The sequence below is a fragment of the Taudactylus pleione genome, unplaced genomic scaffold, assembly GCF_031769625.1.
Source record: "Taudactylus pleione unplaced genomic scaffold, aTauple2 ptg000819l, whole genome shotgun sequence".
Taxonomy (NCBI): domain Eukaryota; kingdom Metazoa; phylum Chordata; class Amphibia; order Anura; family Myobatrachidae; genus Taudactylus; species Taudactylus pleione.
Genome location: NW_028285221.1, coordinates 1712501 through 1778686, shown reverse-complemented (window position 1 = coordinate 1778686; position 66186 = coordinate 1712501). Strand labels below are relative to the sequence as shown.

The following is a 66186-nucleotide window of genomic DNA, read 5'->3' as shown; positions in this document are numbered from 1 at the left end:
TGTAATCATCACTCTGTATAATACATGTACATGTAACACTAATATAACATCACAGCATTGCATGTAATCATCACTCTGTATAATACATGTAACACTAATATAACATCACAGCATTGCATGTAATCATCACTCTGTATAATACATGTAACAATAATATAACATCACAGCATTGCATGTAATCATCACTCTGTATAATACATGTAACACTAATATAACATCACAGCATTGCATGTAATCATCACTCTGTATAATACATGTAACACTAATATAACATCACAGCATTGCATGTAATCATCACTCTGTATAATACATGTAACACTAATATAACATCACAGCATTGCATGTAATCATCACTCTGTATAATACATGTAACACTAATATAACATCACAGCATTGCATGTAATTATCACTCTGTATAATACATGTAAAGCTAATATAACATCACAGCATTGCATGTAATCATCACTCTGTATAATACATGTAACACTAATATAACATCACAGCATTGCATGTAATCATCACTCTGCATAATACATGTACATGTAACACTAATATAACATCACAGCATTGCATGTAATCATCACTCTGTATAATACATGTAACACTAATATAACATCACAGCATTGCATGTAATCATCACTCTGTATAATACATGTAACACTAATATAACATCACAGCATTGCATGTAATCATCACTCTGCATAATACATGTACATGTAACACTAACATAACATCACAGCATTGCATGTAATCATCACTCTGTATAATACATGTAACACTAATATAATATCACAGCATTGCATGTAATCATCACTCTGTATAATACATGTAACACTAATATAACATCACAGCATTGCATGTAATCATCACTCTGTATAATACATGTAACACTAATATAACATCACAGCATTGCATGTAATCATCACTCTGCATAATACATGTAACACTAATATAACATCACAGCATTGCATGTAATCATCACTCTGCATAATACATGTAACACTAATATAACATCACAGCATTGCATGTAATCATCACTCTGCATAATACATGTAACACTAATATAACATCACAGCATTGCATGTAATCATCACTCTGCATAATACATGTAACACTAATATAACATCACAGCATTGCATGTAATCATCACTCTGCATAATACATGTAACACTAATATAACATCACAGCATTGCATGTAATCATCACTCTGTATAATACATGTAACACTAATATAACATCACAGCATTGCATGTAATCATCACTCTGTATAATACATGTAACACTAATATAACATCACAGCATTGCATGTAATCATCACTCTGCATAATACATGTAACACTAATATAACATCACAGCATTGCATGTAATCATCACTCTGCATAATACATGTAACACTAATATAACATCACAGCATTGCATGTAATCATCACTCTGCATAATACATGTAACACTAATATAACATCACAGCATTGCATGTAATCATCACTCTGTATAATACATGTAACACTAATATAACATCACAGCATTGCATGTAATCATCACTCTGTATAATACATGTAACACTAATATAACATCACAGCATTGCATGTAATCATCACTCTGTATAATACATGTAACACTAATATAACATCACAGCATTGCATGTAATCATCACTCTGTATAATACATGTAACACTAATATAACATCACAGCATTGCATGTAATCATCACTCTGTATAATACATGTAACACTAATATAACATCACAGCATTGCATGTAATCATCACTCTGCTTAATACATGTAACACTAATATAACATCACAGCATTGCATGTAATCATCACTCTGTATAATACATGTAACACTAATATAACATCACAGCATTGCATGTAATCATCACTCTGTATAATACATGTAACACTAATATAACATCACAGCATTGCATGTAATCATCACTCTGTATAATACATGTAACACTAATATAACATCACAGCATTGCATGTAATCATCACTCTGTATAATACATGTAACACTAATATAACATCACAGCATTGCATGTAATCATCACTCTGTATAATACATGTAACACTAATATAACATTCTAGCATTGCATGTAATCATCACTCTGTATAATACATGTAACACTAATATAACATCACAGCATTGCATGTAATCATCACTCTGTATAATACATGTAACACTAATATAACATCACAGCATTGCATGTAATCATCACTCTGTATAATACATGTAACACTAATATAACATTCTAGCATTGCATGTAATCATCACTCTGCATAATACATGTAACACTAATATAACATCACAGCATTGCATGTAATCATCACTCTGTATAATACATGTAACACTAATATAACATCACAGCATTGCATGTAATCATCACTCTGTATAATACATGTAACACTAATATAACATTCTAGCATTGCATGTAATCATCACTCTGCATAATACATGTAACACTAATATAACATTCTAGCATTGCATGTAATCATCACTCTGCATAATACATGTACATGTAACACTAATATAACATTCTAGCATTGCAGGACGCAAATATAAAACAACCCTTGAGCCAATTATGGTAGGACATGCAGGAATACACGCCAGCGCCACCTCTCTTCTTAGCTGCGTTCCATGCTTTTCTCACCTTGCTAGTTAAAGCAAAAATATTAATGAAACGTCCCCGTCTAATCCTGTCCCTCACTCTATGGCGCACTCCCCTCAACACCGCCGTGTTAGAACAAAGCATAGATGTGTCGGACAAACTAGTAGAGGAGGATCGACGCCTACGCTTAGCCTCCTCCTGCTTTTCTTTTTGTGCCTATCTGAATTAGAAGAGGAATCGGTGGAAGAAGAACTACTACTCCCATCGTCCCTCCTCCCACGGCGCCGTGAGGTATGACTGTCACTATCAGACCCACTGGCAACCCAATCTGGGTGAGAAGAAGACTCACAGCGGGCCCCGCACTGGCCTCTGCCGCCTCATCCGCGTTCTGCTCTCTCCTATGCATACTTGATCCACCTGTGGGAACAGATTCAGACAATTCCGACACTATCCGGGGCACACTAGGAGGCCCGGAAGCCCCCCCAGTATTGTGCCCCCTCTCAATCTGCAAAGCCGCAGCCACAGCCGGCGCCACCGCTGCTGCTAACCTCCCTGACAGCGCCGCCGGAGTGGCCGCAAGCACGTCCACGCCCCCCCCACTCCCGCTGGGCCCAGCGGGAAGGGGTACCAAAGCTGATACCACTGATGCACATAGGGCCGCTAGCACCCCCAACTCCACTCCCACTACTTCGGACATTTTGCCCCGTAGCCGCAGATACCCTATCATCAGCCACAGTACCACCCCGTGACACCCTCACCACGTCCGCATAGGAACGTAGCCGGCGGGGGGCAACCACAATTACCTTGTCAACCCCCACAAAGGCCGCTGAAGGAGACCCCCTTAAGCTACCCACGGAGCCAGAATCGGAGGAAACAGCCTCCGTGTCCTCCATTTCAGGCCCCCGATTGGAAGCAGCTCCAAAATGGCGTCTGCGACCTGCTGCCCTTTCGACGCGCTCGACCGCGGCTGAGTGCACACACGATCACGGCGGAAACCACAGGCCCGCCTCCTACCATATCTACCAAATAACGAGCGGGAATGGCGGGGGCCCTAGGGAGGCGATCCATACCATAGGAGGAAGATAGTGATAAAGGAAAGTATAGGAAAGACAGCAGGAATATAGGGAGAAAAAGAGTGGAAATAGGAAGGAGATAATGCAGAATTATTAAACAATACAGTATACAATCACTTAATACAGTATACAATCAGTATAGTATACAATCAGTACAGTATACAATCAGTACAGTATATAATCAGTACAGTATACAATCACTTAATACAATATATAATCAGTACAGTATACAATCCCTTAATACAGTATACAATCAGTACAGTATACAATCACTTAATACAGTATACAATCAGTACAGTATACAATCACTTAATACAGTATACAATCAGTACAGTATACAATCAATTAATACAGTATACAATCAGTATAGTATACAATCACTTAATACAGTATACAATCAGTATAGTATACAATCAGTACAGTATACAATCAGTACAGTATATAATCAGTACAGTATACAATCACTTAATACAATATATAATCAGTACAGTATACAATCCCTTAATACAGTATACAATCAGTACAGTATACAATCACTTAATACAGTATACAATCAGTACAGTATACAATCACTTAATACAGTATACAATCAGTACAGTATACAATCAATTAATACAGTATACAATCAGTATAGTATACAATCACTTAATACAGTATACAATCAGTATAGTATACAATCAGTACAGTATACAATCAGTACAGTATATAATCAGTACAGTATACAATCACTTAATACAATATATAATCAGTACAGTATACAATCCCTTAATACAGTATACAATCAGTACAGTATACAATCACTTAATACAGTATACAATCAGTACAGTATACAATCACTTAATACAGTATACAATCAGTACAGTATACAATCACTTAATACAGTATACAATCAGTATAGTATACAATCAGTACAGTATACAATCAGTACAGTATATAATCAGTACAGTATACAATCACTTAATACAATATATAATCAGTACAGTATACAATCCCTTAATACAGTATACAATCAGTACAGTATACAATCACTTAATACAGTATACAATCAGTACAGTATACAATCCCTTAATACAATATATAATCAGTACAGTATACAATCCCTTAATACAGTATACAATCAGTACAGTATACAATCACTTAATACAGTATACAATCAGTATAGTATACAATCAGTACAGTATATAATCAGTACAGTATACAATCACTTAATACAATATATAATCAGTATAGTATACAATCAGTACAGTATACAATCAGTACAGTATATAATCAGTACAGTATACAATCCCTTAATACAGTATACAATCAGTACAGTATACAATCACTTAATACAGTATACAATCAGTACAGTATACAATCACTTAATACAGTATACAATCAGTACAGTATACAATCACTTAATACAGTATACAATCAGTATAGTATACAATCAGTACAGTATACAATCAGTACAGTATATAATCAGTACAGTATACAATCCCTTAATACAGTATACAATCAGTACAGTATACAATCACTTAATACAGTATACAATCAGTACAGTATACAATCACTTAATACAGTATACAATCAGTACAGTATACAATCACTTAATACAGTATACAATCAGTACAGTATACAATCCCTTAATACTATATAATCAGTACAGTATACAATCCCTTAATACAGTATACAATCAGTACAGTATACAATCACTTAATACAGTATACAATCAGTACAGTATACAATCCCTTAATACAATATATAATCAGTACAGTATACAATCCCTTAATACAGTATACAATCAGTACAGTATACAATCACTTAATACACTATATAATCAGTACAGTATACAATCAGTACAGTATACAATCACTTAATACAGTATACAATCAGTACAGTATACAATCACTTAATACAGTATACAATCAGTACAGTATACAATCCCTTAATACAGTATACAATCAGTACAGTATACAATCACTTAATACAGTATACAATCAGTACAGTATACAATCCCTTAATACAATATATAATCAGTACAGTATACAATCCCTTAATACAGTATACAATCAGTACAGTATACAATCACTTAATACAGTATACAATCAGTACAGTATACAATCACTTAATACAGTATACAATCAGTACAGTATACAATCAGTACAGTATACAATCACTTAATACAGTATACAATCAGTACAGTATACAATCACTTAATACAGTATACAATCAGTACAGTATACAATCACTTAATGCAGTATACAATCAGTATAGTATACAATCACTTAATACAATATACAATCAGTATAGTATACAATCACTTAATACAATATACAATCAGTATAGTATACAATCACTTAATACAATATACAATCAGTACAGTATACAATCACTTAATACAATATACAATCAGTATAGTATACAATCACTTAATACAATATACAATCAGTATAGTATACAATCACTTAATACAATATACAATCAGTACAGTATACAATCACTTAATACAATATACAATCAGTATAGTATACAATCACTTAATACAGTATACAATCACTTAATACAGTATACAATCAGTACAGTATACAATCACTTAATACAATATACAATCAGTACAGTATACAATCAGTACAGTATACAATCACTTAATACAGTATACAATCAGTATAGTATACAATCACTTAATACAGAATACAATCAGTACAGTATACAATCACTTAATACAATATACAATCAGTATAGTATACAATCACTTAATACAATATACAATCAGTATAGTATACAATCACTTAATACAATATACAATCAGTATAGTATACAATCACTTAATACAATATACAATCAGTACAGTATACAATCACTTAATACAATATACAATCAGTATAGTATACAATCACTTAATACAGTATACAATCACTTAATACAATATACAATCAGTATAGTATACAATCTCTTAATACAGTATACAATCACTTAATACAATATACAATCAGTATAGTATACAATCACTTAATACAATTTACAATCAGTATAGTATACAATCACTTAATACAGTATACAATCACTTAATACAGTATACAATCAGTACAGTATACAATCACTTAATACAGTATACAATCAGTATAGTATACAATCACTTAATACAATATACAATCAGTACAGTGTACAATCAGTACAGTATACAATCACTTAATACAATATACAATCAGTACAGTATACAATCACTTAATACAGTATACAATCAGTATAGTATACAATCACTTAATACAGTATACAATCAGTACAGTATACATCACTTAATACAATATACAATCAGTACAGTATACAATCAGTACAGTATACAATCACTTAATACAGTATACAATCAGTACAGTATACAATCACTTAATACAGTATACAATCAGTATAGTATACAATCACTTAATACAGTATACAATCAGTACAGTATACAATCACTTAATACAATATATAAACAGTACAGTATACAATCACTTAATACAGTATACAATCAGTATAGTATACAATCACTTAATACAATATACAATCAGTACAGTATACAATCACTTAATACAGTATACAATCAGTATAGTATACAATCACTTAATACAGTATACAATCAGTACAGTATACAATCACTTAATACAATATATAAACAGTACAGTATACAATCACTTAATACAGTATACAATCAGTACAGTATACAATCACTTAGTACAGTATACAATCAGTATAGTATACAATCACTTAGTACAGTATACAATCAGTACAGTATACAATCAGTACAGTATACAATCACTTAATACAGTATACAATCAGTATAGTATACAATCACTTAGTACAGTATACAATCAGTACAGTATACAATCAGTACAGTATATAATCACTTAACACAATATATAAACAGAACAGTATACAATCACTTAATACAGTATACAATCAGTACAGTATACAATCACTTAATACAGTATACAATCAGTACAGTATACAATCACTTAATACAATATATAAACAGTACAGTATACAATCACTTAATACAATATATAATCAGTACAGTATACAATCACTTAATACAGTATACAATCAGTACAGTATACAATCACTTAATACAGTATACAATCACTTAGTACAGTATACAATCAGTACAGTATACAATCACTTAATACAGTATACAATCAGTACAGTATACAATCACTTAATACAATATATAAACAGTACAGTATACAATCACTTAATACAATATATAATCAGTACAGTATACAATCACTTAATCCAGTATACAATCACTTAATGCAGTATACAATCACTTAATACAGTATACAATCAGTACAGTATACAATCACTTAATACAGTATACAATCAGTACAGTATACAATCACTTAATACAATATATAATCAGTACAGTATACAATCACTTAATACAGTATACAATCACTTAATACAGTATACAATCAGTACAGTATACAATCACTTAATACAGTATACAATCAGTACAGTATACAATCACTTAATACAGTATACAATCAGTACAGTATACAATCACTTAATACAGTATACAATCAGTACAGTATACAATCACTTAATACAGTATACAATCAGTACAGTATACAATCACTTAATACAGTATACAATCAGTACAGTATACAATCACTTAGTACAGTATACAATCACTTAATACAGTATACAATCAGTACAGTATACAATCACTTAATACAGTATACAATCAGTATAGTATACAATCACTTAATACAGTATACAATCAGTATAGTATACAATCACTTAGTACAGTATACAATCAGTACAGTATACAATCAGTACAGTATACAATCACTTAATACCGTATACAATCAGTATAGTATACAGTCACTTAGTACAGTATACAATCACTTAATACAGTATACAATCAGTATAGTATACAATCACTTAGTACAGTATACAATCAGTACAGTATACAATCAGTACAGTATACAATCACTTAATACAGTATACAATCAGTATAGTATACAATCACTTAGAACAGTATACAATCAGTACAGTATACAATCAGTACAGTATATAATCACTTAACACAATATATAAACAGAACAGTATACAATCACTTAATACAGTATACAATCAGTACAGTATACAATCACTTAATACAATATATAAACAGAACAGTATACAATCACTTAATACAGTATACAATCAGTACAGTATACAATCACTTAATACAATATATAAACAGTACAGTATACAATCACTTAATACAATATATAAACAGAACAGTATACAATCACTTAATACAGTATACAATCAGTACAGTATACAATCACTTAATACAATATATAATCAGTACAGTATACAATCACTTAATACAGTATACAATCACTTAGTACAGTATACAATCACTTAATACAGTATACAATCACTTAGTACAGTATACAATCACTTAATACAGTATACAATCAGTACAGTATACAATCACTTAATACAGTATACAATCACTTAATACAGTATACAATCAGTACAGTATACAATCACTTAATACAGTATACAATCACTTAGTACAGTATACAATCACTTAATACAGTATACAATCAGTACAGTATACAATCACTTAATACAATATATAAACAGTACAGTATACAATCACTTAATACAATATATAAGCAGTACAGTATACAATCACTTAATACAGTATACAATCAGTACAGTATACAATCACTTAATACAGTATACAATCACTTAGTACAGTATACAATCAGTACAGTATACAATCACTTAATACAATATATAAACAGTACAGTATACAATCACTTAATACAATATATAATCAGTACAGTATACAATCACTTAATCCAGTATACAATCACTTAATGCAGTATACAATCACTTAATACAGTATACAATCAGTACAGTATACAATCACTTAATACAGTATACAATCAGTACAGTATACAATCACTTAATACAATATATAATCAGTACAGTATACAATCACTTAATACAGTATACAATCACTTAATACAGTATACAATCAGTACAGTATACAATCACTTAATACAGTATACAATCAGTACAGTATACAATCACTTAATACAGTATACAATCAGTACAGTATACAATCACTTAATACAGTATACAATCAGTACAGTATACAATCACTTAATACAGTATACAATCAGTACAGTATACAATCACTTAATACAGTATACAATCAGTACAGTATACAATCACTTAGTACAGTATACAATCACTTAATACAGTATACAATCAGTACAGTATACAATCACTTAATACAGTATACAATCAGTATAGTATACAATCACTTAATACAGTATACAATCAGTATAGTATACAATCACTTAGTACAGTATACAATCAGTACAGTATACAATCAGTACAGTATACAATCACTTAATACCGTATACAATCAGTATAGTATACAGTCACTTAGTACAGTATACAATCACTTAATACAGTATACAATCAGTATAGTATACAATCACTTAATACAGTATACAATCAGTACAGTATACAATCACTTAATACAGTATACAATCAGTACAGTATACAATCACTTAATACAATATATAAACAGTACAGTATACAATCACTTAATACAATATATAATCAGTACAGTATACAATCACTTAATACAGTATACAATCAGTACAGTATACAATCACTTAATACAGTATACAATCACTTAGTACAGTATACAATCAGTACAGAATACAATCACTTAATACAGTATACAATCAGTACAGTATACAATCACTTAATACAATATATAAACAGTACAGTATACAATCACTTAATACAATATATAATCAGTACAGTATACAATCACTTAATCCAGTATACAATCACTTAATGCAGTATACAATCACTTAATACAGTATACAATCAGTACAGTATACAATCACTTAATACAGTATACAATCAGTACAGTATACAATCACTTAATACAATATATAATCAGTACAGTATACAATCACTTAATACAGTATACAATCACTTAATACAGTATACAATCAGTACAGTATACAATCACTTAATACAGTATACAATCAGTACAGTATACAATCACTTAATACAGTATACAATCAGTACAGTATACAATCACTTAATACAGTATACAATCAGTACAGTATACAATCACTTAATACAGTATACAATCAGTACAGTATACAATCACTTAGTACAGTATACAATCACTTAATACAGTATACAATCAGTACAGTATACAATCACTTAATACAGTATACAATCAGTATAGTATACAATCACTTAATACAGTATACAATCAGTATAGTATACAATCACTTAGTACAGTATACAATCAGTACAGTATACAATCAGTACAGTATACAATCACTTAATACCGTATACAATCAGTATAGTATACAGTCACTTAGTACAGTATACAATCACTTAATACAGTATACAATCAGTATAGTATACAATCACTTAGTACAGTATACAATCAGTACAGTATACAATCAGTACAGTATACAATCACTTAATACAGTATACAATCAGTATAGTATACAATCACTTAGAACAGTATACAATCAGTACAGTATACAATCAGTACAGTATATAATCACTTAACACAATATATAAACAGAACAGTATACAATCACTTAATACAGTATACAATCAGTACAGTATACAATCACTTAATACAATATATAAACAGAACAGTATACAATCACTTAATACAGTATACAATCAGTACAGTATACAATCACTTAATACAATATATAAACAGTACAGTATACAATCACTTAATACAATATATAAACAGAACAGTATACAATCACTTAATACAGTATACAATCAGTACAGTATACAATCACTTAATACAATATATAATCAGTACAGTATACAATCACTTAATACAGTATACAATCAGTACAGTATACAATCACTTAATACAGTATACAATCACTTAGTACAGTATACAATCACTTAATACAGTATACAATCACTTAGTACAGTATACAATCACTTAATACAGTATACAATCAGTACAGTATACAATCACTTAATACAGTATACAATCACTTAATACAGTATACAATCAGTACAGTATACAATCACTTAATACAGTATACAATCACTTAGTACAGTATACAATCACTTAATACAGTATACAATCAGTACAGTATACAATCACTTAATACAATATATAAACAGTACAGTATGCAATCACTTAATACAATATATAATCAGTACAGTATACAATCACTTAATACAGTATACAATCAGTACAGTATACAATCACTTAATACAGTATACAATCACTTAGTTCAGTATACAATCAGTACAGTATACAATCACTTAATACAGTATACAATCAGTACAGTATACAATCACTTAATACAATATATAAACAGTACAGTATACAATCACTTAATACAATATATAATCAGTACAGTATACAATCACTTAATCCAGTATACAATCACTTAATGCAGTATACAATCACTTAATACAGTATACAATCAGTACAGTATACAATCACTTAATACAGTATACAATCAGTACAGTATACAATCACTTAATACAATATATAATCAGTACAGTATACAATCACTTAATACAGTATACAATCACTTAATACAGTATACAATCAGTACAGTATACAATCACTTAATACAGTATACAATCAGTACAGTATACAATCACTTAATACAGTATACAATCAGTACAGTATACAATCACTTAATACAGTATACAATCAGTACAGTATACAATCACTTAATACAGTATACAATCAGTACAGTATACAATCACTTAATACAGTATACAATCAGTACAGTATACAATCACTTAGTACAGTATACAATCACTTAATACAGTATACAATCAGTACAGTATACAATCACTTAATACAGTATACAATCAGTATAGTATACAATCACTTAATACAGTATACAATCAGTATAGTATACAATCACTTAGTACAGTATACAATCAGTACAGTATACAATCAGTACAGTATACAATCACTTAATACCGTATACAATCAGTATAGTATACAGTCACTTAGTACAGTATACAATCACTTAATACAGTATACAATCAGTATAGTATACAATCACTTAATACAGTATACAATCAGTACAGTATACAATCACTTAATACAGTATACAATCAGTACAGTATACAATCACTTAATACAATATATAAACAGTACAGTATACAATCACTTAATACAATATATAATCAGTACAGTATACAATCACTTAATACAGTATACAATCAGTACAGTATACAATCACTTAATACAGTATACAATCACTTAGTACAGTATACAATCAGTACAGAATACAATCACTTAATACAGTATACAATCAGTACAGTATACAATCACTTAATACAATATATAAACAGTACAGTATACAATCACTTAATACAATATATAATCAGTACAGTATACAATCACTTAATCCAGTATACAATCACTTAATGCAGTATACAATCACTTAATACAGTATACAATCAGTACAGTATACAATCACTTAATACAGTATACAATCAGTACAGTATACAATCACTTAATACAATATATAATCAGTACAGTATACAATCACTTAATACAGTATACAATCAATTAATACAGTATACAATCAGTACAGTATACAATCACTTAATACAGTATACAATCAGTACAGTATACAATCACTTAATACAGTATACAATCAGTACAGTATACAATCACTTAATACAGTATACAATCAGTACAGTATACAATCACTTAATACAGTATACAATCAGTACAGTATACAATCACTTAATACAGTATACAATCAGTACAGTATACAATCACTTAGTACAGTATACAATCACTTAATACAGTATACAATCAGTACAGTATACAATCACTTAATACAGTATACAATCAGTATAGTATACAATCACTTAATACAGTATACAATCAGTATAGTATACAATCACTTAGTACAGTATACAATCAGTACAGTATACAATCAGTACAGTATACAATCACTTAATACCGTATACAATCAGTATAGTATACAGTCACTTAGTACAGTATACAATCACTTAATACAGTATACAATCAGTATAGTATACAATCACTTAGTACAGTATACAATCAGTACAGTATACAATCAGTACAGTATACAATCACTTAATACAGTATACAATCAGTATAGTATACAATCACTTAGAACAGTATACAATCAGTACAGTATACAATCAGTACAGTATATAATCACTTAACACAATATATAAACAGAACAGTATACAATCACTTAATACAATATATAATCAGTACAGTATACAATCACTTAATCCAGTATACAATCACTTAATGCAGTATACAATCACTTAATACAGTATACAATCAGTACAGTATACAATCACTTAATACAATATATAAACAGTACAGTATACAATCACTTAATACAATATATAATCAGTACAGTATACAATCACTTAATCCAGTATACAATCACTTAATGCAGTATACAATCACTTAATACAGTATACAATCAGTACAGTATACAATCACTTAATACAGTATACAATCAGTACAGTATACAATCACTTAATACAATATATAATCAGTACAGTATACAATCACTTAATACAGTATACAATCAATTAATACAGTATACAATCAGTACAGTATACAATCACTTAATACAGTATACAATCAGTACAGTATACAATCACTTAATACAGTATACAATCAGTACAGTATACAATCACTTAATACAGTATACAATCAGTACAGTATACAATCACTTAATACAGTATACAATCAGTACAGTATACAATCACTTAATACAGTATACAATCAGTACAGTATACAATCACTTAGTACAGTATACAATCACTTAATACAGTATACAATCAGTACAGTATACAATCACTTAATACAGTATACAATCAGTATAGTATACAATCACTTAATACAGTATACAATCAGTATAGTATACAATCACTTAGTACAGTATACAATCAGTACAGTATACAATCAGTACAGTATACAATCACTTAATACCGTATACAATCAGTATAGTATACAGTCACTTAGTACAGTATACAATCACTTAATACAGTATACAATCAGTATAGTATACAATCACTTAGTACAGTATACAATCAGTACAGTATACAATCAGTACAGTATACAATCACTTAATACAGTATACAATCAGTATAGTATACAATCACTTAGAACAGTATACAATCAGTACAGTATACAATCAGTACAGTATATAATCACTTAACACAATATATAAACAGAACAGTATACAATCACTTAATACAGTATACAATCAGTACAGTATACAATCACTTAATACAATATATAAACAGAACAGTATACAATCACTTAATACAGTATACAATCAGTACAGTATACAATCACTTAATACAATATATAATCAGTACAGTATACAATCACTTAATACAGTATACAATCAGTACAGTATACAATCACTTAATTCAGTATACAATCACTTAGTACAGTATACAATCACTTAATACAGTATACAATCACTTAGTACAGTATACAATCACTTAATACAGTATACAATCAGTACAGTATACAATCACTTAATACAGTATACAATCACTTAATACAGTATACAATCAGTACAGTATACAATCACTTAATACAGTATACAATCACTTAGTACAGTATACAATCACTTAATACAGTATACAATCAGTATAGTATACAATCACTTAATACAGTATACAATCAGTACAGTATACAATCACTTAATACAGTATACAATCAGTACAGTATACAATCACTTAACACAGTATACAATCAGTACAGTATACAATCACTTAATACAATATATAAACAGTACAGTATATAATCACTTAACACAATATATAAACAGAACAGTATACAATCACTTAATACAGTATACAATCAGTACAGTATACAATCACTTAATACAATATATAATCAGTGCAGTATACAATCACTTAATACAGTATACAATCAGTACAGTATACAATCACTTAATACAGTATACAATCACTTAGTACAGTATACAATCAGTACAGTATACAATCAGTACAGTATACAATCACTTAATACAGTATACAATCACTTAGTACAGTATACAATCACTTAATACAGTATACAATCAGTACAGTATACAATCACTTAATACAGTATACAATCAGTACAGTATACAATCACTTAATACAGTATACAATCAGTACAGTATACAATCACTTAATACAATATATAAACAGTACAGTATACAATCACTTAATACAATATATAATCAGTACAGTATACAATCACTTAATGCAGTATACAATCAGTACAGTATACAATCACTTAATACAGTATACAATCAGTACAGTATACAATCACTTAGTACAGTATACAATCACTTAATACAGTATACAATCAGTACAGTATACAATCACTTAGTACAGTATACAATCACTTAGTACAGTATACAATCAGTACAGTATACAATCACTTAGTACAGTATACAATCAGTACAGTATACAATCAGTACAGTATACAATCACTTAATACAGTATACAATCAGTACAGTATACAATCACTTAATACAATATACAATCAGTACAGTATACAATCACTTAATATAGTATACAATCAGTACAGTATACAATCACTTAATACAATATACAATCAGTACAGTATACAATCACTTAGTACAGTATACAATCAGTACAGTATACAATCACTTAATACAGTATACAATCAGTACAGTATACAATCACTTAATACAGTATACAATCAGTACAGTATACAATCACTTAATACAATATATAAACAGTACAGTATACAATCACTTAATACAGTATACAATCAGTACAGTATACAATCAGTACAGTATACAATCACTTAGTACAGTATACAATCAGTACAGTATACAATCAGTACAGTATACAATCACTTAATACAATATATAAACAGTACAGTATACAATCACTTAATACAATATATAAACAGTACAGTATACAATCACTTAATACAGTATACAATCAGTACAGTATACAATCAGTACAGTATACAATCACTTAGTACAGTATACAATCAGTACAGTATACAATCACTTAGTACAGTACACAATCAGTACAGTATACAATCACTTAGTACAGTACACAATCAGTACAGTATACAATCACTTAGTACAGTATACAATCAGTACAGTATACAATCACTTAATACAGTATACAATCAGTACGGTATATAATCACTTAATACAGTATACAATCAGTACAGTATACAATCACTTAATACAGTATACAATCAGTATAGTATACAATCACTTAATACAGTATACAATCACTTAATACAATATACAATCAGTACAGTATACAATCACTTAATACAGTATACAATCAGTACAGTATACAATCACTTAATACAGTATACAATCAGTACAGTATACAATCAGTACAGTATACAATCACTCTATACAGTATACAATCACTTAATACAGTATACAATCAGTACAGTATACAATCACTTAATACAATATACAATCAGTACAGTATGCAATCAGTACAGTATACAATCACTTAATACAGTATACAATCAGTACAGTATACAATCACTACAGTATACAATCAGTACAGTATACAATCACTTAATACAGTATACAATCAGTGCAGTATGCAATCAGTACAGTATACAATCACTTAATACAGTATACAATCAGTACAGTATACAATCAGTACAGTATACAATCACTTAATACAGTATACAATCAGTATAGTATACAATCACTTAATACAGTATACAATCAGTACAGTATACAGTCAGTACAGTATACAATCACTTAATACAGTATACAATCAGTACAGTATACAGTCAGTACAGTATACAATCACTTAATACAGTATACAATCAGTACAGTATACAGTCAGTACAGTATACAATCACTTAATACAGTATACAATCAGTACAGTATACAATCACTTAATACAGTATACAATCACTTAATACAGTATACAATCAGTACAATATACAATCAGTACAGTATACAATCAGTACAGTATACAATCACTTAATACAGTATACAATCAGTACAGTATACAATCACTTAATACAGTATACAATCACTTAATACAGTATACAATCAGTACAGTATACAATCACTTAATACAGTATACAATCACTTAATACAGTACTTCTCTGTCTAAGATCTGGAAATAGAAAGAGGGCAAGCCAACGTTGCTTACCCTTAAAACCACATTGACACACCCCTCCTTCCAAACATGCTCATGCTATTGGTTACTATAACTGACCCCTACACCCCCCCCAAACACATCTATCTCCAGCGCTGCTGTATTGAATTGAGTAACAAAACTGAATGGCCTGTCAGACAACGAATGATTGACAGCTTTATTATGTTTTTTGAAAAGTAAAGCAGGTCTAGGTGTCTTAAGAACTTCATTAAGAGCCTTGTCTAGAATAGAAGTGGGGTATCCCTTATGGATAAAAGTCTGATAGAAATCTTGGCTCTGTTTCTCAAAGGACAGTTCGGTAGAACAATTTCTTTTAAGTCGGAGGAACTGTCCTTTGGGGATATTGTTTTTCCATGGTCTGTAATGGCTGCTATGATAGAGTAGATCATTTTGGCAGTCTACATCTTTAATGTACGTAGCTGATTGTGCCTTCCCTTCTGATATAATAACCTGAATGTCAAGAAAATTAATAGTGGTGGAATCAAAATTGTGAGTGAAAGTTAAACCAAAAGTGTTATTATTAATGTGATTAATAAAGTGTTCTAACTCTAGGATCCCACCATCCCAAATAATAAAAATATCGTCGATGTAGCGGCTATAGAGCACCAGGTTCGCTCCGAATTCACCTGACCAAACATGGCGCTCCTCGAAGAGGCCAATGTATAGGTTGGCGTAACTCAGAGCAAACCTGGTGCCCATAGCCGTGCCCCTAGTTTGGAGAAAGAAGAGTGTGTATTAAAAGAAAGCACACTTCTGCTGCAGCTCCCCCTACAGTCCCCAGCAGCACCAGCAGGCAGTGGCACACTTGCCTGCTCTTCTTCACAGTAATAAAGTCATCCGGGACCTGCTGCAATGGTGGCGGGGGGGCGGTGCGGGTACGATGTCCTGGCCGGTGGTGCCCCCCACTGTTGGGCCTGCCACGGCACACAGGGCACGTGCCCCGCTCACTCTGCCCTAGTTATGCCACTGCATATCAAATGACCTCCGTTTTCTTTCCTTTACAGCAGTGATGTCACTGGGGGGGTGCGCACCTACTCACCTGCTGTCACCCCCAGTCCTGGGCTACTTGTGCTTACCAAAGACGCGCTTGTGAAAGGGGTGTGACCATGCACCTGTGAGGCCATACCCCCTGTTGTATGCCAGTTTGGAATGGGGGGGATGATGACTGCATGTTACACCCTTGCTTTCGGCAGCCTGGGAACTGCTGGGCAACCCCCAGCCTCTTCCTGCTCTCATTGCTGCTAGGTGACACCATCCGAGGGGGTGACACTAAAGAGCAGCTTTTTGGTGTTATTCACTGCAGCCCACTCATCCCCCCCCCAGTGAGGCCCCTGCCTTACATTAGTACTGACCCAGTGCAGGTTACAATGTAATGTCGCTCAGTTACAATAATGCACACAAGGGCCCATCTCATCCTGAGTTGTGTGACTGATGATCACACTGTTACTCTGGCTGTTCTGTTTATGTTTGTGTATATTATACAGCATGTGCGGTACAGTATAATATACGCACTATAACAGGCACATTGTATGCACAGGAAGGCGAAGCGCAAAGTGATTCCCAATTCTCATTCTTATCTGTAAGTCTGAGAGAGCAAAACAATTGTCACATTCAGCCCAAATAGATGGGAAACGTTTTTGCACATTTTTCCCACTATAATCGTCTTTTATGTCATAGATGGAAGATTATTATATTATTATATGTTCATCCTTTGTGTGTGACCAGGGACGATCTGGGTAAGATGCCGTACACCACCATGTGTATTAAGGAGAGTATGCGGCTCTATCCCCCGGTACCAGGAGTGGCTCGTGAGCTCAGCCAGCCAATCACATTCTGCGATGGGAGGAGCCTGCCCAAAGGTCAGTCGGAATGTGTCAGTTAAATAAAGTACTGAGATGTGAATTATGTTACACTATATAATGTCTTCTGTGGGTGTGGTCCTGGGATCAGTATATAACTATACTTATTACACTCAGCACCAGATATTAGTGTTACCTACAAACAGGAGCTGAGGAAAGAACTTGCAGGTGGATCCACTGACAAATATGAGGCACTTAGAGGCTGATGTAACTATGGTTGCAGAGCGCATTTTACATGATTTCATCCTGCGCATGCTCAGAAAGTGAATACATGCATATCCACATATGAACACACGTGTATTTTGCATGTATCAGACCTTAAGATCATCAATAGAGAATGGGGGAGGGCAGAAGCATGTCCACCTAGGTGATGTATAGTAATGCTGGGGAGTTTTTACTCATTTGGTAAATAACTCATCTGCATCAGCCCCTAAATGTCCAATGGGCAGATTCAATTCGCCAAGGGTTTTACCCCATGGCTAATTGCCGCGCTGGACCAATTCAATTAGCCGGGATTCCTCGCGCGGGAGTCTCCGAGACCCTGCGCGCGAGTCCCCGCTGTCGGACTTTTACCTCGCACCTCATGTAGGTGCGAGGTAAAATCTGTGTCAAAACGACCAAATCGAGTCCCGATTTTACGGCGCGGGAAAAAGGCTATTTCATTGAATAGCTTTTCCCCGCACCGCGGGAATTTAGGCCGGTAATTAGTCGCGGGGTAATTAGGCGGTAGAGGCTACATGCTCATTGGCTCAGCTCACAGCAAAGTACAAACAGGTTGCAGTCTCTTTGGTTCAGCTTCCATCTGTCTACATTCTTATTGGTTCAGCTCACAACAGGCTGCATTCTTATTGGTTCAGCTCACAACAGGCTGCATTTTCATTGGCTCAGCACACAACAGGCTACATTCTCATTGGCTCAGCACACAACAGGCTACATTCTCATTGGCTCAGCACACAACAGGCTACATTCTCATTGGCTCAGCACACAACAGGCTACATTCTCATTGGCTCAGCACACAACAGGCTACATTCTCATTGGCTCAGCACACAACAGGCTACATTCTCATTGGCTCAGCACACAACAGGCTACATTCTCATTGGCTCAGCACACAACAGGCTACATTGGGCAGCAGCCCACTAAATGTCTCCACTGTTAGGAAGTAACATGTTCTCTAAATGTGCCGGCCTTGAAATACTAATCTCTCCTTACATATTTTTGGAAGCACCATGTTATAGAGATGTACAAACCCATGTAATCCCAACACATTGCCATACACACACCCATGTAATCCCAACACATTGTCATACACACACCCATGTAATCCCAACACATTGTCATACACACACCCATGTAATCCCAACACATTGCCATACACACACCCATGTAATCACAACACATTGCCATACACACACCCATGTAATCCCAACACATTGTCATACACACACCCATGTAATCCCAACACATTGCCATACACACACCCATGTAATCCCAACACATTGTCATACACACACCCATGTAATCCCAACACATTGTCATACACACACCCATGTAATCCCAACACATTGCCATACACACACCCATGTAATCCCAACACATTGCCATACACACACCCATGTAATCCCAACACATTGTCATACACACACCCATGTAATCCCAACACATTGTCATACACACACCCATGTAATCCCAACACATTGCCATACACACACCCATGTAATCCCAACACATTGTCATACACACACCCATGTAATCCCAACACATTGTCATACACACACCCATGTAATCCCAATACATTGCCATACACACACCCATGTAATCCCAACACATTGTCATACACACACCAATGTAACCTCAGCACATTGCCATACACACATGCAGTGTCGGCACACATACATAGACACACATGCAGTCTCGGCACACATACATAGACACACATGCAGTCTCGGCACAAATACGTAGACACACATGCAGTCTCGGCACAAATACGTAGACACACATGCAGTCTCGGCACACATACATAGACACACATGCAGTCTCGGCACAAATACGTAGACACACATGCAGTCTCGGCACAAATACGTAGACACACATGCAGTCTCGGCACACATACGTAGACACACATGCAGTCTCAGCACACAGACGTAGACACACATGCAGTCTCGGCACACATACGTAGACACACATGCAGTCTCGGCACACATACGTAGACACAGATGCAGTCTCGGCACACATACATAGACGCACACGCAGTCTCGGCACACATACATAGACGCACACGCAGTCACGGCACACATACATAGACTCACATGCAGTCTCGACACACATACGTAGACACACATGCAGTCTCGGCACACATACGTAGACACACATGCAGTCTCGGCACACATACTTAGACACACATGCAGTCTCGGCACACATACATAGACACACATGCAGTCTCGGCACACATACGTAGACACACATGCAGTCTCGGCACAAATACGTAGACACACATGCAGTCTCGGCACACATACGTAGACACACATGCAGTCTCGGCACACATACGTAGACACACATGCAGTCTCGGCACACATACGTAGACACAGATGCAGTCTCGGCACACATACGTAGACGCACACGCAGTCTCGGCACACATACATAGACGCACACGCAGTCTCGGCACACATACATAGACGCACACGCAGTCTCGGCACACATACATAGACGCACACGCAGTCTCGACGCACATACATAGACGCACACGCAGTCTCGGCGCACAAACATAGACGCACACGCAGTCTCGGCGCACATACATAGACGCACACGCAGTCTCGGCGCACATACATAGACGCACACGCAGTCTCGGCACACATTCATAGACGGACACGCAGTCTCTGCACACATACATAGACGCACACGCAGTCTCGGCACACATACATAGACGCACACGCAGTCTCGGCACACATACATAGACGCACATGCAGTCTCGGCACACATACATAGACGCACATGCAGTCTCTGCACACATACATAGACGCACATGCAGTCTCTGCACACATACATAGATGCACATGCACGGCACACATACATAGATGCACATGCAGTCTCTGCACACATACATAGACGCACATGCAGTCTCGGCACACATACATAGACACACATGCAGTCTCGGCACACATACATAGACGCACACGCAGTCTCGGCTCACATACATAGACACACATCCAGTCTCGGGACACATACATAGACGCACACGCAGTCTCGGCATACATACATAGACGCACATCCAGTCTCGGCACACATACATAGATGCACATCCAGTCTCGGGACACATACATAGACACACATGCAGTCTCGGCAGTTACACACACATGACAGTAGAGAAGTAAGTTAGCAATGGGCCAGCAGCTACATGAGGTGGAGATCACACTTACTAGTGTATTACTGTAGTCTGGCGGCTGGTGGCAGCTCTCTGAGTGCAGGGGATGGAGGAGGCCAGATAGGAGGAGGCTGCTGTATAGACTGAGGGAGAGGAGGGCACCAGCCTATGCTGCCTGATTTTGTGTATGCCGCTGGTCCCTGCCCTCGCCAGCGACAACACCCGGCAACCTTTATATCAGCCATCCAACCGACATTCCGCAGGGGCTGCTGGGAGACATAGTCCCTGACTACTATTTACAGTCAGACGTAACCTGCTACCTGCAGTAACAGCTGCAGCCGGCTATAGTAAATCATGGCGGCGGTGACCTAGGCTAGGCCCCGCCCTCCAGTAATAGTGGGAGTGGCTAGAATCAGCAGGGGCCAGGCCAAGGCTGCCTGGTACTGTACTCTCACATTATCCATCTATGTACTATATCTCTATATCATACCTATTATCTATCTATGTACTGTATCTATCTATATCATACCTATTATCTATCTACTGTATCTATCTATATCATACATATTATCTACTGTATCTATCTATATCATACATATTATCTATCTACTGTATCTATCTATATCATACCTATTATCTATCTACTGTATCTATATCATACCTATTATCCATCTACTGTATCTATCTATATCATACCTATTATCTATGTACTGTATCTATATCATACCTATTATCTATCTACTGTATCTATCTATATCATACCTATTATCTATCTACTGTATCTATATCATACCTATTATCCATCTAAGTACTGTATCTATCTATATCATACCTATTATCTATCTATATCATACCTATTATCTATGTACTGTCTCTATATCATACCTATTATCTATCTACTGTATCTATCTGTATCATACATATTATCTATGTACTGTATCTATATCATACCTATTATCTATCTACTGTATCTATCTATATCATACCTATTATCTATCTACTGTATCTATCTATATCATACCTATTATCTATGTACTGTATCTATATCATACCTATTATCTATCTACTGTATCTATCTATATCATACCTATTATCTATGTACTGTATCTATATCATACCTATTATCTATCTACTGTATCTATCTATATCATACCTATTTATCTACTGTATCTATCTATATCATACCTATTATCTATGTACTGTATCTATATCACACTTATCTATCTACTGTATCTATCTATATCATACCTATTATCTATCTACTGTATCTATATCATACCTATTATCTATCTACTGTATCTATCTATATCATACCTATTATCTATCTACTGTATCTATATCATACCTATTATCTATCTACTGTATCTATCTATATCATACCTATTATCTATCTACTGTATCTATATCATACCTATTATCTATCTACGGTATCTATCTATATCATACCTATAATCTATCTACTGTATCTATCTATATCATACCTATTATCTATCTACTGTATCTATATCATACCTATTATCTATCTACGGTATCTATCTATATCATACCTATTATCTATCTACTGTATCTATATCATACCTATTATCTATCTACGGTATCTATCTATATCATACCTATTATCTATCTACTGTATCTATCTATATCATACCTATCATCTATCTACTGTATCTATATCATACCTATTATCTATCTACGGTATCTATCTATATCATACCTATTATCTATCTACTGTATCTATATCATACCTATTATCTATCTACGGTAACTATCTATATCATACCTATTATCTATCTACTGTATCTATATCATACCTATTATCAATCTACGGTATCTATCTATATCATACCTATTATCTATCTACGGTATCTATATCATACCTATTATCTATCTACTGTATCTATCTATATCATACCTATTATCTATCTATGTACTGTCTCTATATCATACCTATTATCTATCTACTGTATCTATCTATATCATACCTATTATCTATCTATGTACTGTATCTATATCATACCTATTATCCATCTATGTACTGTATCTATATACCTATTATCTATGTACTGTATCTATATCATACCTATTTATCTACTGTATCTATCTATATCATACCTATTATCTACTGTATCTATCTATATCATACCTATTATCTATGTACTGTATCTATATCATACCTATTTATCTACTGTATCTATCTATATCATACCTATTATCTATGTACTGTATCTCTCTCATACCTATTATCTATCTATGTACTGTATCTATCTCTATATCATACCTATTATCTATCTATATCATACCTATTATCTATCTATGTACTGTATCTATATCCAACCTATTATCTATGTACTGTATCTCTCTCATACCTATTATCTATCTATGTACTTTATCTATCTCTATATCATACCCATTATCTATCTATATCATACCTATTATCTATCTATGTACTGTATCTATATCATACCTATTATCTATGTACTGTATCTCTCTCATACCTGTTATCTATGTATGTACTGTATCTATCTCTATATCATACCTATTATCTATCTATATCATACCTATTATCTATCTATGTACTGTATCTATATCATACCTATTGTCTATCTATGTACTAGATCTATCTCTATATCATACCTATTATCTATGTATGTACTGTATCTATATCATACCTATTATCTGTCTATGTACTAGATCTATCTCTATATCATACCTATTGTCTATCTATGTACTGTATCTATATCATACCTTTTGTCTATCTATGTACTGTATCTATATCATACCTATTATCTATCTATGTACTGTATCTATATCATACCTTTTGTCTATGTACTGTATCTATATCATACCTATTATCTATCTATGTACTGTATCTATATCATACCTATTATCTATCTATGTACTGTATCTATATCATACCTATTGTCTATCTATGTACTAGATCTATCTCTATATCATACCTATTATCTATCTATGTACTGTATCTATATCATACCTATTGTCTATGTATGTACTGTATCTATCTCTATATCATACCAATTATCTATCTATGTACTGTATCTATCTCTATATCATACCTATTATCTATCTATATCATACCTATTATCTATCTATGTACTGTATCTATATCATACCTATTGTCTATGTATGTACTGTATCTATCTCTATATCATACCTATTATCTATCTATGTACTGTATCTATATCATACCTATTGTCTATGTATGTACTGTATCTATCTCTATATCATACCTATTATCTATCTATATCATACCTATTATCTATCTATGTACTGTATCTATATCATACCTATTGTCTATGTACTAGATCTATCTCTGTATCATACCTATTGTCTATCTATGTACTGTATCTATATCATACCTTTTGTCTATCTATGTACTGTATCTATATCATACCTTTTGTCTATCTATGTACTGTATCTATCTCTATATCATACCTATTATATATCTATGTACTGTATCTATATCATACCTATTATATATCTATGTACTGTATCTATATCATACCTATTATCTATCTATGTACTGTATCTATCTCTATATCATACCTATTACCTAACTATGTACTGTATCTATCTCTATATCATACCTATTGTCTATCTATGTACTGTATCTATATCATACCTATTGTCTATCTATGTACTATCTCTCTATCTTGCCATGTATGTAAATGAGAAACTCCTCTCTCCTCACCCTGCCATCATTGTATTTGCAGGTGCTGTGGTTCTCATTAGTATCTATGCAATAAACAGATGTCCGAGTGTATGGGAAGACCCAGAGGTAATCAGGGGGAGGGTGTGTGATACTTGCACTAGATCTTACAGAATAACACACGTGTAATGTGAGAACAGAATGGTCCCCTATACAGTACTGATGGAATTTACTGAGGTTCTCACTGGTGTCTAATATGTAACAATTCTTCTATCACTGTTACTGTGAGAGCCACATGGGAAACAGCCACCAATACACTGAGATACCTACTGTGCCAGACACCAGGGTCCTTCTCACCACCAGTCACTGCGCTTCCTCCTGCAGGTAGGGGGGCTTATAGTACAAAGAGACAGAGGTAGTACCACCCCCACCCCTTCTCTCTCCCACACACTGACTGCAGGATGGGCAGCGCAACACCACTAGTCACTGCGCTTCCTCCTGCAGGTAGGGGGGCTTATTGTACAAAGAGACAGAGGTAGTACCACCCCCACCCCTTGTCTCTCCCCCACACTGACTGCAGGAGGGGCAGCACTACACCGCCAGTCACTGCACTTCCTCCTGCAGGTAGGGGGCTTATTGTACAAAGAGACAGAGGTAGTACCACCTCCACCCCTTCTCTCTCCCCCACACTGACTGCAGGATGGGCAGCACTACACCGCTAGTCACTGCGCTTCCTCCTGCAGGTAGGGGGCCTATTGTACAAAGAGACAGAGGTAGTACCACCCTCACCCCTTGTCTCTCCCCCACACTGACTGCAGGATGGGCAGCACTACACCGCCAGTCACTGCGCTTCCTCCTGCAGGTAGGGGGACTTATTGTACAAAGAGACAGAGGTAGTACCACCCTCACCCCTTGTCTCTCCCCCACACTGACTGCAGGAGGGGCAGCACTACACCACCAGTCACTGCGCTTCCTCCTGCATGTAGGGGGGCTTATTGTACAAAGAGACAGAGGTAGTACCACCCCCCTCCCCTTCTCTCTCCCCCACACTGACTGCAGGATGGGCAGCACTACACCGCCAGTCACTGCGCTTCCTCCTGCATGTAGGGGGACTTATTGTACAAAGAGACAGAGGTAGTACCACCCCCCACCCCTTCTCTCTCACCCACACTGACTGCAGGAGGAGCAGCACTACACTGCCAGTCACTGCGCTTCCTCCTGCAGGTAGGGGGACTTATTGTACAAAGAGACAGAGGTAGTACCACCCCCACCCCTTGTCTCTCCCCCACACTGACTGCAGGAGGGGCAACACTACACCACCAGTCACTGCGCTTCCTCCTGCAGGTAGGTGGACTTATTGTACAAAGAGACAGAGGTAGTACCAGCCCCACCCCTTCTCTCTCCCCCACACTGTCTGCAGGATGGGCAGCACTACACCACCAGTCACTGCGCTTCCTCCTGCATGTAGGGGGGCTTATTGTACAAAGAGACAGAGGTAGTACCACCCCCCTCCCCTTCTCTCTCCCCCACACTGACTGCAGGAGGGGCAGCACGCCAGTCACTGCGCTTCCTCCTGCAGGTAGGGGGACTTATTGTACAAAGAGCCAAAGGTAGTACCACCCTCACCCCTTGTCTCTCCCCCACACTGACTGCAGGAGGGGCATCACTACACCGCCAGTCACTGCGCTTCCTCCTGCAGGTATTGGGACTTATTGCACAAAGAGACAGAGGTAGTACCACCCCCCACCCCTTCTCTCTCCCCCATACTGACTGCAGGATGGGCAGCACTACATCGCCAGTCACTGCGCTTCCTCCTGCAGGTAGGGGGACTTATTGTACAAAGAGATAGAGGTAGTACCACCCCCACCCCTTGTCTCTCCCCCACACTGACTGCAGGAGGGGCAGCACTACACAGCCAGTCAATGCGCTTCCTCCTGCAGGTAGGGGGACTTATTGTACAAAGAGATAGAGGTAGTACACCCCCACCCCTTCTCTCTCCCCCACACTGACTGCAGGATGGGTAGCACTACGCCGCCAGTCACTGCGCTTCCTCCTGCAGGTAGGGGGACTTATTGTACAGAGACAGAGGTAGTACCACCCTTGTCTCTCCCCCACACTGACTGCAGGAGGAAGCTCAGGTGACTCATGTCACATTGCCCCGGGGACAGGGGGAGAGCGCAGAACCTTGTCCATGCCGCACCATGGGGGCATTTATCAATGCTTGGAGAGAGATAAAGGATCTGACTTAGAGATGAAGGCTAATGTAAATGCAGCTGTCATGTTACACAGAAGGCAGGTGAGAAAATACTGTATGCTAATACAGAGGTTCCCAAACACGGCCCTCAAGGCTCCCCAACAGCTCAGGTGTTAGAGATATCCATGGCCGGGCACAGGTGGTTACATCAAATTGACTGAGGTACTAATTAAGTCACCTGTGCTCAGCCATGGATCTCTGTAACACCTGAGCTCAGCTATGGATCTCTGTAACACCTGTGCTCAGCCCTGGAGCTCGCTAACACCTGTGCTCAGCCCTGGATCTCTCTAACACCTGTGCTCAGTCCTGGATCTCTCTAACACCTGTGCTCAGCCCTGGATCTCTCTAACACCTGTGCTCAGCCCTGGATCTCTCTAGCACCTGTGCTCAGCCCTGGATCTCTGTAGCACCTGTGCTCAGCCCTGGATCTCTGTAGCACCTGTGCTCAGCCATGGATCTCTGTAGCACCTGTGCTCAGCCATGGATCTCTCTAACACCTGTGCTCAGCCATGGATCTCTCTAACACCTGTGCTCAGCCATGGATCTCTCTAACACCTGTGCTCAGCCATGGATCTCTCTAACACCTGTGCTTAGCCATGGATCTCTCTAACACCTGAGCTCAGCCCTGGATCTCTCTAACACCTGAGCTCAGCCCTGGATCTCTCTAACACCTGTGCTCAGCCCTGGATCTCTGTAGCACCTGTGCTCAGCCCTGGATCTCTGTAGCACCTGTGCTCAGCCATGGATCTCTCTAACACCTGTGCTCAGCCATGGATCTCTCTAACACCTGTGCTCAGCCATGGATCTCTCTAACACCTGTGCTCAGCCATGGATCTCTCTAACACCTGTGCTTAGCCATGGATCTCTCTAACACCTGAGCTCAGCCCTGGATCTCTCTAACACCTGAGCTCAGCCCTGGATCTCTCTAACACCTGTGCTCAGCCATGGACATCTCTAACACCTGTGCTCAGCCCTGGATCTCTCTAACACCTGTGCTCAGCCATGGATCTCTCTAACACCTGTGCTTAGCCATGGATCTCTCTAACACCTGAGCTCAGCCCTGGATCTCTCTAACACCTGAGCTCAGCCCTGGATCTCTCTAACACCTGTGCTCAGCCATGGACATCTCTAACACCTGTGCTCAGCCCTGGATCTCTCTAACACCTGTGCTCAGCCCTGGATCTCTCTAACACCTGAGCTCAGCCCTGGATCTCTCTAACACCTGAGCTCAGCCCTGGATCTCTCTAACACCTGAGCTGTTGGGGAGCCCTGAGGACCGCGTTTGGGAACCTCTGTGCTAATGCCTTCCATAGCTTACTCTAGCATAGGGATCAGCGCCGTATCTGGACTGCAGTGCGCCCTGTGCAGCACTGCCACCCCTCTCACTCCCTCCTCGCCCTGAGCTCTTACCTTTCCTTCCAGGGGGTGGAGGGTGGGCGGGATCCTGTGCCGAAGTTCTTGTGCACCGTGCACCACTGCTGGAGGTCTCTTCCTGCAGACCTCCGGTGCCGGGAGGTGTGTGGACGGTGCCGCTGGAGGATGCCGCCCTGTGCGGAGGCACCGGCCGCACCACGCTCCCTATGGCCCTCAAAGGGACGCCCACTGCTGCTTTCTCATATCCGTCCGACCATACAACAGCATATACATCGGTAACCATAGGCAAACTCAGGGGGGTTTCCGGTTGCCTGGAAACCCCCCTCCCCAGCCCACACCATGACAGGAATAGAAATAGTAATATAATAGAATGTTACTAGTGCTGTATGTTCTTCTCAGTATCACAAATGAAATAATTAGCACCACCTATGGATCTTTTAATATGTGTCAGTCTAACTACATAACTACACATGTGCACCAACTAGGAGATATAGAAAACATGCACTGTTAGGGGTGCACTGCTATAGACCATCAATAGAGTAAATTATTAATACTGTATAATAATACACTATCCATAAGGAGACCAATATGTAAATACAGTATATGTCCAGGGCAGTGCTAGGTTCTTCTGCTGCTCCCCCAGACTCCCGAATTTGCTCCCATGCTCTAGAATGGAGCCCACATGAGACATAATAACATTCAGCTCAGGCAGGATGGCCCTAGTGCCACATGTAATGGGTTACTGTGATCGCTGGTCCTGTATATGCTGGAATTATGCCACACAATACACTATGTATGACACATATAATGGGTTACTGTGATCGCTGCTCCTGTATATGATGGAATTATGACACACAATACACTATGTATGACACATATAATGGGTTACTGTGATCACTGGTCCTGTATATGATGGAATTATGACACACAATACACTATGTATGACACATATAATGGGTTACTGTGATCACTGGTCCTGTATATGCTGGAATTATGACACACAATACACTATGTATGACACATATAATGGGTTACTGTGATCACTGGTCCTGTATATGCTGGAATTATGCCACACAATACACTATGTATGACACATATAATGGGTTACTGTGATCACTGGTCCTGTATATGCTGGAATTATTACACACAATACACTATGTATGACACATATAATGGGTTACTGTGATCACTGGTCCTGTATATGCTGGGATTATGACACACAATACACTATGTATGACACATATAATGGGTTACTGTGATCACTGGTCCTGTATATGCTGGAATTATGACACACAATACACTATGTATGACACATATAAGGGGTTACTGTGATCACTGGCCCTGTATATGCTGGAATTATGACACACTATACACTATGTATGACACATATAAGGGGTTACTGTGATCGCTGGTCCTGTATATGCTGGAATTATGACACACAATACACTATGTATGACACATATAATGGGTTACTGTGATCGCTGGTCCTGTATATGCTGGAATTATGACACACAATACACTATGTATGACTCTTATAATGGGTTACTGTGATCACTGGTCCTGTATATGCTGGAATTATGACTCACAATACACTATGTATGACACATATAATGGGTTACTGTGATCGCTGGTCCTGTATATTCTGGAATTATGACACACAATACACTATGTATGACACATATAATGGGTTACTGTGATCACTGGTCCTGTATATTCTGGAATTATGACACACAGTACACTATGTATGACCCATATAATGGTTACTGTGATCACTGGTCCTGTATATGCTGGAATTATGACACACAATACACTATGTATGACACATATAATGGGTTACTGTGATCACTGGTCCTGTATATGCTGGAATTATGACACACAATACACTATGTATGACACATATAATAGGTTACTGTGATCACTGGTCCTGTATATGCTGGAATTATGACACACAATACACTATGTATGACACATATAATGGTTACTGTGATCACTGGTCCTGTATATGCTGGAATTATGACACACAATACACTATGTATGACACATATAATAGGTTACTGTGATCACTGGTCCTGTATATGCTGGAATTATGCCACACAATACACTATGTATGACACATATAATGTGTTACTGTGATCACTGGTCCTGTATATGCTGGAATTATGACACACAATACACTATGTATGACACATATAATGGGTTACTGTGATCACTGGTCCTGTATATGATGGAATTATGACACACAATACACTATGTATGACACATATAATGGGTTACTGTGATCACTGGTCCTGTATATGCTGGAATTATGACCCACAATACACTATGTATGACACATATAATGGTTACTGTGATCACTGGTCCTGTATATGCTGGAATTATGACACACAATACACTATGTGTGATGTAATAATAATACCCTCTTTATGGACTGGCCACACTCACTCTAAAATCAAGCATTTGGATCCCCCCCGCTAGAAATCTTGCGTCTGTCATACTTTGGCTAATTGACTAATTTATGCATAGAGGGGCACAGGAAAACCTGGAATGTCGCGGCTGACGTATACATGACATATATGTGCACAGCCGATCATGGCGCTGATACTTGGTGCCCCCGCTGAATAAAGTGGAATCAGTGACCCCCATTGTCCAAATGATTATAAGCAGTTGTAGAATACTGCATTTGCCTGATCTGATCCATCATTACAGTAACTACCATACTTACCGACAGTCTAAATCCCCTCCCCAGCAGAAGCCCCAGAGAGGAGATTCTGTGACATCTTCAAGGGGCGGGTCCGGACTGTATATGTTATTAGGCCCTGCCCCACCACCGGAAAAAGGGCATGGTTCATGGGTCCGCGAGCAGGGGGCGGGGCTATATGACATGATTCGCATAATTTCTCTGTAAAATCTCCCCATTCTGCTCACTTCACTAGGAAGAGGGCGGGATGCGGGAGATGCATTCCAGGGAGTGCAGGGGGGTTCCCGAAAAATCCTGTGACTTCCGGGAGAGTAGTCATGTACAGTATGCAGTAACAACTAAACAATGGATCTGTCTGATATAATTACCCCAAGAAGTGTATAAAACGTTATCATGCACAGTAACCATGACGATATTGTTATCTATTTAGGTATTTGATCCCCTGAGGTTTTCTCCGGAAAATTCCAAGAGGCACCCCCACGCGTTCCTGCCCTTCTCCGCCGGAGGAAGGTATTGTCACTTCTACATACACTATATATGGTGCACCTAGTATATATATATATCTATATCTATACAGTTCTCTAGGGAAACCTATTTTCAGGCGCACTTCCATCCATGTAATAAATCTGCACATGTAATATACACAGTCCCGATGTTTCCTTACTCACGTCCACAAAATTAGGCGCAAATAGTTTTTCTGGGGGCAGTTCCAGGCCAGTGAAGTGGCATTAATGGGTCCGCATGTTTGTGGCTCAAAGAAGGTCTTTGCTGACCATGCACAAATGCCTTATATTGCTTGGAATTGGATTTGCCCCTAAAAGCCCAATATACTGAGTTATAGACAGGCGCTGTATGCTAGAACGCCTGCTCGGATTTACATCGCTATGGGGGAGATGTATGAAGAAGAGATAAGTGTCAGATGCACTAGAACAACCAGCGCTATGTGCACTTACATCCCATGTGTGAAAGCAGGTAACATTTGCAAATATCTAACAATTTAGAAAAATTATTCGGATGTTACTGCTAAGCGATAAGCGCACTGTGTTACTGCTAAGCGATAAGCGCACTGTGTTACTGCTAAGCGATAAGCGCACTGTGTTACTGCTAAGCGATAAGCGCACTGTGTTACTGCTAAGCGATAGGCGCACTGTGTTACTGCTAAGCGATAGGCGCACTGTGTTACTGCTAAGCGATAGGCGCACTGTGTTACTGCTAAGCGATAGGCGCACTGTGTTACTGCTAAGCGATAGGCGCACTGTGTTACTGCTAAGCGATAAGCGCACTGTGTTACTGCTAAGCGATAAGCGCACTGTGTTACTGCTAAGCGATAAGCGCACTGTGTTACTGCTAAGCGATAAGCGCACTGTGTTACTGCTAAGCGATAGGCGCACTGTGTTACTGCTAAGCGATAAGCGCACTGTGTTACTGCTAAGCGATAGGCGCACTGTGTTACTGCTAAGCGATAAGCGCACTGTGTTACTGCTAAGCGATAAGCGCACTGTGTTACTGCTAAGCGATAAGCGCACTGTGTTACTGCTAAGCGATAAGCGCACTGTGTTACTGTTAAGCGATAGGCGCACTGTGTTACTGCTAAGCGATAGGCGCACTGTGTTACTGCTAAGCGATAGGCGCACTGTGTTACTGCTAAGCGATAGGCGCACTGTGTTACTGCTAAGCGATAGGCGCACTGTGTTACTGCTAAGCGATAGGCGCACTGTGTTACTGCTAAGCGATAAGCGCACTGTGTTACTGCTAAGCGATAGGCGCACTGTGTTACTGCTAAGCGATAAGCGCACTGTGTTACTGCTAAGCGATAAGCGCACTGTGTTACTGCTAAGCGATAAGCGCACTGTGTTACTGCTAAGCGATAAGCGCACTGTGTTACTGCTAAGCGATAGGCGCACTGTGTTACTGCTAAGCGATAAGCGCACTGTGTTACTGCTAAGCGATAGGCACACTGTGTTACTGCTAAGCGATAAGCACACTGTGTTACTGCTAAGTGATAAGCGCACTGTGGTGGATTTTATTTTTAATTTTTTTTCGCAAGATTACCTGCCGATATGTGTAGGGTGCAGTGGCGGCGTCAGTGAATGGGGGGGGTCTGTCTGCACAGAGGGTCTTATGATGTTTGTGATCTTGCACAGTGGGGCTGGCAAGGAAGAAAGATGCAGCACATCGGCACTAAGCTGGCACGTGGCCGGACTTGCATGGATCGCCCGAGGGGGGAAGTTTTCTGTCACCCACTCGGGCGGCCAAGATGTTAATCACGGAGTTATAGTTTCCTGCTTCACACAGAGTAGAGGGGCATCAGGGAGAGCTATAGTGACATGATAAGTGGCGTTATAATACTTCTCCCCCGATGATGTATTTCTTACACAATGGGTCCAGTACTGCAAAAAAATTTAATTTTTAAAATAGACAATTTCAGTGTAATATCCCTTTTATAACGACTAATGGTGGGTAACAAACTAATGCCGTCATATTCTCACCCCCAGGAACTGCATTGGACAGAACTTCGCCATGAATGAGATGAAAGTCGCCCTCGCGCTGACGTTACAGAGGTTTCAGTTACATCCGGACCCTGAGAATGAACCATTAAAACTCGCTCAGTTGATCTTACGCTCTGTGAATGGGATACACCTGAATCTGAAGAGAATAGAGCATGAGAGGGTGAAAGATGTGTAATTAGAGATCATTTCTACAATGTTCTTCACCCATGTAAGCCAAGCACAACTGTTATTAATAAGTAATAATAAAATCTAGGAAATCTGATACTATAACACATATAATAACACATATAATAACACATATAATAACACATATAATAGGTGTCCTGGGAATCAAACCCACTGAAAGGATTTATTCATCTTAATCGTCTTAGTCATGATATGATAATGCAATATAACCACTGACTAATCAACTGGGGCTCCAATTACCATATATAGGGTGACTAATAACTGGGACTGCCATCCCCACCTGTCCCTCATACCTACCCCCTGATTCCGGTCCTATTCTCCAGGTGCCAGTCTGTCCTGACCAGGTGGTGGGAGCCTGCGGTGTTGCACGTTAGGTGTGATGTCATTTCTATCACCCTTCCGCTTTATATAATAGATCAGGCACAGGACTGCTCAGGAGGAAGGCGGCCTAGAAACGGTTTCAGTAATTGACATTATATTTTATCCTACTTCTCCGTTACAAACTGTTTATTTTCCCTCAGTAGAAAACAAAACTGAGACAAAGGATGTTTGATTAGAGAAGCAATAAGCAAAGTACTAGCATATTCCTTCCCAACACCTAGAACACAACCAACTCTTAGTAAGGTCCCAATAATAGATAGACCCCAATATTGTATTAATTCAGACAGAAAAGATTCTCCTTACAGTATATGGTGTGAGGCATCAAACTGGGGCATGAAGGGCCTACTGGGCAGGTGCCCAAGATTAAGGGGAGTGGCCAGTCACCAGATGGGGAGTGGCCAGTCACCAGATGGGGAGTGGCCAGTCACTAGATGGGGAGTGGCCAGCCACCACAGAGGGACTTGGAAAACCATTATAGAGGACATAGCCAGTCTGCAAAGGACAGGGGACGTGGATGTGTCAGGACCAGTGGCGGCTCCAGAGGTGGGGCTGCAGCACAGTCCAAAATTCAAATAGGGGAGTTACACCAACTGCCACTCCAAATGCTGCCAAACATGGATGGCTGGGACTCACTGGCAGTTGGTGTAGCTCCCCTATTTGAATTTTGGACTGTGCTGCAGCCTCACCTCTGGAGCCGCCACTGGTCAGGACCACCTACTATGGGTGAATTGAGGGATAAGCTTGGTGTAGTATTCATAGAAATGAACCAAGGACTCATGTTCATCCATGGTCCTGCTCCATCAAGTTACTGATTCTTTAGTAGAATAACAATGATTAATTTGAGTGCACAGTCTGGAACCTGAGCCCTAAAAGAGGGGATGGGGCCCTCAGGCAGTGGGGCCCCCTGGGGATTTCTCCTGTAGACATGTGGACCAGTCTAACCCTGTCCTTAAAGCAAGAGGAATGTATTTGTCGTCACTGATTATATCTTATATGAGAAATGTGCAGTTTGGAATGTTTGATGCTTCCATCTTACCTCCCATATTCCCTTTCCTTTGCCAGCAGCACCCTGGGTCCTGTATGTAAAGACTACAGACATTGGTGTAGGGACTGGGATGGGAAACAATGTAACTGATGCTTCTATGTAAATCTGTGATTGTTTCCTGCTATAAAAAACACCTCTGATGAATTGTTTTATGAGGCCGTGCTGAGGCTGCTCCGGGGCAGGAGGAGAGAGGGCTCCGGGGCAGGAGGAGAGAGGGCTCTGGGGCAGGAGGAGAGTGGGCTCCGGGGCAGGAGGAGAGAGGGCTCCGGGGCAGGAGGAGAGATTGCTGCGAGGCAGAAGGAGAGAGGGCTCTGCTAAGCAGGAGGAGAGAGGGCTCCGAGGCAGGAGGAGAGAGGACTCCAGGGCAGGAGGAGAGAGGGCTCTGGGGCAGGAGGAGAGAGGGCTCCGGGGCAGGAGGAGAGGGGGCTCCGAGGCAGGAGGAGAGAGGGCTCCGCTAAGCAGGAGGAGAGAGGGCTCCGAGGCAGGAGGAGAGAGGGCTCCGGGGCAGGAGGAGAGATTGCTCCGAGGCAGGAGGAGAGAGGGCTCCGAGGCAGGAGGAGAGAGGGCTCCGAGGCAGGAGGAGAGATGGCTCCGGGGCAGGAGGGGAGGGGGCTCCGAGGCAGGAGGGGAGGGGGCTCCGAGGCAGGAGGGGAGGGGGCTCCGAGGCAGGAGGAGAGGGGGCTCCGCTAAGCAGGATACCTGGACACACTAATAAAACAATTTCCATCATTATTTGTTAGATGTTAAGAATTACATTTTTTTCCCCATAACATGTATATTATGGTTCCACCATTTTAATAATTATTTATTAAAAGTAAATAAATCCATTTCTGTGATGTTCTTTTCTGTTGAGTAATCAGGATATGGCTCAGCAGTATGGCTTAATACGGCCATGGCAGTGGTGTAGCTGGTGTAGGTCAGCGTTTGCACAGTGTGAAAGGTTCTGGTTTCATTTGCAGGACAACATTTTTTTGCCAAAAGAACCAGCATAAACAAAACAGGGAAGGTTATATGACAATTACAGTAGTTATCCTGGCATAAGACCGTAGTTTGGAATACACACCTGAATCAGCTCTGTTGTGTTCTCTAAGGACAACCTCAAGAAGTGTGCTTTATGGAAGAGAGATACATAGCATTTGGGGTACACTGTGGGTAATAACCTGGTTAATAAGGTCCAGTCCTTAATCCACATTCCCTGGCACGAAAAAGCCGCTACATTCCTTCGTAGGTCTAGGTGGCTGCTATTGGAGGTTTATTCCATCATTTTTTATGGTGTTGACATCTTTTTAATGAACCTGCTGAAGAACCCATGGAGACTGCTATGGTCCTTCCAGCACTACGGTGCCTTTGTGAATTTCATGCTTAATGTGCTACAGACTTTGCCAAATGGGTTGTGCACCAAACCGCTGCTTCTGATACCTGGTTGGGGTGGTTTTGTGTCCAGGCTTTCAGGGTGTAGAGCACCCAGTTTTGTATCTTAGTCAGAAGTTTTAATCCCATGAAACTTGCTACACGGTATTGGAAAGGGAATTGTGAGGTTCTGGTTCTGTTGTGGGCCCGGGGTAGTAATAGGAGCAGACACTGAAGCAGATTTAAAAATAAATGATAATAATAATAATAATAATAATAAGAATAATAATAATAATGTTTTTAATGAGTGGCTTAACAGACATGAATGTGGAAAAACAAAAAGTCCAGGTATAGCACTAAAGTGCACTTGGAAAACTGTAGTGAAGCAATGGGAAAAAGTCCAGGAAGTGATAACAGAAGGTAGTCCAGTATTCCAGGGAGCATGAGGCTGAAATGAGTTGCAGACTGAAGTGAATGGCAGGCTGAGGTGAATGGCAGGCTGAGGTGAATGGCGGGCTGAAGTGAATGGCGGGCTGAAGTGAATGGCGGGCTGAGGTGAATGGCAGGCTGAGGTGAATGGCAGGCTGAAGTGAATGGCGGGCTGAAGTGAATGGCGGGCTGAGGTGAATGGCGGGCTGAGGTGAATGGCGGGCTGAGGTGAATGGCAGGTTGAGGTGAATGGCGGGCTGAGGTGAATGGCGGGCTGAGGTGAATGGCGGGCTGAAGTGAATGGCGGGCTGAAGTGAATGGCGGGCTGAAGTGAATGGCGGGCTGAAGTGAGTGGCGGGCTGAAGTGAGTGGCAGGCTGAAGTGAATGGCAGGCTGAAATGAATGGCAGATTGAAGTGAATGGCAGGCTGAAGTGAGTAGCAGGCTGAAGTGAATGGCAGGCTGAAGTGAATGACAGATTGAAGTGAATGGCAGGCTGAGAAATAATGTCCAGGGAAACTGCAAGTGGAGGCAGGGTACAGTGTAACAGCTGACACAGGTACTCAGGCAAGGGAGAGGCAAAGGAGGAGGCAGGAGCCAGCGGGGCAGGAACAGGCAGGGTGAAGCAGGCTAGGTAATGATCCCAACAGACAGGTGAATGAGCACAGGAACTCTCTCTCTCTCCGCTCTCGCTGAGAAACATGTTGCACTGGCAATGAGAGGAAGCTCGGAACTCCCTTAAATACCCAGTGCTGCACAGTGACAGGCCAGAGAGAGCATGTGACACACCATGATAGGGCGACTAGGTCACATGACCGGAGGCAAGATGACGGCGCCCATGCCAGAGCGGAACGGAAGCACCACCAGGCCTAACCAGACCAGAGTGACAGTATGCCCGCACAGGACTACGCACAGCCAATGCACCCCACCAGATACCAGCGCCACCACCAGACGCCCCTCGCCATACGTCCTCACTGGTAATACCTGCCGGCCGGCATGTCAAGAAACCCTGGTCATGACAGGAATGTCTTGCGGGCAAGTGGCTCCACAGCATGCGGGATTCCAACGCTCGCCTTATGAGGTGGGTCCTGCCAGTCCAGCCTCTCTGTTCTGATATATGTCACCTCACAAGATGTTTGCTTCATAAGGCAGGTTTTTCTGTCCAGGGCTGGCACTTAGGGTTGGCAGTCACTAGGTTGGCAGTGACATACAATATCACTGTCGGCAGCACTATGCCGGCACAATGATGCAGACAAGGATAAAATGCTTTTAGTGGTATCAGCAGTCTTACTTCAAACATGCTGCATTAACAGCATACTGTACTGTTCTTGCAATTAGACTGATAACTGTTAAAATGCTTAAAATAGCACTTTAACTAGAGATGTGCTGGGTCAGTTTTCAGAAAACCGAACCCACCCTGGGACTTGGATCTCGCTGCCATTTGAGACAAAAGTGCATCTTACTGGCATCAGAGCTCACGTGTTTTGGATCCAATATTAGAGTCCCTCCTGCTGTGATTTGAGTGCTATTACACACAAGACTATTTCACACAGGACCGCCATAGACAGCTGTGTTAAAGTGCTGAGCTCAGCTGACCTAGGCCATTACACACAGGACCGCCAGAGAGAGCTGTGTGACAGTGCTGAGCTCAGCTGACCTAAGGCTATTTCCCACAGGACCGCCAGAGAGAGCTGTGTGACAGTGCTGAGCACAGCTGACCTAGAATATTTCCGACAGGACGCTAGAGAGAATGGTTTGATAGTGCTGAGCTCAGCGGACCTAGGACATTACACACAGGTCCGCCAGAGAGAGCAGTGTGACAGTACTGAGCTCAGCTGACCTAAGGCTATTTCACACAGGACCGCCAGAGAGAGCTGTGTGACAGTGCTGGGCTCAGCTGACCTAGGCTATTTCACACAGGACCGCCAGAGAGAGCTGTGTGACAGTGCTGGGCTCAGCTGACCTAGGCTATTACACACAGGACCGCCAGAGAGAGCTGTGTGACAGTGCCGAGCTCAGCTGACCTAGGCCATTACACACAGGACCGCCAGAGAGAGCTGCGTGACAGTGCTGAGCTCAGCTGACGTAGGCCATTACACACAGGACCGCCAGAGAGAGAGCTGTGTGACAGTGCCAAGCTCAGTTGACCTAGGCTATTACACACAGGAGTGCCAGAAAGAGCTGTGTGACAGTGCCGAGCTCAGCTGACCTAGGCCATTACACACAGGAGTGCCAGAGAGCTGTGTGATGCTCAGCTGACCTCATTTGCTGTAGTTCAGTAACTTCAGTTGAGATTTGAAATAAATACACTATGTAGACAAAAGTGATTGGAAGCCCCCGTGCAAGTGAAATGGTGCGCTCCTGCTGCAGATATGTGTTTGTGAAGGTACAGTATAAAAAGAGAAATATAGAGATGTTCTCAATAACTCTGTGCTCCCTACATTGGGGCAGTTCTACGGAAACAATGAATGTTTTTATCAGGACAACAATGTCATCCGTCATGTTTCCAGGGCGACGCTGGACTGGTATACAGAAGACTCTGTTACACGGAAGGACTGGCCAACTCAGAATTCAGATCTTAACCCCACTGAGAGCCTCTGGGAGGAATTGGAGTGACGGGTGCGTTCTAGGCTGACCTTCCTCAGTGTCACAGTCAGTAGCGGCTCCAAGCACGGGTAAGCCGGTCCATCGCCCGGGGCGCTACTGTTTCCGGAGGGCGCAGGAAACACCCACCTCCCTCCCAGCGCTATAGGACATATTTAAGCTCGGTGGGAGGGAGCGGAGGAGGGAATGGGCGGCAACACAGGACGGCGCTGGGCGCAGCAAAGCCTAGCGCCGGCCCTGGTCACAGTTGGTCACTGTACATAAGGTGGAATGTCAGAACATACCTCCTGCTGCTGTCCAGGGGCCTGTGGCCAGTTTGCCATGAAGGGTGTCTGCAGTAATCACTGCACGTGGTGACCTACACAGTACTGACGTCACTATAAAATCTCACTGCACGTGGTGACCTACACAGTACTGACGTCACTAATATCTCACTGCACGTGGTGACCTACACAGTACTGACATCACTATAACATCTCACTGCACGTGGTGACCTACACAGTACTGACGTCACTATAACATCTCACTGCATGTGGTGACCTACACAGTACTGACCTCACTATAACATCTCACTGCACGTGGTGACCTACACAGTACTGACGTCACTAACATCTCACTACACGAGGTGACCTACACAGTACTGACATCACTATAACATCTCACTGCACGTGGTGACCTACACAGTACTGACCTCACTATAACATCTCACTGCACGTGGTGACCTACACAGTACTGACCTCACTAACATCTCACTGCACGTGGTGACCTACACAGTACTGACGCCACTATAACATCTCACTGCACGTGGTGACCTACACAGTACTGACGTCACCATAACATCTCACTGCACGTGGTGACCTACACAGTACTGATGTCACTATAACATCTCAATGCACGTGGTGACCTACACAGAACTGACGTCACTAGAACATCTCACTACACGTGGTGACCTACACAGTACTGACGTCACTATAACATCTCACTGCACGTGGTGACCTACACAGTACTGACCTCACTAGAACATCTCACTGCACGTGGTGACCTACACAGTACTGACATCACTATAACATCTCACTGCACGTGGTGACCTACACTGTACTGACATCACTATAACATCTCACTGCACGTGGTGACCTACACAGTACTGACGTCACTAACATCTCACTGCACGTGGTGACCTACACAGTACTGACATCACTATAACATCTCACTGCACGTGGTGACCTACACAGTACTGACGTCACTAACATCTCACTGCACGTGGTGACCTACACAGTACTGACATCACTATAACATCTCACTGCACGTGGTAACCTACACAGTACTGACATCACTATAACATCTCACTGCACGTGGTGACCTACACAGTACTGACCTCACTATAACATCTCACTGCACGTGGTGACCTACACAGTACTGACCTCACTAACATCTCACTGCACGTGGTGACCTACACAGTACTGACGTCACTATAACATCTCACTGCACGTGGTGACCTACACAGTACTGACATCACCATAACATCTCACTGCACGTGGTGACCTACACAGTACTGACATCACTAACATCTCACTGCACGAGGTGACCTACACAGTACTGACATCACTATAACATCTCACTGCACGTGGTGACCTACACAGTACTGACGTCACTATAACATCTCACTGCACGTGGTGACCTACACAGTACTGACATCACTATAACATCTCACTGCACGTGGTAACCTACACAGTACTGACATCACTATAACATCTCACTGCACGTGGTGACCTACACAGTACTGACGTCACTATAACATCTCACTGCACGTGGTGACCTACACAGTACTGACGTCACTAACATCTCACTGCACGTGGTGACCTACACAGTACTGACATCACTATAACATCTCACTGCACGTGGTGACCTACACAGTACTGACCTCACTAACATCTCACTGCACGTGGTGACCTACACAGTACTGACGTCACTATAACATCTCACTGCACGTGGTGACCTACACAGTACTGACGTCACTAACATCTCACTGCACGTGGTGATCTACACAGTACTGACCTCACTATAACATCTCACTGCACGTGGTGACCTACACAGTACTGACCTCACTATAGCATCTCACTGCACGTGGTGACCTACACAGTACTGACCTCACTATAGCATCTCACTGCACGTGGTGACCTACACAGTACTGACCTCACTATAACATCTCACTGCACGTGGTGACATACACAGTACTGACCTCACTATAACATCTCACTGCACGTGGTGACCTACACACTACTTACGTCACTATAACATCTCACTGCACGTGGTGACCTACACAGTACTGACGTCACTAACATCTCACTGCACGTGGTGAACTACACAGTACTGACATCACTATAACATCTCACTGCACGTGGTGACCTACACAGTACTGACCTCACTTTAACATCTCACTGCACGTGGTGACCTACACAGTACTGACCTCACTAACATCTCACTGCATGTGGTGACCTACACAGTACTGACGTCACTATAACATCTCACTGCACGTGGTGACCTACACAGTACTGACGTCACCATAACATCTCACTGCACGTGGTGACCTACACAGTACTGACGTCACTATAACATCTCACTGCACGTGGTGACCTACACAGTACTGACCTCACTAGAACATCTCACTGCACGTGGTGACCTACACAGTACTGACATCACTATAACATCTCACTGCACGTGGTGACCTACACTGTACTGACATCACTATAACATCTCACTGCACGTGGTGATCTACACAGTACTGACGTCACTATAACATCTCACTGCACGTGGTGACCTACACTGTACTGACATCACTGTAACATCTCACTGCACGAGGTGACCTAAACAGTACTGACGTCACTAACATCTCACTGCACGTGGTGACCTACACAGTACTGACATCACTATAACATCTCACTGCACGTGGTGACCTACACAGTACTGACCTCTCTATAACATCTCACTGCACGTGGTGACCTACACAGTACTGACCTCTCTATAACATCTCACTGCACGTGGTGACCTACACAGTACTGACGTCACTATAACATCTCACTGCACGTGGTGACCTACACAGTACTGACGTCACTATAACATCTCACTGCACGTGGTGACCTACACAGTACTGACATCACTATAACATCTCACTGCACGTGGTGACCTACACAGTACTGACCTCTCTATAACATCTCACTGCACGTGGTGACCTACACAGTACTGACATCACTATAACATCTCACTGCATGTGGTGACCTACACAGTACTGACATCACTATAACATCTCACTTCACGTGGTGACCTACACAGTACTGACCTCACTATAACATCTCACTGCACGTGGTGACCTACACAGTATTGACGTCACTATAACATCTCACTGCACGTGGTGACCTACACTGTACTGACGTCACTAACATCTCACTGCACATGGTGATCTACACAGTACTGACCTCACTATAACATCTTACTGCACGTGGTGACCTACACAGTACTGACCTCACTATAACATCTCACTGTACGTGGTGACCTACACAGTACTGACCAGACTATAGCATCTCACTGCACGTGGTGACCTACACAGTACTGACCTCAGTATAACATCTCACTGCACGTCGTGACCTACACAGTACTGACCTCAGTATAACATCTCACTGCACGTGGTGACCTACACAGTACTGACCTCACTATAACATCTCACTGCACATGGTGACCTACACAGTACTGACCTCACTATAACATCTCACTGCACATGGTGACCTACACAGTACTGACCTCACTATAACATCTCACTGCACGTGGTGACCTACACAGTACTGACCTCACTATAACATCTCACTGCACGTGGTGACCTACACAGTACTGACATCACTATAACATCTCACTGCACGTGGTGACCTACACAGTACTGACGTCACTATAACATCTCACTGCACGTGGTGACCTACACAGTACTGACATCACTATAACATCTCACTGCACGTGGTGACATACACAGTACTGACCTCACTATAACATCTCACTGCACGTGGTGACCTACACACTACTTACGTCACTATAACATCTCACTGCACGTGGTGACCTACACAGTACTGACGTCACTAACATCTCACTGCACGTGGTGAACTACACAGTACTGACCTCACTATAACATCTTACTGCACGTGGTGACCTACACAGTACTCACCTCACTATAACATCTCACTGTACGTGGTGACCTACACAGTACTGACCAGACTATAGCATCTCACTGCACGTGGTGACCTACACAGTACTGACCTCAGTATAACATCTCACTGCACGTCGTGACCTACACAGTACTGACCTCAGTATAACATCTCACTGCACGTGGTGACCTACACAGTACTGACCTCACTATAACATCTCACTGCACATGGTGACCTACACAGTACTGACCTCACTATAACATCTCACTGCACATGGTGACCTACACAGTACTGACCTCACTATAACATCTCACTGCACGTGGTGACCTACACAGTACTGACCTCACTATAACATCTCACTGCACGTGGTGACCTACACAGTACTGACATCACTATAACATCTCACTGCACGTGGTGACCTACACAGTACTGACGTCACTATAACATCTCACTGCACGTGGTGACCTACACAGTATTGACGTCACTATAACATCTCACTGCACGTGGTGACCTACACTGTACTGACGTCACTAACATCTCACTGCACATGGTGATCTACACAGTACTGACCTCACTATAACATCTTACTGCACGTGGTGACCTACACAGTACTGACCTCACTATAACATCTCACTGTACGTGGTGACCTACACAGTACTGACCAGACTATAGCATCTCACTGCACGTGGTGACCTACACAGTACTGACCTCAGTATAACATCTCACTGCACGTCGTGACCTACACAGTACTGACCTCAGTATAACATCTCACTGCACGTGGTGACCTACACAGTACTGACCTCACTATAACATCTCACTGCACATGGTGACCTACACAGTACTGACCTCACTATAACATCTCACTGCACATGGTGACCTACACAGTACTGACCTCACTATAACATCTCACTGCACGTGGTGACCTACACAGTACTGACCTCACTATAACATCTCACTGCACGTGGTGACCTACACAGTACTGACATCACTATAACATCTCACTGCACGTGGTGACCTACACAGTACTGACGTCACTAACATCTCACTGCACGTGGTGACCTACACAGTACTGATATCACTATAACATCTCACTGCACGTGGTAACCTACACAGTACTGACGTCACTAACATCTCACTGCACGTGGTGACCTACACAGTACTGACCTCACTATAACATCTCACTGCACGTGGTGACCTACACAGTACTGACGTCACTAACATCTCACTGCACGAGGTGACCTACACAGTACTGACATCACTATAACATCTCACTGCACGTGGTGACCTACACAGTACTGACCTCACTATAACATCTCACTGCACGTGGTGACCTATACAGTACTGACCTCACTAACATCTCACTGCACGTGGTGACCTACACAGTACTGACGTCACTATAACATCTCACTGCACGTGGTGACCTACACAGTACTGACATCACCATAACATCTCACTGCACGTGGTGACCTACACAGTACTGACGTCACTATAATATCTCACTGCACGTGGTGACCTACACAGAACTGACGTCACTAGAACATCTCACTGCACGTGGTGACCTACACAGTACTGACGTCACTATAACATCTCACTGCACGTGGTGACCTACACAGTACTGACGTCACTATAACATCTCACTGCACGTGGTGACCTACACAGTACTGACCTCACTAGAACATCTCACTGCACGTGGTGACCTACACAGTACTGACATCACTATAACATCTCACTGCACGTGGTGACCTACACAGTACTGACATCACTATAACATCTCACTGCACGTGTTGACCTACACAGTACTGACCTCTCTATAACATCTCACTGCACGTGGTGACCTACACAGTACTGACGTCACTATAACATCTCACTGCACGTGGTGACCTACACAGTACTGACGTCACTAACATCTCACTGCACGTGGTGACCTACACAGTACTGACATCACTATAACATCTCACTGCACGTGGTGACCTACACAGTACTGACCTCACTATAACATCTCATTGCACGTGGTGACCTACACAGTACTGACATCACTATAACATCTCACTGCACGTGGTGACCTACACAGTACTGACATCACTATAACATCTCACAGCACGTGGTGACCTACACAGTACTGACCTCACTATAACATCTCACTGCACGTGGTGACCTACACAGTACTGACGTCACTATAACATCTCACTGCACGTGGTGACCTACACAGTACTGACGTCACTAACATCTCACTGCACGTGGTGATCTACACAGTACTGACCTCACTATAACATCTCACTACACGTGGTGACCTACACAGTACTGACCTCACTATAGCATCTCACTGCACGTGGTGACCTACACAGTACTGACCTCACTATAGCATCTCACTGCACGTGGTGACCTACACAGTACTGACCTCACTATAACATCTCACTGCACGTGGTGACATACACAGTACTGACCTCACTATAACATCTCACTGCACGTGGTGACCTACACACTACTTACGTCACTATAACATCTCACTGCACGTGGTGACCTACACAGTACTGACGTCACTAACATCTCACTGCACGTGGTGAACTACACAGTACTGACATCACTATAACATCTCACTGCACGTGGTGACCTACACAGTACTGACCTCACTTTAACATCTCACTGCACGTGGTGACCTACACAGTACTGACCTCACTAACATCTCACTGCATGTGGTGACCTACACAGTACTGACGTCACTATAACATCTCACTGCACGTGGTGACCTACACAGTACTGACGTCACCATAACATCTCACTGCACGTGGTGACCTACACAGTACTGATGTCACTATAATATCTCACTGCACGTGGTGACCTACACAGTACTGACGTCACTATAACATCTCACTGCACGTGGTGACCTACACAGTACTGACGTCACTATAACATCTCACTGCACGTGGTGACCTACACAGTACTGACGTCACTATAACATCTCACTGCACGTGGTGACCTACACAGTACTGACGTCACTATAACATCTCACTGCACGTGGTGACCTACACTGTACTGACATCACTGTAACATCTCACTGCACGAGGTGACCTAAACAGTACTGACGTCACTAACATCTCACTGCACGTGGTGACCTACACAGTACTGACATCACTATAACATCTCACTGCACGTGGTGACCTACACAGTACTGACCTCTCTATAACATCTCACTGCACGTGGTGACCTACACAGTACTGACCTCTCTATAACATCTCACTGCACGTGGTGACCTACACAGTACTGACGTCACTATAACATCTCACTGCACGTGGTGACCTACACAGTACTGACGTCACTAACATCTCACTGCACGTGGTGACCTACACAGTACTGACATCACTATAACATCTCACTGCACGTGGTGACCTACACAGTACTGACCTCTCTATAACATCTCACTGCACGTGGTGACCTACACAGTACTGACATCACTATAACATCTCACTGCACGTGGTGACCTACACAGTACTGACCTCACTTTAACATCTCACTGCACGTGGTGACCTACACAGTACTGACCTCACTAACATCTCACTGCATGTGGTGACCTACACAGTACTGACGTCACTATAACATCTCACTGCACGTGGTGACCTACACAGTACTGACGTCACCATAACATCTCACTGCACGTGGTGACCTACACAGTACTGATGTCACTATAATATCTCACTGCACGTGGTGACCTACACAGTACTGACGTCACTATAACATCTCACTGCACGTGGTGACCTACACAGTACTGACGTCACTATAACATCTCACTGCACGTGGTGACCTACACAGTACTGACGTCACTATAACATCTCACTGCACGTGGTGACCTACACAGTACTGACGTCACTATAACATCTCACTGCACGTGGTGACCTACACTGTACTGACATCACTGTAACATCTCACTGCACGAGGTGACCTAAACAGTACTGACGTCACTAACATCTCACTGCACGTGGTGACCTACACAGTACTGACATCACTATAACATCTCACTGCACGTGGTGACCTACACAGTACTGACCTCTCTATAACATCTCACTGCACGTGGTGACCTACACAGTACTGACCTCTCTATAACATCTCACTGCACGTGGTGACCTACACAGTACTGACGTCACTATAACATCTCACTGCACGTGGTGACCTACACAGTACTGACGTCACTAACATCTCACTGCACGTGGTGACCTACACAGTACTGACATCACTATAACATCTCACTGCACGTGGTGACCTACACAGTACTGACCTCTCTATAACATCTCACTGCACGTGGTGACCTACACAGTACTGACATCACTATAACATCTCACTGCACGTGGTGACCTACACAGTACTGACATCACTATAACATCTCACTTCACGTGGTGACCTACACAGTACTGACCTCACTATAACATCTCACTGCACGTGGTGACCTACACAGTATTGACGTCACTATAACATCTCACTGCACGTGGTGACCTACACTGTACTGACGTCACTAACATCTCACTGCACATGGTGATCTACACAGTACTGACCTCACTATAACATCTTACTGCACGTGGTGACCTACACAGTACTGACCTCACTATAACATCTCACTGTACGTGGTGACCTACACAGTACTGACCAGACTATAGCATCTCACTGCACGTGGTGACCTACACAGTACTGACCTCAGTATAACATCTCACTGCACGTCGTGACCTACACAGTACTGACCTCAGTATAACATCTCACTGCACGTGGTGACCTACACAGTACTGACCTCACTATAACATCTCACTGCACATGGTGACCTACACAGTACTGACCTCACTATAACATCTCACTGCACGTGGTGACCTACACAGTACTGACCTCACTATAACATCTCACTGCACGTGGTGACCTACACAGTACTGACGTCACTATAACATCTCACTGCACGTGGTGACCTACACAGTACTGACGTCACTATAACATCTCACTGCACGTGGTGACCTACACAGTACTGACCTCACTATAACATCTCACTGCACGTGGTGACCTACACTGTACTGACGTTACTATAACATCTCACTGCACGTGGTGACCTACACAGTACTGACGTCACTATAACATCTTACTGCACGTGGTGACCTACACAGTACTGACCTCACTATAACATCTCACTGATCTATCTGCTGTCAGTGTCCAATCACTTTTGTCTACATAGTACATACATATATTAGAATTCAACAGAAGTTCCCAAACGCGGGTCTCAAGGAACCCAAACAGTTCACGTTTTAGAGATGTCCATGGTTGAGCATAGGTGGTTAAATCAAATTGACTGAGGTACTAATGAAGTCACCTGTGCTCAAGCATGTATATCCTTAAAATCTGGACTGTTAGGATGCCTTGGTGAGCGAGTTTGGGAACCTCTGGACTAGAGGGTATAAATACAAGGGTGTATCTATAATGGGTGCAGGGTGTGTTGTGCACACGGACCCCCGGGTCCAGGAGGGGCCCGCACCGCACACCCTGCGCCCATATTATCTAAAACTTACCTCTACATAGTCCCGTGTCAGGTGTCTCAGGGCTGCTCAAAACGCCTGAAAAATGGCAACAGTGGCGATGAGGAGTGGTGAGGCATGGTACTGTAAGCATAAAACAACACAGTGGGGAGGCATGGTACTGCAAGCATAAAACAACACAGTGTTGAGGCATGGTACTGCAGCATAAAACAAGACAGTGGTGAGGCATGGTACTGCAGCATAAAACAACACAGTGGTGAGGCATGGTACTGCAAGCATAAAACAGCACAGTGTTGAGGCATGGTACTGCAGCATAAAACAGCACAGTGGTGAGGAATGGTACTGCAAGCATAAAACAGCACAGTGGTGAGGCACGATACTGCAAGCATAAAACAACACAGTGGTGAAACATGGTACTGCAAGCATAAAACAACACAGTGGGGAGGCATGGTACTGTAAGCATAAAACAACACAGTGGTGAGGCATGGTACTGCAGCATAAAACAACACAGTGGGGAGGCATGGTACTGCAGCATAAAACAACACAGTGGTGAGGCATGGTTCTGCAAGCAAAAAACAGCACAGTGGTGAGGCTTGGTACTGCAGCATAAAACAGCACAGTGGTGAGGCATGGTACTGCAAGCATAAAACAGCACAGTGGTGAAACATGGTACTGCAAGCATAAAACAACACAGTGGTGAGGCATGGTACTGCAAGCATAAAACAGCACAGTGGTGATGCATGGTACTGCAAGCATATAACAGCACAGTGGTGAGGCACGGTACTGCAAGCATAAAACAACACAGTGGAGAGGCATGGTACTGCAAGCATAAAACAGCACACTGGTGAGGCATGGTACTGTAAGCATAAAAAAGCAGAGTGGTGAGGCATGGTACTGCAGCATAAAACAGCACAGAGTTGAAACATGGTACTGCAAGCATAAAACAGCACAGTGGTGAGGCACGGTACTGCAAGCATAAAACAACACAGTGGTGAGGCATGGTACTGCAAGCATAAAACAGCACACTGGTGAGGCATGGTACTGTAAGCATAAAACAGCACAGTGGTGAGGCATGGTACTGCAAGCATAAAACAACACAGTGGTGAGGCACGGTACTGCAAGCATAAAACAACACAGTGGTGAGGCATGGTACTGCAAGCATAAAACAGCACACTGGTGAGGCATGGTACTGTAAGCATAAAACAACACAGTGGAGAGGCATGGTACTGCAAGCATAAAACAACACAGTGGTGAGGCACGGTACTGCAAGCATAAAACAACACAGTGGTGAGGCATGGTACTGCAAGCATAAAACAACACAGTGGTGAGGCATGGTACTGAAAGCATAAAACAACACAGTGGGGAGGCATGGTACTGTAAGCATAAAACAACACAGTGGTGAGGCATGGTACTGCAAGCATAAAACAGCACAGTGGTGAGGCATGGTACTGCAGCATAAAACAGCACAGTGGTGAGGCATGGTACTGCAAGCATAAAACAGCACAGTGGTGAGGCATGGTACTGCAAGCATAAAACAACACAGTGGTGAGGCATGGTACTGCAAGCATACAACAGCACAGTGGTGAGGCATGGTACTGCAAGCATAAACAACACAGTGGTGAGGCATGGTACTGCAAGCATAAAACAGCACAGTGGTGAGGCATGGTACTGCAAGCATAAAACAGCACAGAGGTGAGGCATGGTACTGCAAGCATAAACAACACAGTGGTGAGGCATGGTACTGCAGGCATAAACAAAACAGTGGTGAGGCATGGTACTGCAAGCATAAAACAGCACAGTGGTGAGGCATGGTACTGCAAGCATAATCAACACAGTGGTGAGGCATGGTACTGCAAGCATAAAAACAGCATAGTGGTGATGCATGGTACTGCAAGCATAAAACAGCACAGTGGTGAGGCATGGTACTGCAAGCATAAACAACAAAGTGGTGAGGCATTGTACTGCAAGCATAAACACCACAATGGTGAGTCATGGAACTGCAAGCATAAAACAGTACATTGGTGAGGCATGGTACTGCAGCATAAAACAGCACAGTGGTGAGGCATGGTACTGCAAGCATAAACAACACAGAGGTGAGGCATGGTACTGCAAGCATAAAACAGCACAATGGTGAGGCATGGTACTGCAAGCATAAACAACACAGTGGTGAGGCATGGTACAGCAGTATAAAGCAATACAGTGGTGAGGCAAGGTACTGCAGGCAAAAAAGAGCTCAGTAAAGCAACACAGTGATGAGGCATGGTACTGCAGGCATAAAAGAGCACAGTAAAGCAACACAGTGGTGAGGCATGGTACTGCAGGCATAAAACAGCACAGTAAAACAATACAGTGGTAAGGATTGGTACTGAAGGCATAAAAGGGCACAGTTGAACAATACACTGGTGAGGCATGGTACTGCAGGCATAAAACAACACAGTAAAGCAACACAGTGGTGAGACATGGTACTGCAGGCATAAAACTGCATAGTAAAGGAACACAGTGGTGAATCATGGTACTGCAGGTATAAACCAGCACAGTGGTGAGGCATGGTACTGCAGGCAAAAAACAGGTCAGAAAAACAATACAGTCATGAGGCATGGTGCTGCAAGCATAAACAAGCACAATGGTGAAGCATAGTACTGCAGGCATAAAAGAGCTCATTAAAGCAACACAGTGATGAGGCATGGTACTGCAGGCATAAAAGGGCACAGTAAAGCAAAACAGTGGTGAGGCATGGTACTGCAGGCATAAAAGAGCTCAGTAAAGCAACACAGTGGTGAGGCATGGTACTGCAGGCATAAAAGAGCACAGTAAAGCAACACAGTGGTGAGGCATGGTACTGCAGGCATAAAAGAGCTCAGTAAAGCAACACAGTGGTGAGGCATGGTACTGCAGGCATAAAACAGCACAGTGGTGAGGCATGGTCCTGAATGCATAAAACAGCACAGAGGTGACGTACGGTACTGCAAGCATAAAACAGCACAGTGGTGAGACGGTACTGCAGGCATAAAATAGCACAGTGGTGAGGCATGGTACTGCAAGCATAAACAACACAGTGGTGAGGCATGATACTGCAAGCATAAAACAGCACAGTGGTGAGGCATGGTACTGCAGCATTAAACAGTACATTTTTGAGGCATGGTACTGCAAGCATAAACAACACAGTGGTGAGGCATGGTACTGCAAGCATAAGACAGCACAATGGTGAGGCATGGTACTGCAAGCATAAAACAGTACAATGCTGAGGCATGGTACTGCAGCATAAAACAACACATTGGTGAGGCATGGTACTGCAAGCATAAACAACACAGTGGTGAGGCATGGTACTGCAAGCATAAAACAGCACAATGGTGAGGCATGGTACTGCAAGCATAAACAACACAGTGGTGAGGCTTGGTACTGCAGCATAAAACAACACAGTGGTGAGGCATGGTACTGTAGCTACAGTATAAGCCAGCACAGTGGTGAGGCATGGTACTGAAGGCATAAAAGAGCTCAGTAAAGCAACACAGTGGTGAGGCATTGTACTGCAGGCTTAAAAGAGCTCAGTAAAGCAACACAGTGGTGAGGCATGGTACTGCAGGCATAAAAAAGCACAGTAAAGCAACACAGTGGTGAGACATGGTACTGCAGGCATAAAAGAGCACAGTAAAGCAACACAGTGGTGAGGCATGGTACTGCAGGCATAAAAGAGCAATGTAAAGCAGCACAGTGGTGAGGCATGGTACTGCAGGCATAAAAGAGCACAGTAAAGCAACACAGTGGTGAGACATGGTACTGCAGGCATAAAAGAGCACAGTAAAGCAACACAGTGGTGAGACATGGTACTGCAGGCATAAAAGAACACAGTAAAGCAACACAGTGAAGAGGCATGGTACTGCTGGCATAAAAGAGCACAGTAAAGCAACACAGTGGTGAGGCATGGTACTGCAGGCATAAAAGAGCACAGTAAAGCAACACAGCGGTGAGACATGGTACTGCAGGCATAAAAGAACACAGTAAAGCAACACAGTGGTGAGGCATGGTACTGCAGGCATAAAAGAGCACAGTAAAGCAACACAGTGGTGAGGCATGGTACTGCAGGTATAAAAGAGCACAGTAAAGCAACACAGTGGTGAGGCATGGTACTGCAGGCATAAAAGAGCAATGTAAAGCAACACAGTGGTGAGACATGGTACTGCAGGCATAAAAGAGCACAGTAAAGCAACACAGTGGAGAGGCATGGTACTGCAGGCTTAAAAGAACACAGTAAAGCAACACAGTGGTGAGGCATGGTAATGCAGGCATAAAAGAGCAATGTAAAGCAACACAGTTGTGAGGCATGGTACTGCAGGCATAAAAGAGCACAGTAAAGCAACACAGTGGTGAGGCATGGTACTGCAGGCATAAAAGAGCTCAGTAAAGCAACACAGTGGTGAGGCATGGTACTGCAGGCATAAAACAGCACAGTGGTGAGGCATGGTCCTGAATGCATAAAACAGCACAGTGGTGAGGTACGGTACTGCAAGCATTAAACAGCACAGTGGTGAGACGGAACTGCAGGCATAAAATAGCACAGTGGTGAGGCATGGTACTGCAAGCATAAACAACACAGTGGTGAGGCATGATACTGCAAGCATAAAAAAGCACAGTGGTGAGGCATGGTACTGCAGCATAAAACAGTACATTTTTGAGGCATGGTACTGCAAGCATAAACAACACAGTGGTGAGGCATGGTACTGCAAGCATAAGACAGCACAATGGTGAGGCATGGTACTGCAAGCATAAAACAGTACAATGGTGAGGCATGGTACTGCAAGCATAAAACAGCACAATGGTGAGGCACGGTACTGCAGGCATAAACAACACAGTGGTGAGGCTTGGTACTGCAGCATAAAACAACACAGTGGTGAGGCATGGTACTGTAGCTACAGTATAAGCCAGCACAGTGGTGAGGCATGGTACTGAAGGCATAAAAGAGCTCAGTAAAGCAACACAGTGGTGAGGCATGGTACTGCAGGCTTAAAAGAGCTCAGTAAAGCAACACAGTGGTGAGGCATTGTACTGCAGGCATAAAAGAGCTCAGTAAAGCAACACAGTGGTGAGACATGGTACTGCAGGCATAAAAGAGCACAGTAAAGCAACACAGTGGTGAGGCATGGTACTGCAGGCATAAAAGAGCAATGTAAAGCAGCACAGTGGTGAGGCATGGTACTGCAGGCATAAAAGAGCACAGTAAAGCAACACAGTGGTAAGACATGGTACTGCAGGCATAAAAGAGCACAGTAAAGCAACACAGTGGTGAGACATGGTACTGCAGGCATAAAAGAGCACAGTAAAGCAACACAGTGGTGAGGCTTGGTACTGCAGGCATAAAAGAGCACAGTAAAGCAATACAGTGGTGAGGCATGGTACTGCAGGCATAAAAGAGCACAGTAAAGCAACACAGTGGTGAGGCATGGTACTGCAGGCATAAAAGAGCAATGTAAAGCAACACAGTGGTGAGACATGGTACTGCAGGCATAAAAGAGCACAGTAAAGCAACACAGTGGAGAGGCATGGTACTGCAGGCATAAAAGAGCACAGTAAAGCAACACAGTGGTGAGGCATGGTACTGCAGGCATAAAAGAGCACAGTAAAGCAACACAGTGGTGAGACATGGTACTGCAGGTATAAAAGAGCACAGTAAAGCAACACAGTGGTGAGGCATGGTACTGCAGGCATAAAAGAGCAATGTAAAGCAACACAGTGGTGAGACATGGTACTGCAGGCATAAAAGAGCACAGTAAAGCAACACAGTGGAGAGGCTTGGTACTGCAGGCATAAAAGAGCACAGTAAAGCAACACAGTGGTGAGGCATGGTACTGCAGGCATAAAAGAGCACAGTAAAGCAACACAGTGGTGAGGCATGGTACTGCAGGCATAAAAGAGCACAGTAAAGCAACACAGTGGTGAGGCATGGTACTGCAGGCATAAAAGAGCTCAGTAAAGCAACACAGTGGTGAGGCATGGTACTGCAGGCATAAAACAGCACAGTGGTGAGGCATGGTCCTGAATGCATAAAACAGCACAGTGGTGAGGTACGATACTGCAAGCATTAAACAGCACAGTGGTGAGACGGTACTGCAGGCATAAAATAGCACAGTGGTGAGGCATGGTACTGCAAGCATAAACAACACAGTGGTGAGGCATGATACTGCAAGCATAAAACAGCACAGTGGTGAGGCATGGTACTGCAGCATAAAACAGTACATTTTTGAGGCATGGTACTGCAAGCATAAACAACACAGTGGTGGGGCATGGTACTGCAAGCATACGACAGCACAATGGTGAGGCATGGTACTGCAAGCATAAAACAGTACAATGTTAAGGCATGGTACTGCAAGCATAAAACAGCACAATGGTGAGGCATGGTACTGCAAGCATAAACAACACAGTGGTGAGGCTTGGTACTGCAGCATAAAACAACACAGTGGTGAGGCATGGTACTGTAGCTATAGTATAAGCCAGCACAGTGGTGAGGCATGGTACTGAAGGCATAAAAGAGCTCAGTAAAGCAACACAGTGGTGAGGCATGGTACTGCAGGCTTAAAAGAGCTCAGTAAAGCAACACAGTGGTGAGGCATTGTACTGCAGGCATAAAAGAGCTCAGTAAAGCAACACAGTGGTGAGACATGGTACTGCAGGCATAAAAGAGCACAGTAAAGCAACACAGTGGTGAGGCATGGTACTGCAGGCATAAAAGAGCAATGTAAAGCAGCACAGTGGTGAGGCATGGTACTGCAGGCATAAAAGAGCACAGTAAAGCAACACAGTGGTAAGACATGGTACTGCAGGCATAAAAGAGCACAGTAAAGCAACACAGTGGTGAGACATGGTACTGCAGGCATAAAAGAACACAGTAAAGCAACACAGTGGTGAGGCATGGTACTGCAGGCATAAAAGAGCACAGTAAAGCAACACAGTGGTGAGGCATGGTACTGCAGGCATAAAAGAGCACAGTAAAGCAACACAGTGGTGAGGCATGGTGCTGCAGGCATAAAAGAGCAATGTAAAGCAACACAGTGGTGAGACATGGTACTGCAGGCATAAAAGAGCACAGTAAAGCAACACAGTGGAGAGGCATGGTACTGCAGGCATAAAAGAGCACAGTAAAGCAACACATTGGTGAGGCATGGTACTGCAGGCATAAAAGAGCACAGTAAAGCAACACAGTGGTGAGACATGGTACTGCAGGCATAAAAGAGCACAGTAAAGCAACACAGTGGTGAGGCATGGTACTGCAGGCATAAAAGAGCACAGTAAAGCAACACAGTGGTGAGGCATGGTACTGCAGGCATAAAAGAGCAATGTAAAGCAACACAGTGGTGAGACATGGTAGTACAGGCATAAAAGAGCACAGTAAAGCAACACAGTGGTGTGACATGATACTGCAGGCATAAAAGAGCCATGTAAATCTAGCAGAGCAAGATTCCAATATCCCGGAAAATCTAGTTGAATAAGCTGAATGCTTGATATAAGTTTCCTTAAATGTTGATTTAAAATTAATTTGAGAGATTTAAATTGATGGTAATCAATCAACATCGATGTTGTGTTAATGGGGCTATATCACACATTTACTAGCAGACAACAGAACATTGATGTTTATTGATTCTGATCTATTTTCATAATTTTAAATCGATTAAAGTTGATTAAAATTGACCTTTAGTAAATAAACCCCCATGTGTTTTCCTGTCATTAGTAAGTCCCCAGTACACTGCAGTATGTGCTTCTTTCTCTGATTTCTACATACCCATTATCTCTAATTCCCTGTGTATATTCTCCCATCTGTCCCCTACTACACTTCCTGTCATCATTCTTGTATTGTGTGGAGAAGACGCTCCTTACAGAATATCACAGGTGCCCTCCCCATGCTCCTCTGGTCCTCATATGGTGGAAGGGGTCAGTACTCATGAACACAGACTTACTCAATTCATAAAACACCCCTGCAAGGCAGAGCAATATATGTTGTAGCTTATATCAGATGCCACTACCTGTAACAGTGCTTCCTCCATGATGAACTGAGTGACCGCAGAGTACATGATCGGAGGCTGGAGAACATTAGTTATGTGTGAAATCTGAAGCAATGAACATACATTGAAGCATCAGCATAGAACGGTGGTTCTCACACTCAGGGCCTGATTCAGAGCCGTTCGCTAAGCTGCGGACGCTCGCTATGGGCGATTATTGCACGTTTGCGCATGCATCAAAGTACGCATGCGCGAACCAGTCACTGCGGCCGGGAATCGTGCGCTCATAGTACACAGACTGGACGCTACTTTGAGGGAGAGAGCGCCGTTTGTGGGTGGTAACAAGGGAAAGTGCTTGTGAACGGGGGAGCGGTGGTGTGAACGCAGGCGTGTCTGGCCGTCTAAATGGAGTTTTATGGGTGTACATAATTAGCATGGAAGCGTCATTGTACATGTCACTTGGTTGTTTTTCAGCCTGCAGTGATCGCAGTGCTTGCGGCAGGGTAGGGTCTATCTCAAGCGCTGCGTGCTGCTCCGATGGCTCTCGATGGTCCGATTGTTCATACACTTCCTGGAGATGATGTGCGCAAGAGGGCGTCTTAAAACAGGCTGGTGGGCATCTGCATACACAGAGTGAACGCACGCCAAGACATATTATGGGGCATGCTTATGCCTTGCTGTGCGATCGCCTGACTTGCTGGGTGTGTTCTGAATTTGCGTACGCATCTAGCGAGCGGGTCTGAATCAGGCCCTCAGTCCTCAAGTCACCCTAAGGAGTAAATTTACTAAGAATCGTGTCTGGCCCAAAATCACCAAAGTTTAAACACGCGCAGCATCACCAGAACACGGGTGACTTGTGTCAGCTGAAAAAGTCAAAATGAACCAAGAATCATGTTTTCCGATGGGGTATGTGAACATGTTTCCTATTTGTATTCCCTGTCTTTCCCATAGCCCAACACTCCCGAACATGAAGCCTGCACAGATCAGTGAGATTTGTGCAGGCTGCTTGTGTGTATGTTGTTAATAAAAGTGCAATTTCTTTAAAAAAAAATGACGTGGGATTCCCCCCAACAAAAGCATAACCAGCCCCTGGCTCTGGGAGCCAGTCCTGGTTCTAAAAATGTTAGACAAAATGTGTAGGGGTTTCCCCATATTTTATGAACCTGCACTGGGAGCTGAGCCAGGTTTTAAAAATACAAAAAAAAATGGTGAGGGGTTCCCCATATTTTTAAAACCAGGATCGGGCTCAAACTAGTTGGAGTGTAATGCCACAGCCAGGGGCCCTTTCACCGTGTCCCCAGGCCAAAGCAGTAACACCCCGAACTTGTCAGCCCAGGCCAAGAATCCCAGGGGAGGTAGAGACCCCCTCAATAAAGAGGTCCCCCCTCTCCTGAGCAACCCAGGCCTGGGCTGAAGTTCAGGGCTCTTTCTTGCACCCCTGGGCAATAGATATAATAATAAATGTGTACTATTGTTTTTTACAGTGGGACTACAGGTCCCAGTGTGCCTGCCCTTTGGTAGTTGTAGAAGAACAGATGGTTAAAACTCAGTGTCGGTAATACATAGACTTGCCATATCATCCCTTTAATTAGGGAGACAAGTGAATAACACTGGTTCTTTGGCTGATTGAAACCAGGTGTAGTGGTGACCTGAAGCCAGCCAGCCCCAGAACCTGTGTAATTTATGAGTGTCCCAGTTTAAGGGTTACTATGGTAAGTATAAATATATAGGTCAGTGCTTGTCAAGTCCAGTCCTCATGAAACTCTAACAGTGCATGTTTTCCAGGTTGTCTCTCAGAATCACAAATACTATAATTAGCACCACCTGTGGATCTTTTAAAATGTGTCAATGAGTCATGGATACACCTGTGCTGAAGCAAAGATATATGGAAAACATGCACTGTTAGTGTGTCCAGAGGACTACTTCAGAAGCACTGATATAGGATATATAGTGGCTGTCGTAGGGAGCAACACTTTACCGTGTCCTGATACATATCACACCCAACAGACAAGTTCTAAACGGTTTACCTTGTAGCCCGGATGCCCGTAGCAGGTTCTTCAGATGGGCTCGGAGAGGTGAGGAGGACAGGGGGTCACACAAAGGGACGTTTACACAGATTCCTTCTGCAGATCACAGGTTTATATATACACAGACTGGAACTCTGACCGATCAATTCATCGGCCAATATATCTTCTGCCCGTTGGCCAGTGTGTACCCGCGATATGTCGGTGAATGTCATCATTCATCGACATATTGCATTGGCTGTGCTGCACAGCAGATAGACAGATATGTCTGCAGAACGCCCATACACACACAGCGGCAGCCGCGAGGAGGGGGCAGGACATGCCCCCAACCTGACCATCGGCCACCGGGTCCCACCCCCTGGCCGCTGGGACCCGAGGGCACAAGCAGATGATGGTTGGTCAGTGTGTACCCGCGATATGTCTGTGAACGACGTCATTCACAGACATATCGCATTGGCTGCGCTGCACATATTTGTCCATCAGCAAGTGTGTACGGGTGGTCTGCAGTCCGCCCGCACACACTGTGGCTGCCGCGGGGAGGGGGACAGACGGGCCCCCGACCCACACCCCGGTACCGGCTGCAACATGCAGATGATGGTTGGCCAGTGTGTATGAACGACCATCATCTGCAGATATATCTGTCAGGTGTGTACCCAGCTTTAGTGAATAATTAGGCAACATAGGATTCTTCTCCGTACATTCACTTGGCAATTCTACTATTCATAACACAGAGATGGTCATATAGAACGACAGGATTACATTGACAGGGAAAGTGGTGCAAATACAATTCAAGCAATCTCACATTTACCATTAATACTGCATAGGTACCATCAATACTACATAGTTACCAATTAATACTGCATAGGTACCATTCTCATTGTTACTTCACAACACATAACCATGAATTTATGTTTAGAAACTCTAATAAACAACCCACAACATCACGTTGGGGCTCATTATTAGAATACCCGTATTAAATTGTACTTGAAATGGTTACAGTCTTTGCAGAAAATCCACTTCCTATAAGATCAGTCTCTATGATTGTGCAGTCCTTCACCTGACATGTATTACACTACAAAGGGGACCTGTCCATATACCAGCACCTGACTATCAGCATGTAACACGTGACCTGCACACACAGCCTCTCCTCTCTATATATGTATTACACTACAAAGGGGACCTGTCCATATACCAGCACCTATCAGCATGTAGCATTAGCCCTGCACACACAGTCTCTCCTCTCTATATATGTATTACACTACAAAGGGGACCTGTCCATATACCAGCACCTGACTATCGGCATGTAGCATTAGCCCTGCACACACAGCCTCTCCTCTCTATATATGTATTACACTACAAAGGGGACCTGTCCATATACCAGCACCTGACTATCAGCATGTAGCATTAGCCCTGCACACACAGTCTCTCCTCTCTATATATGTATTACACTACAAAGGGGACCTGTCCATATACCAGCACCTGACTATCAGCATGTAGCATTAGCCCTGCACACACAGCCTCTCCTCTCTATATATGTATTACACTACAAAGGGGACCTGTCCCTATACCAGCACCTGACTATCGGCACGTAACACGTGACCTGCACACACAGCCTCTCCTCTCTATATATGTATTACACTACAAAGGGGACCTGTCCATATACCAGCACCTGACTATCAGCATGTAGCACGTGACCTGCACACACAGCCTCTCCTCTCTATATATGTATTACACTACAAAGGGGACCTGTCCATATACCAGCACCTGACTATCAGCATGTAGCACTAGCCCTGCACACACAGTCTCTCCTCTCTATATATGTATTACACTACAAAGGGGACCTGTCCATATACCAGCACCTGACTATCAGCATGTAACACGTGACCTGCACACACAGTCTCTCCTCTCTATATATGTATTACACTACAAAGGGGACCTGTCCATATACCAGCACCTGACTATCAGCGTGTAACACGTGACCTGCACACACAGCCTCTCCTCTCTATATATGTATTACACTACAAAGGGGACCTGTCCATATACCAGCACCTGACTATCAGCATGTAACACGTGACCTGCACACACAGCCTCTCCTCTCTATATATGTATTACACTACAAAGGGGACCTGTCCATATACCAGCACCTGACTATCAGCATGTAGCACTAGCCCTGCACACACAGTCTCTCCTCTCTATATATGTATTACACTACAAAGGGGACCTGTCCATATACCAGCACCTGACTATCAGCGTGTAACACGTGACCTGCACACACAGCCTCTCCTCTCTATATATGTATTACACTACAAAGGGTACCTGTCCATATACCAGCACCTGACTATCAGCATGTAGCATTAGCCCTGCACACACAGTCTCTCCTCTCTATATATGTATTACACTACAAAGGGTACCTGTCCATATACCAGCACCTGACTATCAGCATGTAGCATTAGCCCTGCACACACAGTCTCTCCTCTCTATATATGTATTACACTACAAAGGGGACCTGTCCATATACCAGCACCTATCAGCATGTAGCATTAGCCCTGCACACACAGTCTCTCCTCTCTATATATGTATTACACTACAAAGGGGACCTGTCCATATACCAGCACCTGACTATCAGCATGTAGCATTAGCCCTGCACACACAGTCTCTCCTCTCTATATATGTATTACACTACAAAGGGGACCTGTCCATATACCAGCACCTGACTATCAGCATGTAGCATTAGCCCTGCACACACAGCCTCTCCTCTCTATATATGTATTACACTACAAAGGGGACCTGTCCATATACCAGCACCTATCAGCATGTAGCATTAGCCCTGCACACACAGTCTCTCCTCTCTATATATGTATTACACTACAAAGGGGACCTGTCCATATACCAGCACCTGACTATCAGCATGTAGCATTAGCCCTGCACACACAGTCTCTCCTCTCTATATATGTATTACACTACAAAGGGGACCTGTCCATATACCAGCACCTGACTATCAGCATGTAGCATTAGCCCTGCACACACAGCCTCTCCTCTCTATATATGTATTACACTACAAAGGGGACCTGTCCATATACCAGCACCTGACTATCAGCATGTAACACGTGACCTGCACACACAGCCTCTCCTCTCTATATATGTATTACACTACAAAGGGGACCTGTCCATATACCAGCACCTGACTATCAGCATGTAGCATTAGCCCTGCACACACAGCCTCTCCTCTGTATGTATGTATTACACTACAAAGGGGACCTGTCCATATACCAGCACCTGACTATCAGCATGTAACACGTGACCTGCACACACAGCCTCTCCTCTCTATATATGTATTACACTACAAAGGGGACCTGTCCATATACCAGCACCTGACTATCAGCATGTAACATGTGACCTGCACACACAGCCTCTCCTCTCTATATATGTATTACACTACAAAGGGGACCTGTCCATATACCAGCACCTGACTATCAGCATGTAGCATTAGCCCTGCACACACAGTCTCTCCTCTCTATATATGTATTACACTACAAAGGTGACCTGTCCATATACCAGCACCTGACTATCAGCATGTAGCATTAGCCCTGCACACACAGCCTCTCCTCTCTATATATGTATTACACTACAAAGGGGACCTGTCCAGATACCAGCACCTATCAGCATGTAGCATTAGCCCTGCACACACAGTCTCTCCTCTCTATATATGTATTACACTACAAAGGGGACCTGTCCATATACCAGCACCTGACTATCAGCATGTAGCATTAGCCCTGCACACACAGTCTCTCCTCTCTATATATGTATTACACTACAAAGGGGACCTGTCCATATACCAGCACCTGACTATCAGCATGTAGCATTAGCCCTGCACACACAGCCTCTCCTCTCTATATATGTATTACACTACAAAGGGGACCTGTCCATATACCAGCACCTGACTATCAGCATGTAACACGTGACCTGCACACACAGTCTCTCCTCTCTATATATGTATTACACTACAAAGGGGACCTGTCCATATACCAGCACCTTACTATCAGCATGTAGCATTAGCCCTGCACACACAGCCTCTCCTCTCTATATATGTATTACACTACAAAGGGGACCTGTCCATATACCAGCACCTGACTATCAGCATGTAACATGTGACCTGCACACACAGCCTCTCCTCTCTATATATGTATTACACTACAAAGGGGACCTGTCCATATACCAGCACCTGACTATCAGCATGTAGCATTAGCCCTGCACACACAGCCTCTCCTCTCTATATATGTATTACACTACAAAGGGGACCTGTCCAGATACCAGCACCTATCAGCATGTAGCATTAGCCCTGCACAGTCTCTCCTGTCCTTTGGTGCTGGAGTAAGTTTCATGCGTTCTTGTCTAACATGGGAGGGTGTCCTTCTCACAGTCACTATTACCCCGATCAGCTGTTGATCCCCACTCTCTGTGCCCTGAGTCACAGCACAGTATGGCACACACACCTGGCATGGGCACACACACACACCTGGCATGGGCACACACACATACCTGGCATCGGCACACACACATACCTGGCATCGGCACACACACACACACCTGGCATGGGCACACACACCGGGCATGGGCACACACACTGATCCTCCTCTGCCTTCTCTAGTTTCACTTTGAATCCTGGGCTCATCACTGCTGCTCCTGGGACCTAGAGTTAGTCCTCAGCAACACTCACTGTGCACATGAAAGGATTGCCAGCGAGTTAACCCTTGTAGTACCAGTTAAATAACATTTGCTCCTGAGGAAGGTGTAGGACGATACCACACGGAAATGTGTAGAGCCTATTTGGAATAATTTTATTGGGACTCCATCTCCTAGTTATCAAAGTGACTGTTCATGTCCCAGACCAGCGAC

The 66186-nt window shown here is 41.8% G+C and overlaps 1 protein-coding gene across 1 annotated transcript; it reads left to right on the top strand.

Moving 5' to 3' along the window:
- Positions 1 to 19532: 19532 nt before the first annotated feature.
- LOC148474694 (cytochrome P450 4A11-like) lies at positions 19533 to 36712 on the top strand. The gene is made up of 4 exons (XM_088458232.1): positions 19533 to 19735; positions 26825 to 26889; positions 33517 to 33596; positions 35582 to 36712. The coding sequence occupies exons 1-4, from the start codon at positions 19618 to 19620 to the stop codon at positions 35769 to 35771; spliced, it is 453 nt and encodes a 150-aa protein (XP_088314358.1). The 5' UTR covers positions 19533 to 19617; the 3' UTR covers positions 35772 to 36712.
- Positions 36713 to 66186: the final 29474 nt, after the last annotated feature.

What these genes read in the sequence shown, in the direction of transcription:
- LOC148474694 (XM_088458232.1), top strand. Translation starts at nt 19,618, where the DNA reads ATGCCGTACACCACCATGTGTATTAAGGAGAGTATGCGGCTCTATCCC. An exon ending in TGGGAGGAGCCTGCCCAAAG is followed by an intron (nt 19,736 to 26,824) that starts GTCAGTCGGAAT and finishes TTGTATTTGCAG; the next exon opens with GTGCTGTGGTTCTCATTAGT. An exon ending in GTGTATGGGAAGACCCAGAG is followed by an intron (nt 26,890 to 33,516) that starts GTAATCAGGGGG and finishes TTATCTATTTAG; the next exon opens with GTATTTGATCCCCTGAGGTT.